Source organism: Podarcis melisellensis, assembly GCF_964234715.1.
Source record: "Podarcis melisellensis genome assembly, chromosome: 11".
NCBI lineage: Eukaryota > Metazoa > Chordata > Lepidosauria > Squamata > Lacertidae > Podarcis > Podarcis melisellensis.
The window spans coordinates 7,638,122-7,710,210 of record NC_138543.1 but is presented as its reverse complement, the minus strand read 5'-3'; the positions used below and the strand labels follow the sequence as shown (position 1 = coordinate 7,710,210).

General features: G+C 43.7%; 1 protein-coding gene across 1 annotated transcript; it reads left to right on the top strand.

Annotated features, from left to right (window-relative positions):
- The first annotated feature begins 38,334 nt into the window (after positions 1-38,334).
- GAS1 (growth arrest specific 1) lies at positions 38,335-41,560 on the top strand. The gene has a single exon (XM_081930745.1). The coding sequence runs from the start codon at positions 38,467-38,469 to the stop codon at positions 39,460-39,462; it is 996 nt and encodes a 331-aa protein (XP_081786871.1). The 5' UTR covers positions 38,335-38,466; the 3' UTR covers positions 39,463-41,560.
- Positions 41,561-72,089: the final 30,529 nt, after the last annotated feature.

Sequence of the window (72,089 nt, the reverse complement as noted above, 5' to 3'; positions counted from 1 at the left end):
AATGTGTCCTACAGTTTATAGAGTATCAACTTGACATAGTACAGTAATTTTAATTCACTGTTTCTCAATATATATATTTTAGTAATCCCTTCTTCTATCCCCCTGCCCCCCCCCAGCTAACCACCAACCATATTTGGTGAGGGAGCACACAAAGATTCTTCCACATGTGAATTTAGATCTACAGCTTGTAGCACTTATGGAGATTGCATTGGCCACATTCACACATCACAGAAAGCCCTAAATCATTGTAAGCCACAAACCATACCTGCATGACTGAATTGCACTGGTATTGTTCCTCCCAGATAGCAGATAAAGGAAACAAAACACGATCTCCTTAATGCTATGTCTGAGGTAGATATTGTGGTTTGTTTGACTCCACAAGCCACAATAGTTAGAGCAGGTTTGTTCTTGGTGTACAGACCATGGTTTGTTTACGTCTTGCCATGATGTGCAAATGTGCGCCACAGAACGGCGTCAGGGTAATCAAATCTGCTCGTGGTTCCCAGTATAACATGGGAAATCACAAATTAATCTCCCTTGCTTGTTTCACAGCACTGCAGGTTTCTTTCTGCAGTGAAGAAGAAATGACGTCTTTTAATGAACAATGGCCTTTAGAAGTGGAAAGCGTGTTCTCCTTCATGGAGAACACGTGTTGTGGTGGGGGCCGCCAGGAGACTCCAAAGTTGGGGGCGGGCTAATTGATCGTTGGCCACTGATGCGTTTGGGCTTCCCTTGTTGTTGGGAAGAAGTTAATGTTGCCATTTGTTGATTGACAGCCAGAAATGCTAAAACTCCTTGCACGAGGCTAGGGCTTCCTCTTTTCGCCCGTGCAGCGGATTGCCCGTCCCCCCTCCCTAGAATTAGGGTTTTCACATTGACCTTGCTATGCCTGTCATGGGGTCGTCTGCTCTTGGGGCAGGGGCCCGGTAGGAATTTTGTCCATCTGGCTGATTGGCTGGGGCCATTTGGTTTTTGCCTACTGCGTAGCAAATCGTCACAACTTGTAAGGTTCGCAGTTAGGCATTGGTTTATGGTTTGGTTGCTTGAGGGGCATGGATTGGCTGTGCCTGCCCCTCTAATGCTGCTGCTGCAAGGGATTCCGTTAAAGGAATTGGGGGCTAACTATTGCTTGTCCACCCTGTCAAGGGGGCTTGGGCCATTGCAAGAGCTCTTGGTTGCATTTGGGGAGGGCTGAGGGCAGGTTCCCTGCTCCGTCGCTACCCCCAAGTGTATTCCCCTATTCTGACTTTCGCATCGTGCGGAATGTCAGTCTGTCCCCCCTGGTGGGGTCAGATAGTCGCAACCAATGCCTAAGCAACCACTCACATTTTTGTATTTTAATAAAGTTGTGGCCAAAATTATGCCAAAAACCTTAAACAAAAAATTCTGTGTGATGTGTGAATTATTGGGGTGGCCCTGGGGACCTTGACACGCAAAAGAGTGCAACAGTTTGTAGATGCCTTTCCAAAGCATTGCTTAAAATACGTTTCACTGTTGGGCTTTCCAATCACATACAAACAAGAACATTAATGGCTCTTCAAAATAATAACCAGTGTGGCTTGTTCCTTGGGTCCAGTTAAATTTATCCCCCCAAGTCTCCACTTAATATGTGTCCCTTGGGCTGGGAGGAGGCCTTGATTTACAATTATGCCTTGACGGATTACCTGAAAGCGTAACCTTCAGGCAAACTGTGATTAACTTGACCAAAGACATCTGGGAGAACCATCTATGGCTGAAAATTATGACCTTGGTATTGGGGGTGGGAGACGCTGAAACTAGACACCGTATAAATTGCGCCGCTGAAAACGCTCCAGCACAGAGGCCTCTGTGTGAGATTCCAGCAGACATTTTTGTTTGTTTGTTTGAGCAATAGCTCTGGCAGCAACACCTCCTATTAAGATACATGAGATGCATAGAAAAAAAGAGGAAATGTCCTAGGTTTCCTTCAAAGCCATATCTTGAGCAATGAGACTAACTTTTCACACACACACACACACACACACACACACACACGTACAAGAAAAGCACCACAAACAATTAACGTCTTAATGAGTAGCAAATGCTCTAGAGATAGAATGGGGGTTTCACTTGGGCAGATTTATGGAGCTAAATATAAAAGTATGACTCTCAAAAGCCATGTGCTCCTAATTAGCTTGCTCTTTTTCTTTTCTTTTTTTACCCCTGGATACTGTAAAAGCACAACGTGCTGTCAGAGCCCATTTTCTGATCCTGTTATCAATGCAGAATAAAGGCCCATATGAAATGCAAACCAGATTTACAGGTGCTAAAATGGCTTTTTTATCAGTGGGGGAACAAGCAACCTTTTGTTGTCTAGAACGGCATTTCATGCTTAAGGAAAGTGAGTAATTACAACATAGGGAGAAACACAACAAGTTTGTCTGAATATTTCAAAAGAAAAGGCTTTGAAGGGGGGAGGAATTAATGAAATAAGGTCTTAATCAATCGCACTGACGGCTATAGCCTTTTAAATGTCCAGTGCGATTTTGAACTCTTTATCTCAGTCAACCTTGATGCTGTGAAACAAGTCCTGGAAACCCCCATTTTAGAAATGGGAGGCCTGAGGGGGAACGTGAATGACTTAGCTACCGGTAAGTCCATCCGTTGCTGAATGAGAATTTGCACCCCAGCCTCTCCCATCAAATCAAACATTTTAGTCACTCAACCACCCTGCCTTTTGTTGACTGGACACAGACCATCCTTTCTCCCACTTGCAAGAATTAAAGGAACTCAGAGAGGGATTGCAGCTTGTGGTGTGTGGAGATACCAATTTCAACTCTGGTAAACAGGTTATGTATTCTTTCAGAATCCAGTTGGAACTGATTTATGCCGCCCAAGTACCCCGACACTCGTTTCCTAGACTGGAACCCCACTTCTCCCTCCAAGCAAGTGTGTAACAGTAAGAACTGTGTAGCGAGGCCTATCCTGCAAGACAGCAACAAATCCCAAATAACTGCAGTGCCTCATCCTATAAAGAAAGAAACAACCACTTGTGCCATGTAACAAATTAAAGTTTTATTCCTGGTGCCCAAACATTGTACAGTGGAACCTTGGGTTGCAAACATGATCCATGCAGGAGGCACATTTGCAACCTGCAGCGCCGCCTCTGTGCATGCGCAGGTCGCGATTCGGCACTTCTGCGCATGCGCAAAGAAGGATTTAGTGCTTCTGCACATGCACAAGCACCAAAACCTGGAAGTAACCCATTCCGGTACTTCTGGGTTTGGCGCGGTGCGCAACCCGAAATCACATAACCTGAAGCGTCTGTAACCCGAGGTACCACTGTATATAGTTATGAAGCATTTTTCTAGAGGTCTCAGGAGGTTTCAAATTGTATGTGCTGCTCTGTGTTTAATGAATATCTAAAATGGAAATTGTAACTTTTCTCTGCAATTGTCACTTCTTTATGTAAACTATGTTTCTTGGGAGGGTCAAGGCATACTCTGTATCCAATCTTCAATGGATTATCAGCAGCAGCTGTGAAATCTTGAAACTCTATTGTTATATATCAGCCACTGGTCAGCCTTTCTTCCCTGTGCTTGGGAAAACAAAGGGTCAACGCATTAACACTTAACTTTTGGCATGCCCAAAGGGAACGATCTTCCCACACTCCACCTAACGCCCCCACCAATCTGCAAAGCCCCAGGCAACCCATGACTTACCTTTCTTACATGTGCATGATGTAGGGCTGACACAAGGGGAGGAGGGCATGGGAAATGTAAGACCACCACCGAAGGGGTCTCACCTGGGTTCTCACCTGCCTCTCACAGACACAGGGGGAACCCTGTTGCAACAGCACTTCCATAAAGATCAGATCTGCTGACCGCCTTGCTTTGAATTCTTTGCTTCGAATCTCCCAAATGGCAAAGGGCTCTCGGAGATTTACCTGAGCTTCCTTGAGCGTGAGGAGAGCTCTGTTGGGTTTGATATCTCTCCAGTTTTTGCATTCATCAGAAGACAGTTGGCAGTGGAATGGGATAAATAACATTTAGACTATTTGTTTTAAGTAAAGAAGGTTTTTTTTATAAATTTAACAACAACAATGATATTTAATAGGTTATGTCATTGCAAGTGATGCCTGTTTAGTTGCATGGATTATTTCAAGAAGTGCCAATTAGGTAGGCTTGGATTAAAACGTGAACAGAATAAAATCCCCACATCTGCATATGAGCTGGCTAATGTGATATAGAAAACAGATTACAGCAGCAAAAGTGTGTGTGTGTGGCCTTGGCCCATCTATGCATTTTCTGATTTCAGTACTGCTGAATAGATGGCTTCTTGTTACAGATAGGTAGCCGTGTTGGTCTGCCATAGTCAAAACAAAAAAATTCCTTCCAGTAGCACCTTAAAGACCAACTAAGTTAGTTCTTGGTATGAGCTTTCGTGTGCATGCACACTTCTTCAGATGGCTTCTTGTCAGCTTTCAGTACTGACAAGAATGGGTGGCTTCTTTCTTAAACAGCTCAATCCATACCAAGTGCTTCAGATAACAATTGCAAGTTTAAATTACTGTTCATGGGCAAGCTATTTCTAAGGCCAAAACTCTGGCAGATAGCCCAGCACCATACTCTGAAGGGGAGGTGAAAGTAGCGATGCCTGGGGGAAGATACCTTTGCTTGGTGAAGGAATAGTCCAGTTTTCTTTTCTTTTCTTTTTACATAAATTCCCATCTGCATGCACATCAGCTCTGGTCAAAAGGACCACACGCTTTCAAACCAGTGGGGGAGATAAAGCAGTAGGGAATAGTTTGGGGGAAAGAAGAGGGCAGATAGAAATTTGTGGTATGTAGGACAATTATGCATGGATGCAAATGCTCATCTAATAAGTGCTCAGGGCCCTGGTGACTGTACTCACAGTTATCTTATCAACCAGTCCAACTAAAGTTAAAATAACTCTTAATGTAATATCTCTGTTGTAGTAGCAGTGTTTTCTGCATCTCATGAAAGAACAGTAATGGATAATTATTTGATTTATTATTGGGTTTTTTGTTTTTGTTTTACTTCCAGGGAGGTGCACTTGGGGTATTTATTTATTTATGTCTCAGGTTTGAAACTAACCTGGCTAGTCTCGGTTATGATGATCCTTGACTTGGGAAGGGGGTTCCATTAGCTGTCCTGCCCCAGGCAGCAAAATGCCGTAAGCTGGCCCTCCTTGCTGGTATGCCATTTAGCTGATCTAGTCACCACTCCAAGGTCTTCCCAGCAGAAAAGTCGTCTGGAAAGTCCTAATCTGTACAAGATGGGCTTTACAAAAGCTGTCTTTTGTCGTCTAGCAAGAGACTTTGAAAGAGCCCATCCTGTCAAGTCAAAGCGTTGGTTTAAGTTTCAGCAGCTTCGCCATAGAAGCAAGTTTAATGATGCCTAGGAAACTAACATTATGTGATCGTTTGTTAATTAATTTTAAGTCCTGCTGGGTCTAGCTGTCATGATCCAGCACCCTCCTAGTGTTACATTTCCTGGCATTGTTGCACTGTTTTGTAAAATATTTAATCCATGTGGGTACAATATCTAGAAAGATTTGAATGTCAAATAGTAATAATGAGGCTGGCTCCAGACTGGCTGATCTTAGCTCCGACTTTTTCCAGGAAAGTTCTTCCCCACTGCCCTAATTATGCAAGAACTGGAACAGGGCATGAAAGCTACAAAAATGTGAACTTTTATGGTGAGCTAAATATTCCAAACTCTGACTGCACTCCCCCTTCCCTTTCCCTAGTTTGGATTGCATCAGGCAAGTACTTTCATAGTACATTAAAGGTGGGGCGTATAGTTCCCAAGATGCATCATGACTCGATTAACCATGAAGCTTCGCATGCAATGGAGCAGGACCAGAGCCAAACTCCTGCGTCTGCCAGATTTGCTTTCTCTGCTGAGCTCCATAAAGTTCTTCGCAGCTCAGAAGATGGAAGTCATTCCTTTTATAGAGGAAAGAGTGGCAGCGACCATGTTCTTGGTGGTGGGGTCACAGGGCAGCCTGCACTCTGTGTGGTGTGCACTGGGGCAGCTAGCAATTTTCAGCAGCTGGGTTAGCAGAAACCAGGTGTCAGGCTTCAGGAAATCTGATCCCTCCCACGGTGGCAGCCAAGAAGTAGGTAAACAAGAAGAGTTCTTACCAAGTCTTGTATTCAATATTCACAGAGAGAGACGTAGAAATGCCATCTCTCTTAGATAATGGCATTGCTCTGAGTAAAGTCCCACCACCTCCATCTCTCCTATTATATGTCATCCCTCTGTTGACTGATTTGAGCTTTCTGCCTCTGAGCTTTCTGTTCTCCTACTCTCAGTGCCCCCCAAGTTCTGGGAGCGGGGGAGTCAGGCATGCTCTCTAAAGACACTGAGTCTGTCAGCTGTCTCTCTTCTTCTTCTTCTTCTTCTTCTTCTTCTTCTTCTTCTTCTTCTTCTTCTTCTTCTTCTTCTTCTTCCTCTCCCAATATTTCCCAGCTTCTCCCCTCTGCAGCCTCTGAGCTATGACCTTCCCCAAACCACTGTTGTAAATTTATACTGTCTCTCTCTTCTCTGGCATGTTCAGGCTATGGAGGCAGTCTCCAACATTCCTCCTCAGTCCAGTCCCTGATACCAGAGAAGATACCTATCTCTGTCTGCATCCAAAAACTAATGGCAGAAAGCATGAGTAGGAAGTGACTTTCTTGACCCTCCTTCCCTGGCAGCATTTCTCCCCCCCCAAGCTTCTTTTGAGGGTCAGAGAACCCTCTGGAATGGGGTGAGGTGGGTCACGGCGCAGGTGACTGCAGAGGAGGTTGGATTTGCTGAAAATCAGGTAGAGGGGTATTCTGTGTGCATAAAAAATCAGTAAGATTTAGCGTGCAAATGTGTCTAGGATGGAATTGCCAGCTACACATACCTCAGTGAGACTTAGACTCTTCGTGACCCCATGGACCAGAGCACGCCAGGCACTTCTGTCTTCCACTGCCTCCCTCATTTTGGTCAAACTCATGCTGGTAGCTTCGAGAACACCATCCAACCTTCGCATCCTCTGTCGTCCCCTTCTCCTTGTGCCCTCCATCTTTCCCAACATAAGGGTCTTTTCCAGGGAGTCTTCTCTTCTCATGAGGTGACCAAAGTATTGGAGTCTCAGCTTCAGGATCTGTCCTTCCGGTGAGCACTCAGGGCTGATTTCCTTCAGAATAGATAAGTTTGATCTTCTTGCAGTCCATGGGACTCTCAAGAGTCTCCTCCAGCACCATAATTCAAAAGCATCAATTTTTCGGCGATCAGCCTTCTCTATGGTCCAACTCTCACTTCCATACATCACTACTGGGAAAACCATGGCTTTAACTATACGGATCTTTGTTGGCAAAGTGATGTCTCTACTTTTTATTCAACATTAATTGCAAATATGCTGAATATTTGCTATGTGACAGCAAAATAAGGCAATTTGTAGACTTTTCCTCCCACATGGACTACTTAACATATCAAGCTTTTACTTGAGAATGGGTATGATATACATTAATATTCAGTCAGTTGCCTAGTTTAATTTATAAGCAGCTGAGCCTTTTTGAGGAGGTCTCTGTGCCTATAACTGGGCAAACATTCTGGGATGGGACAGTAAATGTCAATCAAGCCTTTATTATTGTCACAAAGAAGACTGCTTCGGTGCCTGCCAGATCTAATGTTACTTTCCAGCATCAAAGGCTGAATATCTTGGGCTATCAGAAAGAGTGGGAAAATGGGCTCCACAGTTTACATGGGGAAAGAAGCGCAGTTGTTGGTCCTCCGGGGCTCAGAAATGCATTAGGAATGTGCATAATATGGTACTGGGGAATGAGTCATGGTGGAAGTCGGGATGGAAGAAACTAAATACTTTCAAAGAGTGGCTTTTAAAATTCATTGCATTTCCCATAAAGACTGATTTCCTGAACAGGAGCATTCTCAAAAAAATAGGATTTCTCGAGGATGTTGCTGAGATACAGGCTGCCCCACATGTGGGCTATGGGGCTTTCAAACGGTACTTAAATGGCTTTGGAGCACTACCAGGCTTCTCCAATTTTCTGATTCATAGATTGTCATGATGTCCATGAACAATGGAGCCAGGGTGGGCAAGAATACTGATCCAGTAGATTTCTCTATCCATAGATTTATATGCAATCACCCAGATGCTTATTTTGTCACCATTGTTGTCTCTGATCTATTATAAAGATCAGTGATGCATTCAAATATAGAGATGCCACATCTAGTTTGGTCCTTCTGAGTCTTCACAGCTTTTCACCTATCCATCCGTGTGCTCCAGTCAAACATGGATCATTGCAAGGCCTCACCTTCTGCTCTGCTGAAAAACCAGCTTTATCAGACTCCTCCCTCAACTTTATCTAACAGTGGTGGCATAGCGTGGGTTGCCAGCGCCCATGACCGTGCAGAGGGGTGGGAAGGAGGGAGGGAATGGGTAGAGTATGCATGCGCATTCAACTGCCTAACGACACCAGCATTGCCCAGGACATCGCAGCTGCAGAGATAAGAAAAGACAAGTTGTTCTGTTGTCTGGAGAGGTCACATTCTGGTTTGCATGGAGAAGCCGTTTTCAGTGGAGCCCGAGGCAGCGCTGGGTGTTGAAATTTTGTGCCCCTATAGCAGAGGAAGAGGTGGGACTGCAGAACTTCTTCATTGGCTCGGCTGAAAGTTCAGCAACTCTGGGATCCTCCTCTCCTTGGAATATTTGCATTCCAGCTGGTCATTGCAAGAACTCTGTCACCAAGAACTAGTGCCTGAGTTTGCCTTTCCCCCCTCACAGTGGCGTAGCGTGGGGGGTGCAGGGGGGGCCGGCCGCACTGGGCGCAACATCTGGGGGGGCTCGCTCGCACTCGCAGCTCTCTGCCCCTACCTGGCTCACTCACTCTCTCTCACGGGTTAGGGGGCGCAAATTACTTGCCTTACCCCGGGTGCTGACAACCCACGCTACGCCACTGCCCCCTCCTCCTTCCCAATCACTTTTCCTTTTGTGCCATGTTTTGAAGATTGTAGGCCTGAGGCAGGGTGTGTATTATTTCTGATATTTGGAAGCCAGCCTAGGAGCCCTTTTGGGGCCTGAAGAGGAGAGTAAACAACAACACAACTTTAAACAAATAAAAGAATTAATTTCAACTGAGCAGCAATATATCCTGAACTAGTAATGAAGACCAGCACTCACATTACTCCTAATCCTATTTATATAGAAGAAATATGAATTAGCACGAATGCAGTTGGTACACAGGCCACATTCACACCATAGGTTAAAGCACTATGATGCCTCATGGAGCTACAATTCCCAGGGAGACCCCACTGAGAACAGGGGTCTCCTAGCAACTTTCACCATCCTCAACAAACTACAGCTCCCAGAATTCTTTGGTGGAAGCCATGGCTCTTTAAAGTGGTATCATAACACTTTTAAGGTATGATGTATATGTGGTCACAACAAGGAATAGACCTATTTTAGTCTTAATCAATGCCATATTTTGAAAATGCAATATTTTGTAGATTATTTTGAGAAGCACACAAGGTCTCTCCTTTTTAGGCCTCTTCAGAAATTTAAAATGCACGAGTTTCTTAGTGACAAGCTGTGATTAATAATGCACTTTCATGGATGTTCTGAGTACATTGAGCAAGCGGAGATGGGGGTGGGGAGAACCTGAAAAAGAATTCTTGGATTGACTTCAAGAAGTTTATCCCTTTGGCAAAAAACAACACACACCCTTTCCAAAAGGAGAAATGTAAAAGCAAATATTAGCCTTCCAATAAACCTTTCTCTCGTTTCAAATACAAATGCATGTTTAACCGTAGAAAAATATTTTTTCATTTCCCTTTCGAGGCTTCAGTTTGAATGTTTATCCAAAACAATATTGCAAAGGGCGCCATGACCTTCCCAGGCTTCTCTTTCTTATTGCAACATAATCAGGTGCCTCCCTTTCTGCTAACAGAAGACAGAGACAGACGCTTGCCCTTCTTGGTGCTCACCTGGGACATGATAGCGTTATTTAAAGTCTAAGGACTTCTTTAAATTGGCTGTTGTATTTCACTGGCTAACCAAGTTACCAAATTCATCACAGGCCTAAAACCTAGGCCTGCTGGCACCAATTACACTTTCCAATATAGAAAGACTTTTCCTAGCTCAGTAATACTTTTCTCTTTATGCCATTTAAAGTCCAACCAAATCCCATTATTCATTATTTTTTAAAGTGCACATGTGAACCAATTACAGGCGACTCCCTTCTTATATGAGAGTTATGTTCCAAGCCACCACCCCCCGCACATAAGTGAAATTACCTAAATTGGGGTGCACCCTCTAAAACCTCTTTAAATGCCCTCTCTTCCACTCAATAAATACCAAAAGTACTATATCAGAAAATAGCCACAACTAGAATTGAAGTTCTGGAGTCAGCAGGAGGCTGAAGGACACTTGGAAAGCAGCAGCTGCTGCTGCGCTATCCCAGACATCAGCTGTTAGGTGGGGAGGCTGAGCAGCATTAAACAAAGCCCCACTGCACCTCTGGTCTCTTCAGGACTTCCTCCATCCTCACTGATGGGATGAGGGGATGAGGGGATGCCTGCAATCATTTCCAATGTACCCCAACATCCTCCTACTCCCAGCCATTTCTGATCTGGACCATGGCTCCAGTGGCTACTTAAGCATTACCAGGAAAAAGAAAACACTCCTTGAAAAGGAAGGCACAGGTTTGCATAAAATGTACATATGCTAACTTACATGTGTAGATGCACATTTAAAATATAAGTGCTATAAGTGCCATACTTCAGCTCACCAAAGTGAGATGAGCATGATGGGAAATTACTTTCATCCATTTTGTGTTGGGGTTTTGGTTGTAAAATGGTCACTTCTAATTTTACAGGTCCTTGTGCACAGGGGGCCTGATGTTCACAGGAAGGTCTGAAGTTTTTTTTAAAAAAAGGATGTTTTTCTCAGAATATTTCACACAGAAGGGTCAAGGGTTTATCTCAGGAATGTGAGAAACTGCCCTCCCCTGCTGACTGGGTAAAGCGTTGGTAGGGGAGAAAAATTAGTATATAAAAGGAGGTAGAAAACAGGGTTGTTAGGTGGAAGGTTCTGGAATTGGAAACCTAAAGAGGAGAGGGAGAGAGAATGAAAGAATGAACGAACCCAGCTGGAACACAGGAGGAAGGAACAAGGAGAGAACTATGAAGGGACTTGGAAGTTGCACTGAGGGAAGCAAATTGATAAGCATTGGCTTGGCTAGAGAAACAGTCTGGAATAAGAATACAGTGGTACCTCGGGTTACAGACGCTTCAGGTTACAAACGCTTCAAGTTACAGACTGCTAACCCAGAAATAGTACCTCAGGTTAAGAACTTTGCTTCGGGATGAGAACAGAAATAGCACGGTGGTGGCGCAGCGGCAGCTGGAGGCCCCATTAGCTAAAGTGGTACCTCAGGTTAAGAATAGTTTCAGGTTAAGAACGGACCTCCAGAATGAATCAAGTGCTTAACCTGAGGTACCACTGTAGCTGAGTGTGTTTATATTAATTTAGTTTTTTTATTTACTGCTATGGGTAACTATTCAAATGGTAAAATTAGTTGTTGTGTTTCTTTCCAAATGGTTTTCTCAAAAACTCTTTGACTTGATGCCTTGCCCTTCACCCCATGCACTGCAATTAACAGAGGGGTTTGCTTGACTGCTTGCCTGGCCACTCTTCCCTCGCTTAGTTCAGTCTTCCACAAGTGAGGACAACTGTGGCCAGGTGATCTTTGTGCTTGCTCAGACCACTGTCTAGGACAGGCACCCCAAACTCGGCCCTCCAGCTGTTTTGGGACTACAATTCCCATCATCCCTAGCTAACAGGACCAGTGGTCAGAGATGATGGGAATTGTAGTCCCAAAACAGCTGGAGGGCTGAGTTTGGGGGTGCCTGGTCTAGCGGCTACCTGCTGGTGAGCAACTTCAGACCCTTTGCTTTAGTTTACCATTAACTTGGGCATAGACCAGGCAGCCTTTCAATCTGTGAGTGCCTTTGAATAGAGGATGGTCCCTAGCAATTGCTCCAATTGCCTCTGCTAAGGTCCAACCTGCAAGTGACGTGGGTGGAGCTGTGGGTTAAACCACAGGGCCTAGGATTTGCCAATCATAAGGTTGGTGGTTCGAATCCCTACAATGGGGCGAGTTCCCGTTGCTCGGTCCCAGCTCCTGCCAACCTAGCAGTTCAAAAGCACGTCAAAGTGCAAGTAGATAAATAGGTACCACCCTGGCGGGAATGTAAACGGCATTTCAGTGCACTGCTCTGGTTCGCCAGAAGCGGCTTAGTCATGCTGGCCGCATGACCCGGAAGCTGTACGCCGACTCCCTTGGCCAGTAAAGTGAGATGAGTGCCGCAACCCCAGAGTCGGCCACGACTGGACCTAATGGTCAGGGGTCCCTTTACCTTTAAGGTTTAACCAATGAGAAAGAAGGTACTTCCTAAGAAAAATAGCCTTAATGATTTTTTCTTTTCTTCTTTTCTAAGAGGTGCTCAGCCATCATATAAAATAAATCAAAGAGAGTATTTAACAATGATTCATCAAACACAAAGGAAATTTATAAAAGCAAAAAGGGGGTGGGAGACCAAAATGTCAAAACGTGCTAAAAAGCCCTTTGGCAACAGACAGGCCAGCGGTGGCTAAGTGGAAACAAAACAAGTTTTAATATTCAAAATCAAATAAAAACAAACTGAAAAGCCTTGAGGAAATATGAAGGAATGAAAAAGGGGCACAGAAGAATAAAGGAATATATACTCATCTATCTATTATTTTTTGGTAAAAGATTTAATGTATTGATTGGCAAACTAATGTTCAACACACACACACACACACACACACACAATACTACTAGCAGATCTAAAACAAATGTTTTATTTAGAATTCAGAGCAGTTTCTTATTGCTCCTCTACAACCACCCTGCAGTTACCTTAGTAAGATAGTTTTACTCAGATTGGTTAAAAAATGTGTGCTGATTTTGTTGTCGGTAAATTAGCATCACTCCTTAAAATAAATGCCTTAATTAGACTGAGAGCCTAGACTCTGAAAATGCTATCCCCAGGGACTGTTTTGAGGTTTACTTGAGATGCAACACTTTTAAAAAGTGGGTGTGAACCTATAAAAGTACTTTTTGAGTAATGCCACATCTGAGAGAAGCAAACTCTGGAGAGATCTGGACGGGAAACATTGGGAATCCAAAGAAAACCTCCAGAAAACAAACATTAGATTTATAAGAATATTTTAATCTCTCCTTTTCTTGTTATTTAATAAAGTTGAGAACATAATGCTATTTTATGAAGTTTTCTTTCTCAATACCATCATTTATTGCTTTTCTTTTCATTTTCGCAAAAAAAGCGCTTTATAGTACTGCCAATAACGAAGGAATATTATACCCTGGAATCTGTTACTTTTTCTCCCCAGTGAACATTAGACAGGAACATTTGGCAAGAGTGTGTCAAAATAACAAGTCACAATAGCATGAGTCAATTCCAGAGAATTCCACACTTTCTCTCTCTGGTTCCTCTCTGGTCACACACACAGATACACACACATATTCTCTCAAAGTGATCTTAGTTCAACAAAACACGCCCCCCCCCCATCATCTGGTTAGAATTTCTATGCCAGTTCATTTGCAGGCAGCCCTTCCATTTCCTCTTCATATGTTCTGAAAAACCACAGGGAGGACACATTCGTTATTTTGTAGGAATCAGGAATGAGATGCAATTATGGGAGGCCTCAGCACAAGACTGATAACATCTCCTTCCTGCCAGCCAGAAAAGAGGGCAGCCTGTCTGGACCTCAAGGCAGCGGATCAGATTGGAGCTGGAGCTTTCAAAAAGAGTCTTCACAGCCCAACTGTCCCTGCTTGCTTGTTTACTTAGAACAAAATCATTGTGTCCCTTGGTTATTCTAAGGTCTGTAAAAGCAAATGCTGGCGTAGCGATGACGATGTTCGAATGCTCATGTTTGAGTGCATTTTGTGCCTGCTTTTTAGATGGTCCCAGAATCTTCTAGCTGAGGCTTGCAGTTTCCATATAGTTGTGGGTGTTGGGTTGCCTTTTGTGCGTTTTGACATTTGAATGCAATTTACATCTGTTGTGTGGAGTTTTTTTCCATGTGAGCACAACTACAAAACTGCAATTCTCTAGCAACAGTTCAGTAAATAGTATGCACTCTTGTGTTTCGTTGAAATCAATGTGACGTGTTCATGCGTAAGTCTGTGCTGGATTGTGACCTGTGTATTTTGGCCAAATCAATTTTTGAGATTCGTTCCAGGGCTGGTAGCCAGGATTAACATAGCATGCGGGCACCAGAGTGATTATATTATTGTTCGGCTTTCAGAAGAACATTTCCCCCCTCTAAGTTTGCTTTACATTTTACACTAGATTTTTCTTAGTAAAATAAAAACAAACGACACTGCCTATTCCATCTGTTTTCTTCTTCTCTTAATGGTTTGGTATTACAGAGAATTGGACAGATTGGAGGATAGGAGCAGCCATTAATTACGTTAAAGACCATGCAGAATAGAACTGGCTTGTGCTGGAGGTTTTCTTTTCTAAGAAATGATTGATAGAGATTAAAATCTGCCTTGTGGTTTTTTTTTTCCTGGGGTTGAAGCAATGAGCCACCAATGCCAAGGAATCCCATGGTCTCTTAAAGATGAGAAAGAGTCTTTTTGGCAACATGGAAACGTCTACTGCCATTGGTCAATCTAGCCTCATATTATTTACACTGACTGGCTCCAGCTCTGTGGGGTTTCGGACCAAGATCTCTCCCAACTCTACCTGGGGATGCCAGGAATTGAACCTGTGACTTTCTACATGGAAGGCAGATGCTATGGCCCTTCCCTAAAAGAACGAAAAGAGTGCCGCCATGCTACTTCATTGCACCAAACAAACCCCTGTGTTGCAAAGAGAACATCAGCAATGTCTAGGCAACACAATGACGATATACATATGTAATAGACAATCTTTATAGAATTCCTTCAATCCATAACAAGTACAAAATGAAATCTTTAGTCTCAAAGTCTCTGAAAATCTTAAAATGAAGCGAGGTACCAAACTTTGTACGTTGAAAGACAAGCTGTGAAGCTTTGTGTATTCAGCAAATATGATGTCCAACACTGAACAGTGATTCCGGATATTGACTACTGTTTCATAGAATTCTTCATCAGCGTGGTGGGAGGATATAGAATTGCTTCACAAACCTATCTTATTTTGAATGAATTTTTGTAATTGAAAATATCAAATGCTGTGGAACAGTGCTCATGTAATAATGTAGCACTGTTCCACAGCATTTGATATTTTCATTTACATGTTTGCTGAATACACAAAGCTTCACAGCTTGTCTTTCATCGTACAAAGTTTGGTACCTTGCTTCATTTAAAGATTTTCAGAGACTTTGGGACGAAGGATTTCATTTTGTACTTGTTATGGTTTGAAGCAATTCTATAAAGATTGTCTATTATGTATGTATATGGTCATCGTGTTGCCTAGACATTGCTGACTTCATTGCACCAACCTTGATGCTGCTTTGGATATCCAACCTGAAGTGAGTGAGTGAGGCAGCTGGAATGCCTCACTATCAAGAGTGAAGGAGAGGTGTGCTAGCCCTCCCCACAGCTCATTTGATGCGCATGCTATATACCAGGGGTGAGGAAATCTGTGGCCCCACCCCTGACTCTTGGCCATCCTTGTTGAGTTATGGTACTACAACAACAACATCTGGTGGCTCACTGGGTCTCCATCCTCTGTATGTGCGCATCATCAGGAGAACATTTGTATTTTCCCTTTTTGATACAACTGGAAGAGTGAAAATATTTTGGAGGATGTGTTTGTACGTATAAATTCCATCCTTAGGGGCAGTCTACATATTAAGTTAAATGTGCTGCTTGCAGGGGCAATTTCCCCTCTTTATTCCCAGATACAACTGCAGTGGCGGGGATGTTTAACCCTTCCATGCTACAATCACAGCACAAATCGTTCTCTCTACATATCCTGCAGTGCCAATGTTAATCTGTGCTCCCGCACCTAGAATTGAAGGCAGGGAATCCCTTGATATCACAAGGGAGTCATTTAGCACAGTGTGTAGCTAGGCTGTAAGTGAAACATGAAAGGCTGCTCTAAATTAATTTGTAAACTAGAGGCTACCATTAATTTCAGCTGAATTTTGATGTTTTTCTCCTCAAGAAGGAATTAATTTTATCATCCTGAAATCATTATCTCTAGGGCAGAGGTAACCATAATGATCTTGGGATGTTTTCCACCATGGTAACCTAAATACCATCTGTTTGCCAGACGTTTCAATGCATTTTCATTCCACATGTTTAGAGATTTAAACTGCCCTTTTAGAAAAGGGGGGAAGGGGAGAGGCATGCTTAATGGGAAAATTTAGTAAAGTGCAACTTAAATAACTAAATTGGGCATGACGGGGAAGAATGCATAGTTGTGAGATTAGTCACCTTTTGAAGAAAGGATTGGTGAGTTTGCATCCTTTAAAGACTTACTGAGGCCTGCTGCTCTAAACTCATTACACGCCACCATAAATTATAAGAGCCTTCCAAACATGCCAGGGCCAAAGAATTGGGACGCTTTTGCAGTGGACAGAAAGAATGTGGCAAGTGGTGGCAAGTTTTGGGTGGGAAGAACAGGAGAGGGGAAAGGTGTATAAGTGACAAGTAGAGGAAATGAAATCAGATGGGAAAGATTCCTTGGGATCCAAGAAGTAAATAAGACAACAGAGGTAAGGGAGACTGAGAAGCAAACTCCCACAATCTTCTAGACAGGAGGTTAGAATTTTTGTGTGTGCAGATCTGCAGTAACATTAAATACAATTTAGAAGTATTATTCATTGGCTGAGGACAGGAAACACATTTTTAATTCCATTTTACCAAGAATTAAACTTAAAGGAAAGTGGCCTGTTGTTTTCTTGTAACTTAAAAAAAGCAAAAAAGCAGAGGTTTGAGCCTGAGTCACCCTCATTAGTGGTTTTTAAAAGTGCATTTTTACTCAGTCCTCCATCCACCCTAAAGCCCACTCTTCGTGTGGTCAGTGTTATGCAGAATAGCTAATAATCAAAAGGATTCCCCAGAAATAATTTTCTCTCCTCAGGTGGCCCCACTGCAGCCATAGCCTTCAGAAAAGTCAATACAGTGGTACCTCAGGTTAAGTACTTAATTTGTTCCGGAGGTCCGTTCTTAACCTGAAGCACCACTTTAGCTAATGGGGCCTCCCACTCCTGCCGCGCCACCAGAGCACAATTTCTGTTCTCATCCTGAAGCAAAGTTCTTAACCCGAGGTAATATTTCTGGGTTAGCAGAGTCTGTAACCTGAAGCGTATGTAACCCGAGGTACCACTGTAATCTAAAGGCACCAACTGTTCCACTCACGTGGACTAATTCCACCTCAGGATGCAATCTGAATTTGATCTTGCTCAGTCCTATGCAGCTTGACTGGCAAATGACTAGAACAGCAGCAGACTGACCATTTCTCTTAAGGAGGCTGCCTAGATATCTTGCTTTCAAGCAAAGCAGATGAGGCCCATTAAAAAAACACCTCCCCTGATTTCTCTTGAACATTTATTTATAAGAAAACAAATTGCTACATCGTTAGGCAAAAAAGTTCCTCAGCCACCTGTCTATACTTTCATGGTGGTATCATGGTGCCAACTTAAAAATCTAGATCAACATGATGCTTTGGCATTAAATATTTGCCAGGTTTAATGCTGGACATCATGGACCGTGATTGAACTTCTGCTTCACTTGACTGTCTACTACTAGCATCATTGCGTGGATGCTATTTGTCTGCAAGTAACCATTCAGGCTTGTATAAACACACCTTCTTACTTGGTGTGCTGGAAAAGAGCTATGTGTGTTATAACAGCTGGCGTTCCACTGTTTAGCAAGTAAACATTATGTCCAGGGGTTAAAGTGGATTGGAATAACTCCAGCTCAAATCTACTGTCTACACAGCTACTGTATTAGAAACCCCTCCCCTTGTAATCCCACTTCGTGTTCCCTAGTTTGGAGAATGTAACACACACTTGAAAACAGTGTCGCAAGGTTTTGTTCTCTCTTGGGGGGAACGGTGTAGCTCCATTATACATCAGTTAGCCTTTAAATTACCCACATATGTGAAGTGTATATTTCATAGCATTTTGTCCTGTGTCAATCCCATCTATATTTTATATACCAATATGATCTTGTAAAAAGGTGATCTGGAAACTGAAGTTGTGTCCAGTTCCTTAGGGATCATCCAGGTGCAGATTTCCGGTGATCCTGGTTCAGTGCTGAATTTTGTGTGTGTGTGTTCTGGGACACCTAGGCAGACTTTGCAAGGAAACAGCTGCATGGGTTGCCTAGGTAGCGAGCAGCAAAGATGATCAGAGTCTAGTCTAAAGCATCCGCTGTGAGTTGATCCAATAGGAGTTTTCTACAAAGAACCACCTATGTTTCCAACAAAACTGTGCTGGATTGGCGAAGCAGTTTCACAGTCTTCATGACTCTAAGGGGAAGAAGCAGGGGAGCAAATCTCGTGGCTAGGAACTTCTGTGAAGCAATGGGAAAGGGAACTATGATGTGATGACAATATAGAAGGCAGCATTGTGGCTCTATAATCTCTTTATATACCATAACCACTGACTGCCAATTAACTCAATATACAAATTTACTGTGCTCAGAACTAAGACCATAATTCTCCCTCAGGTCTTCCACATAACTACTGTGAATGATTTTTTTTTAAAAAAACAACTCACTGCTTAAACACATGCACAAAGGGAGAATAAACCCACAAGATTACAGGTAATCAGGTTTTCTTCTACAATTTTGTCATCGTGTGTTTAAAGCTCATTATCTAGAACAGGTTATGGTATAAAAAGATTAGGATGCAGGCACCCACCTCTGTAATTTTCAAGTCATCTGGTATGTGCATTCAGCAAGCAGCGCCATTCCTGTGAATAACTTATTGCAAATAAAATACAATAAGTTGTATTTTAAAAATAGGCTGTCAAATTGTGAATTAAAGCGCAGCATGGGGAGAGCCAAGATAGAGACAGGTGAAACACAGGGAGGGAGAAGAGCTGATATTGCCATCAAATTCCCAAGACTTAGTTTGAAGGCAGCAAGAAAAACAAAAGGTGAGAAAAGGGAAATGGGGGCAAAAGAGTCCAAAGAAAACAAGAAGTCACTATTATAAAATTAAAGATCAAGAAGAAAGTTTTCTGCTCTTCTCTTCCACCTGGGCCATCAAGTAGGATGGAAGAATCTGACTATTTTGATGTCTCTCAGTTTCTCGTTTTTCAAGTCTTAAGTTCACTTTGCTCCATTTTTACCTCAGGTTATGAATTTTTTTGGGGGGGGGGGAATAAACACTGCATGGAAATTCACATAAAACATTTTCTTCAGCAACAGATTATTCATTTAAAAAATGTCCCTCCCCCCTGACACCAGGGCTGTTCAACATGGTTTTACACATAAATATTTAGGAACCCAACCCCAACCCCTGTTCATGTCATTTGGAGACCCACCCACCTCACTTGTTATAAGTATAGCAGGATGAGAAGTCGAAGCTGGATTGAAAGAGCACTTTGAGAGATCTTTCTTACAGAAATGACAACACTGGAAAGAAACCAGAAACCATTTTTCAAAACAGATTTTCCTCCAGGTGGTTTTTTCCCCCCTTCCTCTTGTGCTGTCCTTTCAGAATCTGTTATCTCACACTTGGTTCACTTGTTTACAGCAGCGGAGATTTTAACAACAGCTTTGGTTTATCACTTTTGCCTAACTTGGCAAATGAATGCTCTGCAGTTCTCCACTCCATAAAGCAGATGTTTAAAATCCTCCTGCAATGTTAAGACACTTTTGCATGACCTAAGTGCACGATGCAAATCTGCCTGGAAAAATTATCCTTCCCATTCTTCTTTTCATTTTCCTCTACTTTTACTTTGCACTGATCAGGAGGTTTCATATATAATATGGAACAGATGGATGATGCAATATTTTCACACTTAAAAAGAACATGGAAAGTTCTTTTTCCAGTGCAGAATTGCTTGCATTCTTTCTCCTAATAATGCCATCTGACTCACCGTGGATCACATTTCCCCACATCCATCATAGCCAAATAATGCATTGTCTAGGGGCCGCAATACTCTTAGCTTGCCCATCCATGACTGACATTCAGCACATTGTTCTCAGAGTAGGCTATAAAGGTTGACAGAAGGTAAATTCTAGACCAGGAGATCAGGCTACAAAACCCTTTTGTGTGTTGTCTTTCCTCTACCCCTTCCAGCATCTCCGTAGCCTCTCTTGGTGCTGAGAGTACTTTCAAGCGCAAGCATGCAGGGTATCACTTTTCTAAGAATTCTGGCCTGCAACTATACACATTCAGCTCTCAGTAAAAAGATATGCCAGCAGAGGAAGCCAAACACAACACTGAATATGTTTTTTTAAAAAACATCTTTTGCAATATGAGCTTGTATTACCACTGATGTCAAAGCTAGCACATTGCTAATCTAATAAAAATGCACTGTAATTTATCAGTGTGCCTGCCCTGCTTTTGCCACTATTTCATTTAATCATGTGAAATCTGAATTTTCCTTAAAATATAATCTAAATGAAGTTGTAATGACTTCAAGCCTCAAGATGATTGGGGTCTGAATAAGCCCTTGGAGGCCTAATCCTGATTTAACCTCCCCCCCACAAAAAAACCCAACTTCTTTAATCCTTTTCCTGGTGAGTCTGCAAGAGGAACGCACGTGAACATGTATCAGCTGATATTCCACCTCAGGTAAAGCATCTCATGTTGCCATCTCATCTTGTACTGGAAAGAAAAATGCTACAGAATTTTGAAGGCACCTCACCTGGGGAGGAACTGCCCAGGTAAGGTGCAGAACCTTACTCTCTGTACCACTACTATGGAACAGCTCACCAGTTCTTTGTTTAAGCACAACAACCACAGATGGCCAGGGAATCATATCACAACTATTACCACAGCAGGGGATCAGGGGATACTAAAGCTCAGTGGCGATTCACTTGAACTATAATGCTGCTCCCATACCCTCCAAGTGTCCCTATTTTCCAGGCACAGTCTCAAAAATATGAATGCCCCAGTGTTTGATTTGATCCCGGAGTGCCTCTGATTCCCTGCCAGTGCTGCTGGCACTGAGTTTGGGGAGGAAAATAAGCTGGCACTGGTCCTGAGTACTGGTGGTGGTGGTGGCAGCTGTGAGGGAGCACCCCATTGCCTCCCCATGGCTGCTGCTGTTGCCAGCCTCCTCCCTTGGGCAGCTGACAGCAGCTGCTGGAGAGCAGGCGAGGAGGACACCACTGAGACCCAGCTCTGTGTGTCATGCTGGCTCTGAGGGGTAGGCAGAGGGAAGGGCCAGAAAGGCAGAGGTGAGTGGAGTGCAAGGAGTCTTGATTTTTTTATATTTAAAAAAATGCTTTGTGTGTCTGCATGTCAGCGGCTGGACCAAGAAGGAATGGTGGGAACCCCCTGTGGTGAACACACAGGGTCCCCGGACATTTCACCGTCTATTGATCCCTGTGCCACCACTTTATTTCTCGCTGCCACCACCCAGGCCCTACCTGGTACAATACTGAGTCCAGTCAGGGTTAAATTGGAACATAAACTTCTGTTTATTTATTGCAGTTTAACAAGTGTGTGGTTTCATAAACGGTATCGGTCAACTACAATCATGGGGTGCCTATCCAGACCTATAACTTCCGCTACCTGCTCTCACTCACTAAACCACCTCTCCAATATTTACTTGTCTTCCTAGCTCCTAACTGTTCCTGACTCAACTTATTTCGCTACACTAACTCAACCTACCCACAGACTCTGTCCCAATTCACTCCCACTCCAACCAACCTCCCAATGAACTCTCCCCTTTGCCCCTCCCAGAGCTGGTTTTATAGTCCCTCTGACTCCACCCCCTGGGTTCTGATTGGGTAACCTGTTTTAACTATTTCACCTCCAGCACTCTCATATGTTAACATCACACACCCCTCCCTTCCTGCACCTTCCCATGATGAGGACAGTATAGATTTAGAGCAGTGGGTTGCAGAAGGTCATAGTTCAGAAGCTGCAGAGGGGAGAAGCTGGGAAAGAAGGAAGAAGAAGCACCAGGGGAGAGAGCGCTAACAGACTCAGTGTTTCTGGAAAGCATTCCTGAGCCCCCCCTCTCCCAGGACCCGGCGTGCATTGAAAGCAGGAGAACAGAAAGCTCAGAGGCAGAAAGCACAGATCAGCCAGTGCAGGGGTGGTGTAGAATAAGAGGGAATGTGGGTGGGTGGGTCTTAACTTGGAGCAACGCTATTATCTAAGAGAGATTGCATTCCTTCGTCTCTCTCTGTGAATACTGAATGAACTACTTGGTAAGAACTCTTGTTTTTCTGCTTCTTGGCATTCCACCGTGGGAGGGATAGGCTTCCCTAAAGCCTTGACACCATGTCTAATCTTGCCCCTTTGTAAAATTTATCTATTGTTGTGTATTTTTTTCTTTTTGCAAAGAATGAAATAAAATTGGGATTAAGGAGTTTTGCCAGGGTGTTGGAGGGAGTGTTTGTGCTGTGCCCCCTTGGTGTCGTAATGTTGAAAATGCATTGCGAGGGGAGGGGCAAAACTGGGGGAGGGGTTTTTGGAGGGTCAGTTCAGTACAGTGAGAAATGTCTCTATTTTCCTCTAAGGAATGTGCTTCTCTTCTAAATTGGCTCCTCAGCAGCAAAGTTGCCCAGCACAGCCTGAGCATCCCAGATTACCCATCCCTGATGGACTGTTAGCCCTGACGCTTTGTCTTTCTTTTTCATCCCTGGAAACTGGTCTTTAGCCTACAACATCTAAACATAAAATAGAAAAACAAACCAACTCCCCCACCCAAAATAGATGCTGGTTTCCTTCTGTTGTACATCTGGCTCCTGATTCTTATTATCCACCAAGTATATGGTTAACTGTTGGTAGGAAAAGATAAAGGTGTCAATATGAGGCCTACCAAAGAGACCCACCTCCCAGGCAAACACAGCCCACAGGCAATGCATGCTGGTCTAGCAGGCACCTTGACAACCCCACCCCTCTATCATTTCAGTTTGTTGTGTCCGTGATGAACGGCTGTGCCCAACTAGTAGAACTACATTTGGCAATGGGTCACAAATGTACCTGACTGGTTTGTGTGACTTAATGTCCAGAATTCACGTTAGGTCTTCATTTGTGAGAAAAGACATTGAGTTTGATATAGAAGCCAGAGAGCAGCTGATCTTGAATGTAGATATGAGGCTGGGGAAAGGACAAAAGTGCATTATGTCTCTTTTTTTTTTTGCTTTGTGCACAGCCACAGTTCTTCCAAGAAATGCCTTTGAAACATGATATTGCCAGGAGCTGCCAAAAATAGGCTACCCCTTTTATGGCCAACAGAGAGACAGATAAGCTGGACCATGAAGTTGTGCTGATTGATTAATATAACCCCTTTCTGAAGAATAAGGATAATCCAGTATTACAAAGATGGGAATCAGACTCACATGAAATGTGTGGATTTAACTAATAACTGCATCATTTTATGTCCATGGGATGTCCATTATTTGAGCAAAACCATAGCAGAAATTCAGACATTGAACTAAAAAGAATTCATCTGAATGGCATTAGGACATCAGAAATCTAAAGCTAGTCCCAAATGTAGATGAGTGCTCTGCGCTTAGAAAGTATACATGGAAAAGATTGTCTGTCTCAAAGTAATAAAGTCCGAATAGTGGTGGTCTTGCCCACCACACCTCAAATAAAATAAAGATCTGAATACCAGTATTATTGAACTATGAAACAGAGGTGGTTTATTCCTGAGCAGCCTTCATCAGAACTCAACTACAACTCCCATCAACTTCAGCCAGCATTATGTAGCTACCTTGCATTTCTTCTAGAAAAAATTGGTGCTGGTACTGCATGTCGTTGAGTACTCCCAGAAGAAAGCACCAAGAAGCTAACAAATTTTTCCCCCAAATGCTCCTCTGACTTACCGGCTAAACATTGTAGAAATGCAAGTCTGATTGTGAAGCACTACTTGCATTTTAGACCAAGTAAGGTCTGGTTATTCCGTGTCCTAAAAAAGGAATGAAAACTGCTCATAGCACATGCAAACCAGACAAAAGGCAAAAAAAATTGACCAGAGGTGTAAAATATAAATAGTGGGCTGTATGATCAAAGTATAGCTATAGTTGCATGCTATTCTTCTGAGATTCATGGTCTATATAACACTAATGTTTACTCACTGACAATGGAACTCCAAAATGGTGTGATAAAGAGTTAAGCCAAGATCCCCAGATGTGAAGGCTTGAGGAAATTTAAAGAAGATATCTTAGGTCCACAACTTGATCATTGTGGTTGTTATGTGGGTAAAGACTGGGCACAGGTGGGCAATACTCAGATTGGCTGACACGGGGAGAAAGACAGAGTATAGTTTTGCATGTAATTAGTTAAGTTGCTTTAAAAAACAGCAGTCATGTACAAATGGTTCAGATGTAAGAGTCAGTTTGAGGCAAGCAACGTTTGATTGTGCCAGAACTGCAAAATCCCTTGTTTAAATCCATTAAAAATGGCTTCCTCCTACATTTTTATTCCCAGCTCAGCAGGTTTCAATAGGTTTCTATAGCCCACCTCCATTTTACACCTCCGTGGCAGTGAGAATCCCTGAGCTTTGAACTCACTGTCCTCAAGGAGGCCCTTAGCCGCCACATCTAATAAGCTCATCAGTAGCTGAAGTTATTTTTTATTTTTACTTTTTAACAAATATTTTAAGTAGTTTTCTCTCTCTTGCCTTCTTTGGGCTTTAACTAAAACTGTGATTTCCTTCCGTTACGATTTATTAATGAGATCTCACGCAGAGGAATACGTCTTAAGCATACCCTGTTCTGGCTCTGATCCAACTCCAAAAGCGTTTATGGCTCTTTCACAGAAATAGAGATCTTCACCAAAACAAAATAAACAAAAAGAGAGACTTTTCAACTCGTATTTCCCCAGAGAGCGCTACTCCAGCCAAACCACCCCTGGAAACATATTTTAATCCATTTGAGCAAAGAGGAATTCTGGGATTGTGGCCTGATTTGCCTAGGCATCAAATTACATGTGGGGGAGCTTCTGCTGTTTCTGTGTATCACGCTATTGCTTAATATACAGGAGATAATATTGAAAAATAAATAAAACCACGCTTTGTGGCGCCACTATGACATCAGAGACTGTAACCACTCGGAATGCAAAAAATGCAAATCCCTGGCCTGGAAAATATCTCTAAGCAGATTGCATGAATTCATAGCCTAGATGAGCTAAGTGCAGGATTCTTTAGCTTTCTGCTTGGAAAACAAAACAGGTTTAACAGACATAAAGGTGGTGTACTTTAAAAATTGGCACTGAAAGCCAGGAATCAAGCTGGAGAAGAGGAGGGCACCCAAAGAGGCGGAGGAAAGGGGAGGGAGAGAGGGAGGTGCCAACCGGCAGAAAATATGGGGCCCTGGCCCCCGCCCTAAATATTTTATTGGGCAGACCAAAGGGACCAGGGCCCCATAGAGTTGGCACCTATGGGGTGAATCATGGCAGAATGTGCAGAAAGGGTGGGAGAGTAGCAACGTTTTCCAGTGGCTTCCGTTGTTGCATCACACCGTGCCCACTGGCATGAATGAAGTTTAGCATGGCATACTTGTATATCACTCCAAAAGTCTCAGTTCCATAACACAAGCAGTGAAAAGGAAAAGGAAAAGGACCCCTGACAGTTAAGTCCAGTCGCAGACGACTCTGGGGTTGCGGCGCTCATCTCGCTTTATAGGTTGAAGAAGCTGGTGTTTGTCCTCAGACAGTTTTTCTGGGTCATGTGACCAACATGACTGAGCCGCTTCTGGCGCAACGGAACACCGAAACCAGAGCAGCGCACGGAAAGGCCGTTTACCTTCCTGCCAGAGTGGTACCTATTTATTTACTTGCACTTTTTGGTGTGCTTTTGAACTGCTAGGTTGGCAGGAGCTGGGACTGAGCAACGGGAGCTCACCCCATCGTGGGGATTCGAACCGCCGACCTTCTGATCGCCAAGCCCAAGAAGCTCAGTGGTTTAGACCACAGCGCCACCCGCGTCCCGAACACAACCAGGACTGCAGTGTAAAAATGAGACAGAAAATGAGAAACACTTAGTATTATAATAAGGAAAATTAACCCAATGTCTCCTTGTCTGGATGCAGCCTAAGTGTGCTTAAGTTACAGGCATCTGTCCTGCCACATAAACATGAATAGCACACATGTAGGAGAACTGTGGCCAGCTACACCCTTCTGTTGTGCTTTCATGATGGGAATCAAATGCCTGTGGGTGCTTCAAAGAGGACCATATAATGTGTTCTTTTGAGCAGCCTCCCCACACAGATATTATTATTATTATTATTATTATTATTATTATTATTATTATTATTATTAATACCCCACCCTTCCCGGATCAGAAAACCGGGCTCGGGGCAGCTAAAAACAAATTTAAAACACTTAATTGATGAATTGATGCAATATAAAACATGAATTCAGAATTCAAAAATCAATTTAGGGGGAAAATTCATCCAATAAACATTACATGATCACCAGGGCTAGCTGGCTAAATTAGTCCTATTTGGGCAAGCAAGGAGACCAGGGGAGAATTAGCTGTGGGATCCCAGAGCGGGTAATCTTCATAAAAAGGGGAGGGGGAGGGAAGGAAGGGGAATAAAAGAGCAGGCTAAGTTCAGATTAAAAGCCAGGCAGAATAGCTCTGTCTTACTGGCCCTGAGGAAGGAAGTTAAATCCTGCAGGGCCCTGGTCTCATGGGGCAGAGCATTCCACCAGGTCGGAGCCATCACTGAGAAGGCCCTGGCCCTGGTGGAGGATAATCTGACTTATTTAGGGCCCGGGCCTTCTAAACTATGATTATTCATGGACCTTAAGGTCCTCTGCGGGGCAGACCAGGAGAGGCGGTCCCGTAAATATGCCTTATATCAGCTCAAGTATGTGAGCAGAACTCAAGTTATAAATTCAGATGCACAAAAAATGGAAATGTAGGGAGGAGCTTTGAGAAGTTAGTTCTTACTCATCAACCATCCAAGCCCCCCACGGACATCCCAATCCACACATGGAGCTCCTATATGAGCAGGTGGTTCCCTGGATCTGGTAGCAGATGCTCCTGTTAGGACATAGGAAGGCTCTGTACTTCTCAAGCTGTAGCACCTTTATATGGAGAGAGAGAAAAAGTTACTTTCCCCGTTATTTTTAGACATGTTATACATTTATTAGTATTAATTTTCCTTATGGTAATAAAAGCACATGACTTCGCGGGCCAAAAGATACAAGAAACAGTACTAGTAAAAATAAAAAGAGGGGTTTTTTAATAAGAAAAAAACAGCCTTATGAAAACATTCTTGACTGAGTATTTTTATGCAATGTGTATAGAAAATAAATGGCGGCCTTTAGTATGATTTTTTTATTGAAATGTTTTGCATAGCTCATAAGCTGCATAATGCAAGAACCCAGAGCACAGGTAAGCCACACTGGTGAAGTGTTAGATGGAGCAGATATTTTGTACTAATGCAGATCTAAATACTGGCCAAAATAGAATCTAAATGGGTCTGCTATTTGTTAGTTGAACCCATTACCAGGGCCAGACATATGTTATTTAACTAAACAACCATACACACACACATACACTCTCTCTCTCTCTCTCTCTCTCACACACACACACACACACACACCTCAAATAAAATGTGTCTTTGGAAAACCAAAGTTCTGCACACAGGAAATCTAAGTTTTCTTTTCATTCACATTTTGGAAATGAGACTAACAGTGCAATCCTATGCGTGTCCACTCAGCCAGTGAGTTCAATGGGACTTGCTTCCAAAGTAGTATGTAGCCTGGCTTGTATGGATTCTATCAATCTCAAACCATTTTTTATTTTTTATTTTGCAACTGCATTTCTGTTATTCACTCATGCACATGTGGGGGAGGTCAAGAATACTTTTAGGTGTCACATGTGAAATTTTTCTGAGTTCTTTGGGGCGGTGACTGATGAATCAGGAAACAGAACCAGACACCATAAGCACCAGAGCAGCATTAGGAACATTTTATCTCAACCCATCTGCGCCTCAGTCTCCTCTGTTTGAAAGACAGATTATAAATTGTTACTGCTTTCATTAATTTGTTTTCAAGAATCACAAATTACGCTGTTATTTTATCTGCCAAGTCTGCAAAGGGAATTGGAATGTTGCAGCCAAGCCCAACTTTATAGCACCAGAAGTCGACAACGCCCAGGTTTCTTCATCTAATATGAGCACTTAGTGAAAACTTTGCTGCTTTTTTAAAAAATAGGGAGGTTGGGAAAGGTCATCTCTTTCATAATTTCCACTGCCATCATTACAGATATATGTAGCAGACGCTCTGCTGCCTGCCTGTGTGTGCATGCTGGATCGAAGCAGAGCAATCTAACACAGAAAACACATTTTTTGTTATTTTTAATTAGCTTTTTTTACTCTAGTCAAGACTGTAAACTCTGCAAGTGCACTTGAAGAAAAATTATAAGCAAGAAATGTAAACAGAAATCAGAATGACCTCCCTGCTGCAAATGACTCTGCCAGTGGGGAATAATTTCAATTTGTATGCGACTTTTATTTTATAGCTAAACAAATTATATGAAGACAAGTATTCCATTAACCCCAGGAGTCTTCCCATAGTTTGATATGAGTGCACCAAGTCTCTTGGTCTGTGGTTTTTCATTTCTTTTCCTTTTCCTTTTGTGATCACTCCATTGCAGGACGGCTCTTGTGAGAGACTGACTGCCCCGACAGTCAAATACGCCCCAGCCAATATCCAGAAGGACAGTCACCATCAGAACTATTATTCGTTTTTATCCAGCATTTTCTCCATGGAACTTGAATAGACGCATATGGCTCTCTCTTGCACCATTTCCATCCACCCAACAACACTGAGAGGTAGGTTAGGCCGAAAGACAGTGAGTAACCCAAGGTCATCCAGTGGACTTCATGGCTACATCTGGATTTGAACCTGGATTTTCCCAATCCTAGACAATCATTTTAACTCCTGCATTAAAAGGTAAAGGACCCCTGACAGTTAAGTCCAGTCATGAACAACTCTGGGGTTACAGCACTCATCTCGCTTTACTGGCCAAGGGAGCAGACGTTTGTCCGCAGACAGTTTTTCCAGGCCATGTGGCCAGCATGACTAAGCCATTTCTGCCGAAACTAGAGCAGTGCACAGAAGCACCATTTACCTTCCCGCCGGAGCGGTACCTATTTATCTATTTGCACTTTGATGTGTTTTCAAACTGCTAGGTTGGCAGGAGCAGGGACCGAGCCATGGGAGCTCACCCCGTCGTGGGGATTCGAACCGCCAACCGTCTGATCAGCAAGTCCTAGGCTCACTGGTTAAGACCACAGCACCACCGACGAAAAAGATGATGTGTACAAATACGGGAATGGGATCATACCAAGGAGCAAACATTACAAGGCAATTGCAGGATAGCATGAACACAACCACACAAGCACAGACCTGTCTGAGACTGGAGGCACTGCTTCCTAATAATTGTTTGCGATTAACAGTTTCCCCCAAAGAAAGTGAACTGAATTGAACTGGAGTGAGTGCCATAACCTTTCATGTCCAATCTACCTTTTATGCCAGCCTCTTTCACAATAAGCTGGGCCTGTAAATTTAGCATGGGAGGCTTCCTTTTTCCAGAGTTTTCAAGATTCCTGCAGAAACCCCTGAAGCTTGTGTAACTCCTCCCTCTCCCTGGCACCTTTAAATCACTCTAATGTCACTCCTGATCAGCTCCAAGGGAAACAGGTGATTTTCATGCAGAATGTTGGAAAGTATGACAATATGTATCTTTATTCTGAGATAAATTGAAAATGAAAATTAGGAACCACTTAACAATCTGAGGCCCTAGAAAATTTACAGGTAGCTTGATAAGCAGCTCCTCTCACCCAACCTTTATTGACTTGGCCAGGTGGCATCTATTCTACTTTCTAGAATAGAGAGCCAGCGTGGTGTAGTGGTTAAGAGTGGTGGATTTGTAATCTGGTGAACCGGGTTCGCGTCTCCGCTCCTCCACATGCAGCTGCTGGGTGACCTTGGGCTAGTTACACTTCTCTGAAGTCTCCCAGCCCCACTCACCTCACAAAGTGTTTGTTGGGGAGGAAGGGAAAGGAGAATGTTAGGCGCTTTGAGACTCCTTCGGGCAGTGATAAAGCGGGATAGCTAATCCAAACTCTTCTCCTCTTCTTCTTCTTCTTTCTAGAATGGTACAATTAGTATGTGTGAAGTTATGCAATGGTTATCCCTCTGCCATTCTTAAAATAATGAAGGTCAAAAAGCACAAAGTTTCACAAAAGATAAAGAACTCAGGCTGTTTCATATGAAATATAAGAAATGAAACCCAGTTTTGAAAACTTTATTATTATTATTTTTATTATTATTATTGAAAACTGTAGCAGCCTGTGCCTGGAAATACCCTCGGGCTCTAAAGATGATATCAGTAAATAAATATTCACAGCTTCCTGAAGATTTCCCCCTCCCCAAAGATGTTCTTTTCTGAGTTTTTCCCCCCCTTTCTCCCTTCTCTCACTCTTTCTTCAATTTCTTTTGACCTTTAAAAAACCAGTCATTATTTGCCGCTTGATTTTTTCAAGATGTTCTCTGGTACAAAATGATGGCAGTGAATTCAATTTGAGAGTCAACTCATGAAATGCAATATATATAACAGGCTAAAGACGGTATTGCTTTAGGCATGATTTTATGAAGCAAACAACCATTCAGAGTATTTCACCTTGGAGGACAGCATATCCTTTTCAATGCAGTGCCCTTTGGCTCTGGAGCCGAAGCATTTTACAAGGGGTATATTTAAACCATTCACAGGCATCCGAACAAAATGTGTACTGCTCAGCTACATTTCAGGTAACTCTTGCTGTTATAAAGCATTGTATATGTGGCTGATTTGCTCATATCAATACAGTTTCACAGCTTCCTTGCCCTCCTTAATGAGCTGAATAACACTTTTATCCATCAGCAACATTTTGAAAACCTGAGAGTATGTTGTAGATCTGTGGTGAAATCAAACCTTGGCAAAAATTTCTTACCGTGCTCTTTAAAGAAAATCACCTTGTGGTTCTTTATTGCCCTCTTCCACAACTACAGTTAAAGGTGCCTCAAGATCTCTCTCCCCCCCCAAAAAAATATTCCAACAAACAAAACAATAGCATTATAAAAACAAGCGTATTGAAAAGGCTTGCAGGTGTGGCATGGTGAAAACCTTCAAAACCATCAGGTAGAAATCGGTGGCCTAATCCAGACTAGTGGAAACCAGCTAAGGTATTCAGCCTAAGGAAGGGGGAGATCTTCCATTAAGTGTCCAAGTTTGCATGGAGCATTGCTGAATTGAGCGCTCATGGGATTGGGCTGGATCTTTCTTACTTCCAGACATTTGTTCAAATTGGCCCAATCATGGCAGAGGAGATGGAAAACAGACTGTGAAGTGTAATCTAATATTTGTATGCAGTTCACACTTAATCTTACATACATCATGATAGAGGCAAGCATATGAACTAAAGCGCAGATAATATTGTGCAATTGATAGATAAATAATTCTCCTCCAGAAAACTGGTGCTTGAATACTTACAGACTAACATGAGTAACTCAGGTTTAGGAATGGTTATCAATCTCTTCATTTCTGAAAAAAATGGCAACGTCTTATGACTGGAAAGCTTTTCTCTTCTGATGTCTGAAAGATTATACAGAATATGAGATCTTGTCATATTCTAACAGCTGCAGTGTATGTTTTCTGATGATTATCATTTCATAAATAAACTAAAGCTGATAAAACTGGAAATAGGCATTTTTTAAAAAGGGTCCCAAGTTCAAAAAGAACTATCATGTGATTCTGTTCACAGCTAAACCTGCAGAGGAACTTGACTCAGTTGATTCTGGGGTGGGGAAAATAGGGCTTGGTTCCTGGAAGATACTCTCCAGAGGTTATGCTCCTGTTATTAGATTTGTGTGTCCAACTGTGCAAATCCATTTCAAGTGTGTAGCTTCTTTCAAAGCTCCACAGGAGGGACGGAACAGACCCTCCAGGGAATTCCTCTTAGAATTCCTCTCCAAGCCAGAACCTTACATGCTTCCCTGACAAGCCTTCCAACCACTTGAAATGTTACCCAGTGAAAGATTTATTTATGTGCCAAGCTCATACCCACCTTCCTGCAGGGAGTGCCAAGTCCCGCAAGGCTTCTTTCCACCACAGTTTCTTCCCAGACATTTTGGCTTTTTAATAGCAAGCAATTACCAAACCTCAGCCAAACCAGGGAACATTTCTCTGCTCGTTGTCTACACAGGTAAGCAGCACCCTGAGCAAATGTTATAAAAGGTGCTGCTCAGAAAACCCATCCAATAATATCACAAAAAATGGGGTCATTTGCATGACCATCTATAAACAGATTAAGTGTTATCTAGACAGTAATTTGCTGTGGGCTGTCTAAATCTCTTTATGACAGTTTCCCTTAAACTTGTATATTTGCTGTGTGCAAGTCAAGGCCCTGGACTTTGCTTTTTGAGAACCTAAACAGAATCTAGGTGTCTCTTTCGTGGTGGGGCAGTTTGAGATTACTCTCTCTACTATAATATTTTTTAAAAAAAGAAATCTAAAGCAGAAATCCTTTTAAAACAGAGTTATGAAGCAGTCAAAGGTTCTGCAAGCATAAAAACATTGTAGTTATGTTTGTTTTACATATTTAAAGCATCATGCTTAGAATGGCCACTTTTGACTTGCCGAAAGGGGGGGGGTCACCAATTTGTATAACATGTATATATGCTAATGTATCTGTTTAAATGCAAATATATACACATCACCATAGTGGGGAAGACAGTGATCAGGAGAGCTACATGCCCACTTGGTCTGCTGCCCTGGTGCTGAAGATGGGCAACTTCAAGGTCTCTGTTTTCCTTTCTTATGGATTTTTATTTTTCAACCAGACTTGGACTAGACAGCCCTTCAAATAAAGGCCGCTTTGAAACACAGGACTGCCCTTTGATAGCCCTGTAAATAGAGGACAGTCTTCTGTAGAGGGCATGACCATCCTAATCATGTGGCACAGACACAGAATTATATGTTTCAGGAGCCAAATGTTCACTATTTTATCACTTCACCGCCTGGTCTCAAAAGAGGCTTGGATGGGAGCATGCTTGAAGTGGAACTATAGGAAGAGCAAAAAGCCACTTCTGGGACTCCGCCATGGCTGTGTGCCAGGACATGGGAGGAGCAGGTGGGGTTTATCTCCTCCCCTCTTCAGTCTTCAAGCCACACCCAGCCCTACTGCCCTGTATATGGTTTGCGATTAGCAAGTGATGATCTAACTCAAGTCTTGACCCAACCCAACATTTCTTATAATACTTCTGTCCAGCCTTTCCATGAGGGAAGCAGTGGCATAGCGTGGGTTGTCAGCACCCGGGGCAAGGCAAGTAATTTGCACCCCCTAACCCGTGGATTTGCGCCCCCTAACCCTAATCCCCAGATGTTGCGCCTGGTGCGGCCGGCCCCCCCTGCACCCCCCACGCTACGCCACTGGAGGGAAGACACTCACAGTAGCTGAAAACAAAGATAAAAATAAACTAATCCTTCCAAAAAGACAAACCATCACATAAGAACTTTTCAAGAGCACCACAGCAGGGGGACAACCACCACATCTCCAACTGCTTTCTCTCACGCTTGCCATCTAGTTGGGATGGGGTGGTGCCTATTAGATTTTCTCACCCTCATGTCCAACAGTTGGTTATTCTAAATCCCCATGCTTTGAATTTCCACACCCACAAGCAGGAGCCAAGGGCAGAGTGGGTGACAAGAAAATTCAACAAGTCAATAGGACAATGATAGTGCATCAAGAAGGAAGGAAGGTGTGGTGCTTGATTTTGGTGGCAGCCATGAAACCCACCTAAAGATGAGTCCAGCCTGGGTTAACTTACCTGCAGCATCCTGGGAAGTTCAGCACCTCTAGATTTTTATTTTTTATTTTAGCACTTCTAGATTTTCAATGTGGCTCTGGTAGCCACAAAAGGAAGCTCAATCTAGAGAACAGCATAAAACAATCCAACAGCTATCTGCATATACAAAGCTGTCTGCGAACACAAAGAAATAACTCCCTTAATAATGCTATCTACAATGTCTGGTACATATAAACAATGTGTGTGTGGCTAACACTTCTCTTTGGTTATGCAAAATCTCCCATGTAGATGGATTAACAGATATCCATGTATTTGTTTAACACAGTGTTGGGGAACCTGTGAACCTCCAAATTTTGCTGAACTAGAAACCCTATCATCCTTGAGGCTGAGGGGCACTGGAGTCCAATATCTTCCAGAAGGCCACAGGTTTGCCTCCCCTGGCTTAGCAATCACCCTTAGAGTTAGTAAAGTAAAAAATAAAGGGGTATTTGACTCCTCTTCTGTTTGTAGCTTTGTTTTAGCAACATGTGTGGTCCAGTTTGCAGTTTATATTGGGAAAGGGTTTATAAAGCAGTGATCCAGTAAAGAATTGAGCAATATCTCTATGTTTACCATACATGGGGTAAATACCCTCCGTAATACTTACATTTCATATAAATAACAATCCCATTTTTAAGGAGGCAGCCAAGCAAGCAAATATGATATATTAGGAAGACAAAAGACCCACAGATTGGGAAGAGCTTTAAAGACAGTTTGTGTAAGCATTTATGTGCTGCTCTCAGGAATTGTATTTTCATATTCAAAGAGAAAATAAACCTTCCTTTCTGAACAGTGATGGTAGCATATCCATATACACAGACACTTTCCTCTGAAAGAGGACAACCAATCAGAGTAGTACTGTGTTTTGAAGACCCACTCACCTACTGAAGTCTCACACTCTACAGAAGTATGAGATATATAACTCTCAGAGGCTGCACTGGGTCCCTAGATGCTGGCCTTCATTAGTCAGTTGGGACGCGGGTGACGCTGTGGTCTAAACCACTGAGCCTTTTGGGCTTGCTGAAGGTCAGCAGTTCGAATTGCTGTGATGGGGTGAGCTCCCAGCTCCTGCCAACCTAGCAGTTCGAAAGCACACCAGCAGAAGTAGTTAAACAGGTACCACTGCGGTGGGAAGGTAAATGGCATTTCTGTATGCTCTGGCACCCGTCACAGTGTCTCATTGCACCAGAAGCAGTTTAGTCTGTTAGAGAATTCCCAGCTGACTGGAGTATTCTCAGCTTTTCTGCCCAGATATGGTGCAGGGAAGCAGTGGCGTAGCGTGGGTTGTCAGCACCCGGGGCAAGGCAAGTAATTTGCACCCCCTAACCCGTGGATTTGCGCCCCCTAACCCTAACCCCCAGATGTTGCGCCCGGTGCGGCCGGCCCCCGCTACGCTACGCCACTGCAGGGAAGGCACTTTTACTCAAAGCCAGGCCCATCCATTCATACACTACTTGGCATTGCAGCCATTAAGTGATTAACATGCATGCACAGATCATCTCCTAGCTTCCATCCTGTGAAGGACAATTGCAAAGATCCAAGTCCTTTTCAAATCTAAATGACTGGCACAGCAGGTAGATCAAACAGCATCTAGCAGAGTGCATTTGCTACATCAGGCAGAAAAATCATTAAGCGGTCCACGAAGACCATTAGTGATTTTCAAGAGGTCCATGGAAGTAAAAAGTCTGGGGACCACTGGTGTTGTGGTTGGTGTGTTGGGTTGGAACGGAGGAGACCTGATTTAAAAGCCCCACCAAACCACAAAACTCACCTTGAGTCTGAGGAATAATGATGGGAATCCAGAGCAAGTGTGGAATGGCAAGTTAAGAATGCTGGACTTGGGACACAAAGAAGCTGGTTCAATGCCTGGCCGCCCCCACTAGCCAGAGAGGTGCCTGGGTGGCCTTGGACCAGTCACTATCTTTCATCCTAACCTACCTCACAGGGTTGTTGTGGTGATAAAATGGGGAGGGGCAGAAGCATGTGTGCCTTCTGAAGTCATTGGAGGAAGAGCAAGATATAAATGTAAATGAACACCACACATCCATCATCGTCAAAACAAAAAAAATTATTTCCAGTAGCACCTTAAAGACCAACTAAGTTAGTTCTTGGTATGAGCTTTCGTGTGCATGCACACTTCTTCAGATACACGGCTACCTATCTGTAACTGGAACTATGGAAGGTATCCATCATCGTGTGTAGGGATGGCACAACTATACTCATATGTGCAATGTAATCATGTTCTGCAGCATATAAACAAGGGAGATAGTTGTGTAAGTTTTACACTATTTCCTACACAAGAGGGAATTTGTGTGAAAGAGACCAGAGTCTTAAGTTTCTAAACTGTGAATCATCTCCTGAGTGTAAAAACAGATGCAGAACCACATGCTTGCTGGGAAATGCTTCGAAAAAGATTGTCAGATTGACTCCTAATTGTTGGGCACTTCCATAATAATGTGAGATTTTAAGACAACATTTATCTCACAAATCCAAGCTCCTTTTGGTTCTGGAAAATAGCTTTAGTCTTGATTTTTATGACAGATGGAGCCACAGTCTCCTAGAGAAAGAATTGTCCGTCTTTGACAGGCCGTAGACACTGATGCCCCTGGTGGCCAAATGACTGTGAAACTCTGAAACTAAGGTAGCACTAAACTAAAAACAAAACAACTATGGACACTCTTGATGCAAAAGTTTTTAATCCCTTAGGTTTATTATTTTCCTTTGCCTTTTCAAGGTGGCAACAGATGCCATGCAAGAGACGCAAGTGGCTGGGATTATTTCCTTCTCAGCATTGTCACAGATTTCAAGGAATTGTTACTGTTTTTCACCCTAAGAAAGACACTTTCAAAACTTTGCAGTTATCCTGGTTACAAATGTTTAACATGTTTCAAGTTAATCTACATGTGGAATCCCTTCTTCTGCCCCTGCCTCTAAATCCGTGTGCTTCTTCCCATGGGATTCATATGCAAAAGCTTGACTTTAATGCAAATTCGTGTTTTGAATGAGTTGGAGCAGAAGGCAAGGGTTCTCCCACAGATGCTCTGGTCGTGGAATTCCAGGATCTTGTCTTAAGTGAAAGTTTGAGGGAAAGGTTCCCTCCCTGTCAAGAGGATTTAAGAGCGTGTGTGATCCCTGATCCTATGAGGAATCACTTCTGTCTCCAAGTTCCCAACCAAGCAACTCACAGGGAAGCCACTGATCCACCTTTTCGGAAGCTCTCCAGTATAAATAAACAAGTGTGTACCTATTTATGATGAAGAACCTTTTCACCCTTCAGTTCGGTTCAAGGTTCCACCACACGGAGAAACTTTTCAGAGCCACGTTCTGCCTAAAAAACCCGCCAGCGGAACAAAACAAAACCGTCAATCGAGCAGCAGCCCTTTCTGCCCGCTGCAAACAACTGCAAAGTTTCTGCTTTGAGAGCGCTGCAAGTTAAGCTGCCTGGAGAAGCCTCCTAAATGGGAGGAGGGGCTCCTCGGGGGCTGCTGTCAATCTCTTTAAGCCTTTCCTTTCAAGCTTTGAATGTGAGCTGCCCACTAGCCCCCCGCCCCGCACCCTCCCCCTTTCTCCAGCAGATCGTAAAAGAAAGGAGGGGGGGGAGAGTTTCAACAACAGCCCGGACCAATAGCAAGTGGCGGAGCGAGGGAAAGGGGCCGAGCAACGGGAGGGGGAAAGAAAAAGTGGAGAAAAGGAGAAGGAGCGAGCCAGCCAGGGAGCTCCTCCGGAGGGGGGGATGTGTAAAAGGAGAAGAAGCGTTGCTAATTTTTTTTTGTTTGTTTGCTTTTCCATGCATGCATAATGAGGGCTGATCAGAGCACGCTGCTGCTGCTGCGGCGGCGGCGGCAGCTTGGAGGGCACTTTTGTATTTAAAGCCTCGCGAAAGAAAACAGCTCCGCAGACGGATCCGCCGGAGAGAAACGGCTCGGCTGCAGCAGCAACAGCCGCATCCCGGAGAGAGGAAGCGCGAGCCGGGCGGCTCTTTCTTGTGCAGCCTCCCGCTCGCCGGGCGAGGAAGGAGGCTCGCGGCGCGCACCGGGCGCCCGGCGACGGCGGCTGCCCCAGCGACCTGGCATGCACGGCGATGCTGCCCGCCGAGCGCTGAGAGCGAAGAAAGGAGATCGGCGGGAGCGAGGAGGCGGCATGAGCTCAGCAGGGAGCCCCCGGCCCCGCAGCCCCAGGCTCCACTGACCGCCTCGCGGCCTCGCCAGCCCGGGAGGAGGGGGCGGAGGCTGCTGCTGCGCGCGGCGGCGGCGGCGGCAAGAAAAGGCGCCGCTTCTCCGCCGCCGGAGGGATCGCAGGCCGAGCCGGGGCGCCGCGCGGATGGATTGATGAGCGGGACCCTCATGCCCACAGCGCGCAGGACGACTTGGGCCAACTTTCCCACCGGCGGCTGCCACCCCACCCCCAGCGCCTCCCGCTCGCCCTCGTCGTCCGCCTCCCGCCCGCGATTGTCCTGCCGCCGGCCGCGATGGTGGCAGCCCGGCCAGGAGGAGGAGGAGCAGCAGCAGCAGGCGGGCGGCGCTGGCGGGCGGCGCTGCTCCCGCTGCCCGGCGCCGTGGCGCTGCGGCTGGGGCTGCTGCTGCTGCTGGTCGCCGCGGCCCCTCCGCCGGGGGCTGACGGCCGGCGCTTGATCTGCTGGCAGGCGATGCTGCAGTGCCAGGAGGAGCCCGACTGCAGCTACGCGTACAACCAGTACGCCGAGGCGTGCGCGCCGGTGCTGATGGCCGCGGGGGACGGCGCGGGCGCTGCGGCGGCGGCGGCTGCGTCGCCGTCCAGTAGGCGGCGGTGCCCGAGCCACTGCATCTCGGCGCTCATCCAGCTCAACCACACCAGGCGGGGCCCGGCGCTGGAGGACTGCGACTGCGACCAGGACGAGAACTGCCGCGCCACCAAGCGCGCCATCGAGCCCTGCCTGCCTCGGACCAGCGGAGGTGGAGGAGGAGGAGGCGGAGGCGGCGTCGGGGCGGGCGGCGTGATCGGCTGCACGGAGGCGCGCCGGCGCTGCGACTGGGACAGCCGCTGCAGCGCGGCGCTGGGCCGCTACATGACCTACTGCGGGAAGGTCTTCAACGGCGTGCGCTGCACCGAGGACTGCCGCGCCGTCATCGAGGACATGCTGGCCGTGCCCAAGGCGCTGCTGCTCAACGACTGCGTGTGCGACGGCCTCGAGCGGCCCATCTGCGAGTCCGTCAAGGAGAACATGGCGCGCCTCTGCTTCGGCGCCGACGCCGTGGGGCCCGGCAGCAGCGGCGCCTCCGACGGCGCCATGGACGACTACTGGGAAGAGGAGTACGACGAAGAGCTGGCGCCCCGCGGAAGGGACGACCTGGACGACGTGGCGGCCGTGGCCGGAGCCGGCTCCGAAGCCGCCTCGCCCAGGAAGCCCAAGGACGGCTGCCCGGCGCGCGCGGCTCCCTGGACGCTTGGCGCCACGGCCTCCATTTTGCTGCTGCTGCTCTCGTAGCCATTTCCAGCCCGGCGCTCGAGGAGGCCGGGCCGGGTCGAGGAGAGGGAGGGCAGGAGCCTGCGCTCGCCCCAGGGCCCTGGCTCCTCTCCTGGCTCCGGGAGGACGGGGCTTGGGCACGGAGAAGGGAGAGCCTCGCCCCCAGCAGCGGCCCTGCAGAGACCGGGGACTCTGAACTCGCCCCAGGCAGAGGGGCCTCTCTTCTCTCCCCCCCCCCGAGCCTTGTATTCAAGCGGTGTGCCTTATTCTGCACCTCCAGTATGCCTTTGGTTTTGATGGGGATCCCCTCCGTGTCCTCCCTGGGCCCTGTTGCCTTGCCTGACTCGTTGGAACACATGCTGGGCTGGATGTTATGGTTTCTTTGCGCTGTGGTCACTCCTTCCTCCTGTCCTCATCTCTCTATATCTGGGCATTCTCCCCCTCCCACTTCTAAAATTATATTGGAAAGGGATAGGGCCATTGAATCCGAATCCTTTTTTTTGCAAACGTTTAGCCACTGTTTGTACACCAGACCCCTGAATTGTGGTATTTGTTACTTTTGGTTCCAAGCGTTCCGTGCAGGTCCAAATAAGCGTGCTTAGGACTGCAGCCTTACAGATGTTTTACTCCTGGCATTTTTCCGCCTTGGGGCTGTATGAAGCAACCTGGATATGCCTGTCACATACAAAGATTGTGCAGTCCTTTCTCCTCTGTGTACAAATCACTACCAGTTGCAGCTTCCTAATCTTTCCCCTGTGCATGCAGGAAAGTAAGTAGCAGTAGTGTGTATAATGGTTTGTTCCCCTCCCCACACACGCTTTGCCCCTGCATACGGCCATGTCAGGGGAAAGGCGTGATTCACTGCACTATGCAAGTTGTTGCTACTCGGCTCCTTAGAAGCAGGAAAATGAATTCACAATAAATGTGTAGCGTGGGTCATCACACCACGAAAACAACTTGCAAATAGCAAATGTTGGCTCTCCACTCCCCCCCCTCCCCAAGCTGCAGACATGAAGGTAAGAAAGAGTTAGGCTTCTTCCCTAGAGCTAGCCAGCATCTTGAAATGGAGTCCTTTCTCTCCTCCCATTCACAGCATTCATCATGATGCCTAAAAGAAGAAGATGCAAACTTTGATTCCTGTTAACTGGGTGTGTGCTTGAGTGGAGGAGACTTGAGCATATGTGAGGGTTTTCCAAACACCATTTCTCAGGGTTGTTTTGAACATTAGTGGTAGGGACTTTACTCTGTGTTAAGGTATGGAAACCCCATGTAGTTTTTTGTCACGTGTGAGGATGCACATGCTTTCTTTTTCATGGTGCATGTATGCTGGGAAGCTATAGTTGTGGTTTTCCAGTAAAATAGGTGCCGTGTATGAACTTCACACATTGTTTTCGTGCTTTCTCCTACAAGGAATCCCCTACCGCATAATGTTCAAAGTGGCCCTTGCACCACTCAGAATTGCAATGCAATACAATTCATCAGCAATTTTCTCTTGCCTCAACCTAGTAGGAAAAAAATATGCTGATTTGTTGGCTACATCGAACAATGCAACCATTGTCTTAAAAGAGCTCTGCACTGCCATCTTCAAAAGACACTTTTAAAATTCAAGAACTTGTATCTGCAAACATCACGAAAAGTTATATTGCCTCTAATCCTATCAGGGGGCTGACCTCTGGTAAATCTTATATAAAATGTATTTAAAACTGGGATTTGTTACCAGTCGTTTTCGCATGTATATAGAAAATTATAAATTGTATACTTGGGAATAATTTATTTTTTAAGAAATTAAAGATTTAAATGCACCCCAATTGCAAGATAAATGCATCTGCTATTCTTTTGTTGCAAAGGTACAGATCTCATTTGATATGTAAAGGGATACAAGCAACAGTAATTCCCATGGAAAAATGCTAGATCAAATGTACAGTGTATTTTATAGATTTGAAGTTAACATCTGTATTGTTTGGAGAGACTTGATGAACTTTGTAGAATTGTATAAATGCCTCTCTGAGCTGCCTTGAACATTGTATTTTTATAGAATGTGTGAAAAGGTCCCATGTCTTAAGTATCTATTGCTTGTGTATTTTTATGTGTAAATTAGTAAAGAGAGATTTTTAAAGAATATATATCTGGTGAAGTTGTTTTCTAGATACTGCACTGCTCTTGAGATAGTTTAGAGGCAAAGGGAACACACATGCAAGTAGTTAATGTATGGTTGCATTCCTCAAAACCCTTACACTGAAGTAAGCCCATGGAATTCTGTGAGACTCTCTTGCATATGAGCAACTGGAGCTATCCTAGCTATCACTTTTGTAGCTGTTGGTAATGGTGTACTCTATTTTAGTGAATAATTCGTTGGAAGAAGTCAGTGTCCCTTTGAAAACATTCCCAGTGGTAGATTTATAAGTCTTGAGCTGCATTGGGAGGACAATGAGATAGTTAAAGCTGGGGAGGACAATTCCACTGATGCTTTTTGTCTTTCCACAGAAATATGATGCTGTTGCCACAGCTTCCTCTTTGAAGGAGTGAAGGCCAGTTTCATAGAAAGCCCTGTGCTAGTACACAAGTCTCTTGCTTGTCTTCATTAATGAAGGAGGTCACATTCCAGGAGCGCTAGTAACACATTAAGGGGGCATATCCTTCAAATGCTTGCATTTGATGCAGAATTGAGGGCACTTTGCATACCAACTCACCTTCCGTGCTGAAGAGGGCAGACATAAATAAGCATGTGTGACCAACAATGACAAGTCCTTGTCTGATACTGGCCTGCACGGTTGTTTTGCAGCCTGCTGATGGCTGGTTTTCTGCCAGAGCTACTGATCTACACTCAAACGCCCTTAGATAAATAATTACGCTCTTAAGCTGTCTCGAGTGCTGATACAATTGACCTTGTAAATAGAAATGTTTGCAGTTGGAATAAACTCCGGCATTTGGAAATCTTTTAAACATTAACACAAAAGAGAGTTCTCAGTCCTCCCTCCAGGGGATTGAGCTTGAACTGTGCCAAGCTAGGCACTTGCTTTGAAAAAAAAGAGAAGAGTTTATTTATCTTGTATCCCTTCTGTTTGTTTAAAACTTTTCTTTTTCAACGCTGTGATTGGAAGACAAGTCAGAAGATTAAAAGCCACAACAAATAAACCTTGACTTTGGGTTGGGGAGAAGATCAGCAAGGACTGTCATTTTTTCTTAGTTAACTTGCTTGGCTTTTTAAAACCCCGAGCAAAGGTAAAAAAACAGGCTTGCTACTTGTTTAGAGGCAATTAGCAAAACAGTCAATTTCCTTATATAAGATCTGTTCTTCCCACCATGCCTTTCACCATTTTCGCTAGATCACTTGTTCAATTTTCCCATCAGTTCACAAAACCTTATGAGTTTTCCCCCCTCAAAAACAGCCACCACCAAGGAAGCTGAGATATCATAGAACAATTCTGCAAGTATGATCTAAATTTGTTGCTGAGGTTAACTTGAATGGTAGAATAAACCTATTGTTACAACTGAAATGGTTACTTTTATGTGAAGAACAAAGAACAGTGAAATGAACTGGATGCCTTAACTACTGAGTTTGCAGTCCTCTTAAGGATGCAATCTGGTGTTCTCCCTGGATTGTGGTCAATCATATTTTAATCGTGCTTTATCCCCTCTTCTGGATCTGATTCAATGCCAACTCATCCCTGGCAGTGGGGAGATATGTTTAGGGTCCATTCCTCATCCAGGAAGGAGTAAGTAATACAGAAACACAGGAAAGGACCGATAACAAACTGCTCCAATAGACACAAGAAGACTTTGATTTGAGAAGCGAAGCTCCTGTCAAAAGCAGCTGCCTGAAGTCATTGACCCTGATCTTGGTGTTGGGTTGGGAATGCAATGCTTTCTGTGTTTGTGTCACCTCTGTAGTATATTTCCTGGAGCATTTGGATGTAATAATAATAATAATAATAATAATAATAATAATAATAATAATAAATTTTATTTATATCCCGCCCTCCCCAGCCAAAGCCAGGCTCAGGCGGCTAACAACAATAAAACAGTACAAAAGTACAGCACAAACAACACTCTAAAATCATTCATTATAAAATTAATTAAATTCAAGCCACTGGCCACCATTGGGCCAGAGCTCCGCGAAGGTTGCCAAGGGAGGGAGTCAGGTTGTGCCCTGGCCAAAGGCCTGGTGGAACAGCTCTGTCTTGCAGGCCCTGCGGAAAGATGTCAAGTCCCGCAGAGCCCTAGTCTCTTGTGACAGAGTGTTCCACCAGTTCGGAGCCACAGCCGAAAAAGCCCTGGCTCTAGTTGAGGCCAGCCTAACTTCTCTGCGGCCTGGGACCTTCAAGATATTTTTGTGGGGCATACCAGGAGAGGCGGTCCCGTAGGTACGAGGTTCCTAGGCCGTATAGGGCTAGAAGTTGGCCATTGGCACACAGCTGCTCTTTCTCTGTCCATCCATAACTGACTAACAAAAATGGATCAAGGTTATTGAGGAATTCACAGGCCTGTATCCTGAAGGGATCCACACTCTTAATTCAACACTGCAATGCCTCTATTAGACACTGGCATCTGCCACAACTTACGTTTCCTTAATAGCAATTATAAAGGGTTTTAAAAATGAACTTCTAAGCATCATTAGAGAGGATTCTCTTTCCCCGCTGAAGAAATAACTGTCCATACCAAAAAGGACACACACACCCTTTCTGCTTCTCAAGCATTTCTGAGATGACACATTGGTTTCCATTCTCACAAGCCTTCCGGTCCCACAGTTGACTTTGCATTCTGCAAAGCAGGTGAGACTTGCCAGGAGGGCAATGTGCTTTCCAAGAAAGGAGACGGAAACCTTTGACTTTTCCAAGATTTTCAAAATATTTACAAGCCTCGGCCCACCTCTGACAAAATGAGTTGGGGAAGGAAAGGGTCCCTCTGTTGCTCTCTCGCTCTCTCTCCACCCCCCTTCAATTTCATGTAAAATAATCCACTGGGTCTCCTTGTGCCCCTTTTCTTCCCAGTTACCAGGTTTGAATTCTCGGTGACAGTTTATTTGTCTTTGGAGGCACTTCAGTGACAAATGTTTAAGGGAGTGTGGGACAATGGTGGAGAACAAGAAGGCAGTTCATTGAACTGACAGTGACCATACAGTAAATAGAAGGAGATTCAAGCTTCACTGATCACCCAAGAGCACTGTGGGGCTTTTGTACGCAATCACAATAGGCATAACATAAGGTCTCTGTTTATTTTTAACAATATAAACCAGTGTACGCAGGCAAGTATACATCACCTGGAAAATAGTTGCAAATACCAAACCAAGTAGACTGAAAAGCAACAGCACTTAAGCAAAACCATTGATTCCAGCCAGTCTCTGTTCCAAGTCACGAGATGAAGATTATTGCTTTCAAAATCACACACAGTATCTCCCAAGAAATGCTCTGTGGTTCAAAGAAACTGCGCATTAACAAGAAGCTAAGTAATAGCAGTGCAGAAGAATTTATGTTTCCTGAGAATCAACCACTGCATTCTTTAAAAAATAAAAAGCAAATAAATGCCGCGATCCTAGTCCTTGTGTCTTCTGGACCCAACAATGGTATCCATATTTCATGCAAAATACAAATGAATGTATTCCTGCCTGGGCACCTAGTTTTCAACTGGGAAATATCGGGGGCCTTATCAAAGCATGGGCATGTTCATTGGTTGACTCATACGCAACTGCTACAAGAAGTCCCCTTTGTACAGTAGAAGCTTGACTTCGCCGATGAATATTCTTTATTAAGTAAGACTTGGTTTTGATGTCATGATCCAGCAAGGCCTTTGAGCAGTCTGGGGAAATGTTTTGTGAAGCACAGACCTAACTGGTTTGATCATTTCTGACAGATACCACAGTACGTAGCAGTACAGAATGTTCCCATATGTATTGCCCAAAATAACAGACCACTTGGTGTGGAGAGGAGAGGCTTCCTCCATTTGCTTACAAATGCTGGGGGACTGAAATAGTTAACATGGAGGTTAACACAGGGTAAGAAGCAGTCCAACCCAAGGAGAGCATGTGCGAATACAAGCCTACTGTATTTTACTTGAGGTATTGGTTGTGGTAGACAGTTGAAAAGCCTCACACTGACTGTCTGAATGACACAAGTAATGCGCTATTAGCATAAATACTTTGTAAGGCATCCATTTAATCAATTTCTCAAATAATGGAATGATCTACTACAAAATAGTGAACTGTATACACTATATTTTGGCACAAAGATGGTCATTCTCCCACTAGTAACCAGGGACTCTAAATAAATGATTTCAACAATGTTTTATTAAAGGAGGACAAGAGCCCTCAAGCTGCATTAATCGGGGAGAAGTCGAGTGGCACTTTTGTCATGGAGATGTTAAGCACATAATAGTTCAGGCAAACAATGCAGAGCCACTTCATTCTTTCAGCCATGCTGACACCTCTTAAAGAGGAACTGCAGGGAAGGATGTGGGAAAGATTTGGTTTCTGGAGAGCTTGTTTCAGCGAATATTTTGGAGGTTTACCTACAAACTCCTTTACTAAAGAGTATAACTGAGGGACACGGGCAGCCAGGCAGGAGCAGAGTTTGGGACAAGACATTTTATTCAAATTCATTCTTTGACTGGATTTATTATGAGTCCATGGCATTTTTTGCAATTCAACAAATCCATACATCTACAGCCTCAGTAGCTTCTAAGGATTTGGATAGGAAGATAATGAAAAACCAAGTTCATCCCAAATATGCATAAACGCCTAGGCTGCCAAACTGAAAGAGAGAGAGAATGCAAAAGCTTCAGAGTTCTTTCTATAAAATAAATGGATTTGAAGTCTTGCAATATGTGGATTGTGGTGGGCTTGGATAAAAGACAATAGACTACATTTTGAAAATATAATTTAACTATTTTAGTACCACCATAGTGAATGTGCTATGAAAATAAAAGAGGTGAGGGAAAAGAAAAAGCAAGAAACAGGAAAGATTCAACATAGATTTGTGGTGGTGGTTCTTGATGAAGCTTATGATGTTAAAATGTCATATCAGAGACAAGAAATCAGAATATGACTTGTGCAGTAAACATAGGAGCTAACTCCTAGGGGCCTTTGCCCCACCCCAAGAAATATCTGAGGAGGCCTGAGGAGTCCCTCCAAGTTGATGGACATTACCATTCAAGACGTGCCGTGTCATGTGATCAGTTATGTGGGGCAGAGCTTACCTGGGCCCCCAAAATATTTTATTCAAGTTGGTACCTCTGGCAGTAAATGATACTAGATGGCCAAGAAGGACAATTGGATGAACATTGTGAGGGGAGCAAATATTTGGAAGCACATGTTTTGGAATTAAGAGTAGTCAAGGCAGTAAATTGCCATAGTGTGAATTAACTGTTTGCGAGGGAAGTGATGACTTTGCTATCATCAAGGAAGGAAATATTAATGTCAAATTAAAAGAGAAAATAAGAATCAATTGGCATTAAAACAATACATACACCTGTACAACCAGAAGTATATATATGAGATCAAATGCTGAATGATTAGAAGCTACAAGGGTAAGGAATACTTATTCCATGCAGGAGGTTTCTATCCCTGATCAGGCTGTGCTTAATATCTGGAAGAAGGAAATAAGAATCCAGGTGTACTTCTAGTTACCATTTCCAATCCTCTGAGTCTAGGTGCACACAATTTAACAGCCTGAAGGTAAGACTGGCTTTGTTAACGAAAGCTTAGCTCACACACTCATATTGTGGGATAACCAACATGCTTAAGTCTAATCAATGCATGAAGGGGTTAACACCATAGAGTAAGCTGTCCTGCTAGGTTTAGCTAGGTTCCCCATCTTGGGAGGAAGCTAATCAAATACATTGTTCCTCTTCAGTCTACCAGAGAAGCTCAACGAGTGAAGAGGTTCTGAGCTGGTTGCTCCAGGCTCAGACCGCATGGCTTTTATGAGCCGTGCTTGTGTTCCTATGCCAATAATTTAGGAACTTTCACCACTGTAACTAAGCCAAGTTTCACTGCCTGTGTTTTCTGACTGCTGTGTGGAAAAGCACATGAATCGAACCTTCGGAGAGTTTGTATGTAAACAATTTTTACCAAAAATGTAGTCTTTTTCTGTGCTTAGGGAAGTGCAGCACTTTGGAAGGAACTTAGAAGGGCATATTTTAAGGTCATCGTAAATCCTGATTTTGTCTTTTGTGGCACTGGCCAGTTTCCTACCTAGAGTCTCATAAAGGTAAAGGGTAAAGGGACCCCTGACCATTAGGTCCAGTCATGACCGACTCTGGGGTTGCGGCGCTCATCTCGCTTTATTGGCCGAGGGAGCCGGCGTACAGCTTCCGGGTCATGTGGCCAGCATGACTAAGCCACTTCTGGCGAACCAGAGCAGCGCACGGAAACGCCCTTTACCTTCCCGCCGGAGCGGTACCTATTTATTTACTTGCACTTTGACGTGCTTTCGAACTGCTAGGTTGGCAGGAACAGGGACCAAGCAACGGGAGCTCACCCCGTCACGGGGATTTGAACAGGCGACCTTCTGATCGGCAGGCGCTAGGCTCTGTGGTTTAACCCACAGCGCCACCCGAGTCTCATACTCCCTTGCTATATGTTGAAGGTTGTGTCTGGCAGTATCATTTGTACCCACATAAATCAGAAGGAAGGGGCTGTAGTCAGTGGGCTTTATAAGACTTGGTAACTTCTCTGTCACATCATGAATCTTTGCACCTGGAAAACAGGACACCTCCCAGACCACCCTGTTATCGCCACACACTGCTGCCTCTCTCCTGCTCAGTAGGAAGTCATCTATGGCCGCTATATGTCTCTGTCTCCTCTGGGGGTGGGGTGGCAAGAATCATTCTGTGTACTGTACCTTCCACAGCCCCATTGGTATGTTCTGAGGTCTGCTCCTCTGTCCTTGCTCCTCTGGCCCAGAATCAGTGTCCGGGGGGGGGGCACTGAATTGATTTTGCAGCTCCCGTGATACAGCATGGGTCCTGATAGTCCTGATTGTGTGTGTCACATTCCTTCAGGGGTTCATCTCCTGCACTGTGCAATCTTCCTCTTCCCTAGGGGGCAGTCCCTCACCAGTACATTGCTGTTCCAGGACAATCTACTCTGCTCTATTGAGAAATTCTGCATCTTGCCCGACAACTCAAAGTGTGGATAGTCAGACCTCAAGTTGCTACAGCTTCTCCTCCAGCAAGGCAAGCAGCTTGTAGTTGCTGCAGGTGTAGTTTTGCAAATTTGCAGGCAGGAAGACAAACATGGCAAAGGACTTGCAAGTCACTGGAGAAGCCCCCTTGCTGCCCACGTCTCTTGGCCCGACATACAGCGTGAGACAGCACTCTGGGCCTCTCCCACTGAAGGCCCCTGTTTACAAGTCCTGATCATGAGCTCCTAGTCATGAGATTCCAGAGACTGCAAGTGGCTAATAAGAACTGCTGCTGGCTGCTAAGTCCTCCCCCAATTTACCTCAGCCTCATCCCCCAAACCCTCAATTAAGTCTAAGAAGATGTTTTGATTATATGATGCTATATAACCAACATTTTCCATGGCTTCTTCCACCTGGAACATTCCTGAATGTACAAGGAGTCTTAGACCACATAACTTCCAAGGCACCTGACTTCTTTACCAGATACACAGGCACTATGGAAAGCTACATTTCCCAGGGCTCCTTGCTGAAGAAGCTCTGTTTACATTACAAACTAAAGGTAAAGGTAAAGGGACCTTTGACAATTAAGTCCAGTTGTGAACAACTCTGCGGTTGCGGAGCTCATCTCGCTTTAAAGGCCAAGGGAGCTGGCATTTGTCCACTTCCACAGTCAGTTTTTCTGGGTCATGTGGCCAGCATGACTAAGCAGCTTCTGGTGAAGCCAGAACAGCGCATGGAAATGCTGTTTACCTTCCCGCTGGAGCAGAACCTATTTATCTACTTGCACTGCGTGCTTTCAAACTGCTAGGTTGGCAGGAGTTGGGACTGAACAACAGGAGCTCACCCCATTGCGGGGATTTGAACCGCCGACCTTTCGATTGGCACGCTCAAGCAGCACAGTGGTTTAACCCAAAGCGCCACCCACATCCCACACATTACAAGCTGTAGAAGAATTTATGGGGTGGAAATACACTTGGTGTGTAATTCAGGTGAGCATTACTTTCTTGTGAAAGTCATATTCTGGTCCAGGTAAACTCAAACTTTGGCAAAATAAGTTCTTTTAGGTGCCAAAGAATGGGGCTTTATGCAACTAAACACAAGGAACATTGACTTTGCAAATCCTGCCATTACTCTGCAGCCTCCTTGTGTTTCATAACCCTGTGTTATTGCCTCTGAATTAGTTGTTTTTTTGACAATTGTACAAAAGCATTTGTATCAGAGCACAAAAAAGCCCCAGATGAGTATCTGAAATCTCTAATATTGCTTTAAATATGTTGGTTGAAGTCTAACAGTTAACAGATTTAACAAGGAAGCATGAAGGGTTTGAGATGCGGAAGTGAGCTTGTGCACAGCAAAGTCTCAAGACATTTTCACACTTGAAGTGAAAAATCACTCTCACTAGCACCATCATACATCTCCATCTTATTGTACCCCTTGAGTGCTATCCACTGGTACATAGAAGGCCCACTTTGAAAGTCCCATGAACAAATTAGGTTTTTCCCCACAATAGTGACTTTCATCCTTTCAAAATACATGCATTTGTGCTTTTTGGGTTCCTTGGTGTTCCATAAGTTTGTTGCAGCAGCGGAACTATAAAACATAAGGTGTTTCTGCCACACACCCAGAGAGTCAACTGAAAAAGAGAATGAGGTACCACAGAATGGAGATTTCTTTTACAATTTCATAATCAGACTCATATAATTTCATTCAGTTGTGTGCTCAATAGCTACAGGAATAAAAGCTGTTGCCGTAACTACTACAGTTTTCCAAAATATGTACTTCACAGTTTGCTTAGCAACAGCAGAGACTGAAAACATCCCCATGTGCTGAAAGGATTATACTGATCAATTTGCAGCTTATGCCATTCAGTTTTCATTCTCTTTTTATAGTTCCAGCAATTCCCTGTATCCCTTGTTATAGAATGGAGTTGGGATCCTTAATTCACAACCCCTTATGAGCCATTAACTCCATTCTAAAACAAGGGATACTGGGAATTACTGGAAGGGACAAAGCAGCGTTGCAGTTGGTGTGGTGCAAACACAGTGGCAGAACCAATTCAGTGCTCACCCCTATCACATCCTTCCCTCTCCCAGTAATCCACAACTACTCTGGTGCCGATGGCTACTGGACTGGTGGAAAGCAAAGAGAAAGAGAGAAAATTATCTGTCAAAGTCCGTATATATTAATAGGAAACTCATTTTTTCTGAGCGTGGATAATTATGTAGCTAAATTGCACTATCCTCATAGAAGAGGCAGTTGTCAGCAGGCTTGGTGACTCCCCCCCACAAAAAAAAAAGCTTAGGGGAAAAATATCTAAGGAAGAACCTCTTGTCTGGCAAGCCTTTCCACACAGCCCGCTAGGCATCTCCTGCTTAATTTCTAATGGCAATGAGTTCCACAGGGCCTGTCACTAAAGTTTCCAGCCAAAACTCAGGAGCATAGGGGATCACTGAAAGTGCCTCACCAGAAGTTCTCAGTGACTGAGGTGGAGCATAACAAACCAGGGGGTTCTTAAGGTACTTTTACGGCTTTGTGAAATAACACAAGAACCTTGAACGTATAAATTGTTATTAGTTTATAGGTTGTGAAATTCAGATCCATTGCTATGGCCATTTGTCAGTTTCCTGCATTTTCACTTAAAAATGGACTGGAGAAGCAGAGCATCACATAACTCTTTACAGTGGTACCTCTGGTTACGTACTTAATTCATTCCGGAGGTCCATTCTTAACCTGAAACTGTTCTTAACCTGAAGCACCACTTTAGCTAATGGGGCCTCCCACTGCTGCCGCGTGATTTCTGTCTTCATCCTGAAGCAAAGTTCTTAACCCGAGGTACTATTTCTGGGTTAGTGGAGTCTGTAACCTGAAGCGTATGTAACCTGAAGCATATGTAACCCGAGGTACCACTGTATTATTGGTATGGGGCAGGAAATCCTTAAGTAATGATGGACACCAGTGCAGGCAACCCCTGATAATTTCCTGTAATGTTTCAGCTTGTAGTGCAAAACCTGCTTAATTCTTCCGCCTTGCGCTGGGAAGGTTACATAAAAAGAAGAGTGAAAGTGTCAAGGCACAGAGCCAGAGTATGAAACTGAGAAGAGATGCTGGTAAATTAAAACATAAACAGCTTGCCTTGGGATGCAAGAGGTAGCTAGTAAACCAGCCAACAAGACAATCATTTTTATGCAGGGGTGTATGTGGGGAAAGAGATATTGTTTTAAATAGCATTTTAAAACACTAACATCATAAGGTTTTTGTTTCAAGATCAGTTTAAAGTTTTTAAAACACTGGTTAGGCATATTAATAGCAACTATAATTTTCTATTGTGCAATTGCCACATTAGCCCTTTTCATGTGTGTCTTTCTAACACTAGTCTTCTGAGAATTCTCATGCAGTTGAAAAGGCTGCAGGCCAACAAACAAAAATCATTCATGATATGCTGGTGTTTTAGCTTTTTAATGAAAAGCACACTGGAAAGCCTTGAAGAAAAAGGCAATTATGTGCATTTTTAAAACACCATCCACTTAATTAGCTATGACTGTCTAGTGTGAAAGATAAGTGACAAACTGTATAGTATATTAGATCGACATGTTTTTCTCCAGAACTTTTTATTCTCTTAATTTGTTTCAAATATCTTATTGGGGTAGGCGGGAAGAATGTGAAAGTCACGTATCTCGAAAATGCACAGCCACTATAAGAGAATGCAACATGCTTATTAATAATTATTTACTCCTCTGGTGTTGTTAAGAATAATGAAGGCATGGGAGCGTTGGCCCCCAAGCTGAATTTCTCCTGAAATGTTTTCAATTAACTCTTGGCACCGGCAGGAAAGCATCAAACTGTTCCCATGCTGAAATATGGAAAATCTGCAGGGTACATCTCCGCAGGGGTGGAATTTCATTAAAACAAGCACATCATAATTCAACGACTTCTGCACCCTCTTTAAGCCTCTCCATTGATAAGGAGGCCAGGGCGATTTTTATGGATTTGCAAAGAGAAATGATTTCATAAAGATCTTTTCAGAACGTTTGCTTTGGCCTGGGCCTTTTGAGTCCTTCTCTGCTCTCTGATGCAAAAATGGTAAGACGTTTAGCACAACTGTGACTACCAGATAAGAGGCAGAACCGAAGAGACTTCAGACAAGACTTTATCCCTTAGACAACTCCTTTCTGAAGTCTCGGTAGGAACTCTCTCTACAGTGATTTCCTGGGGTCTTTTAAAAGCTGAAAGCTTGCTGCAATCCTCATTTTTTTTGTATGGCTTATTTGGAAAGCACATACATACTTAGAAAGGACAAATGATGTCTTTTAAGGTAACAAACCTTCCACCCATGACAACCCAATAAACAGATGTGGTGCACAGACTACTCAGAAAGGAGGGAAGGGATTTTAAAAGGGAATTTTATACTGAGGAGTGATGCTGCACTTTGCCGTGTGAGAAGTGCCTTTGTTGCCACCGCCTCTCTGCGATTTGTGTTGTGTGTCCCTCCTTCTTTCAGCTTTTGAGCTGATCAGTTTCCCTTCTCCTCTTCATTATACTGTGAATACTAAAGAGAAATGCCATTCTCCCTTCATATCGCTCCTGTTTGTCGCTTGGAACTTTACTGGTTTGAAAAAATACTTTACGCTTTACGCCATTATCTCATTCATAACATCCCAATGAGATAGATTGCTAATTATGTCCCCATTTTATAGGTAGGGGCTGAAGCCGAACAAGGACTGTGACTCCAGGACCACCCAGTGCGTTGAAGGTTGGGGATGCAGCAGACGAGGGGGGGGGGTGGAGGGGGGATTTAAGATGCTGCTCTCCATAGTCTGAGACTATCCACTATGCTGTAATGATTTCATAACACCCATTCTTCATACTAGAAGTAAAAGAAAGATAGGAAAATGTTACCGGGAGAGTGGGGGCGAAAGTGTTGTGTTCGCTTTGTGCAGATCCAGTTTTTCTTTTGTAACAGATTTTGGCTTGGGCAGTGTATGAAGCTGCTGTCTTCGCCACCTTTTCCCCATGTGGGTTTTCCTTTTGTGTTAAGAGCTGCATATACCCTCGCGAGAGACTGAGGCACATGAGGAGTACCACATCAGAAACCCCTGAGAGAGCTCTCCCATGGTATGTGCTTGTGTATGTCAATGTGCTGGTGGCAGCCACAATGCTGTGTGGCTGCACAGGATTTCACAGACCATTATACCTTCAACTTTTAGGAGAGGAATGAGTGGAACTGTGGGATCTTGGCTATTGACAAATCCTTTTAACACACTTTCACATCATCAAATCAAGTCCAGCAGTTATTTGTGGACCAGGAGCTCATTCTGTGCCATTACTAAGGCTGCTGTGATAAGAACACTTACTAGGAACTAGGGAGTAAACTCCCTAGTTTGATTGATGTGGCTTGCTGCAGAGTAAATGTGTTTAAAATTGAACTGTGTACATAAAGGAAAACTGAAATTTAGAGTTGCGTTAGTCTGTGGTCCTTTATTTTAAAATAAAAAGAATGTAGCACCCTGGCAATTAACTTTTTAAAAATGTACTTGAGCTCTCATACTCTAATCAAATCCTGTTATATCAGGTACTGAAATGAACTGAGCAACTGCAATCATCTAAGGGCAGTTGTTTATGATTTAAAAGGAAATACCTCAGTAGAAGCTTTATCTTATAACCCTATGTAAATATGGATATGCCTTCTCTCACCAATGAGAACAGAATCCATTGTCCCTCTTGAGATCTTGGGTTCATGCACTTTTGTTTGAGGACAGCTGCTCTGAGGTCCTTTAGGTCCTCCAAGGTTCTCAGCCCAGGAGCTGGCCCAGATTCCAACAGCTTCATGGATAAGCTGTTCCATCCAGCATCTCAAAGTGGCCGAGGTGTTTAAGATGCAAACAATCTGCTCTTGTACAGCTGACATTACTCAACTCATTACAGCATCTCGTGAAGCTAGCTCCAAATCACCCATTTGAATAAGGAAAAATAGTCAATCAGATGGTGAAATTCTAGTAAAATATATTGATTTTTGTAAAAGTATTCATCACAGGCTCTGTGGGGCAGTCAACTGTTCCTTAATTATTGCACAACTGGGACAGCTGGAGAAAACTGCAGGAAATCTAGGACAAATATTCAAAACTTCTGGACAAAACCTTATCCAGGTGATTAGGTTATCAGGGACAGGGGAACAGGCAATTATCTGCTACTTTCGTCTGTTGAGGGTGATATCTAACCAAGGTTATGTACATATTACCATCTAAAAATGAAATGAGGTCGTTTCCCTCCTGTTCTGTTTCAAATTGTGCTTTTTTTTATTAAAGATTTTCTTGTTTTACAGAAGTACCGTATTTTTTGCTCTATAAGACTCACTTTTTTCCTCCTAAAAAGTAAGGGGAAATGTGTGTGTGTCTTATGGAGTGAATGCAGGCTGCGCAGCTATCCCAGAAGCCAGAACAGCAAGAGGGATCGCTGCTTTTGCTGCACAGCGATCCCTCTTGTAGTTCTGGCTTCTGAGATTCAGAATTTTTTTTTTTCTTGTTTTCCTCCTCCAAGAACTAGGTGCGTCTTGTGGTCTGGTGCGTCTTATAGAGCGAAAAATACGGTAAGTTAATGTCTCTCATATTTTTTCCATGTAACATTTTTACAAATCCGTTTCATTTGTTGAGACATTAGGGGGAGAAAAAAAGGGGGTGGAGGGAAGATGGGTGGGAGTGGGGTTGGGTGGCAATGTTCCTGTTATGCTTAATGTATGTAGGGTTTGGTGTCAGCGTTGCTTGTGCTGTTCACTTGTGTTCCTTTGGTGGTGAGAGAGGTTGGGGTTGGCCTAGGGTGTGGTTGTTTGTTTGTGATTGGCTGTGGTGATCTTTGTTTTGGTGTGTGAGTGGGGTGGGTGGGTGTTTTGGATCAGGTTAGCCATATTGATTCGTATGCTGTTGGTGGATTATTGTCATTGTCTTGTTGGGCTGTGTATGTGATAAAGGGGAGCCATATCAGGGTAAAGGCGTCTTCTTCTGTTTGTCCCTATGTCAGTTTCAGTTTATTGGTTAATTTTGCTAGTAGGGCTGTTTCCCATACTATTTGGTAACATTGGTCCATGCTTACTCCTGACAGGTCTCTCCAGTGTCTGGTTATGGTGTTTCTGGCTGCTGAAAGTAGGTGGGTTATGAGTTCTTTGTGGTGTAAATGGGCATTGTTGTCTTGGAAGATGTTTAGTAGGGCCAATTCTGGGGTGATGTCTAATACTTGCTTAGTTATTTTACACATTTCTCGTGTGGCTGTTGTCCAGAATAGTTGGATTTTGGGGCACTCCCACCACATGTGGAGGTATGTGCCTGTGGAGGTGCACCCTCTCCAGCATTTTGGTGAGGTTCCTGGGCATATTCTGTTTCAAATTGTTGAAAACTCCCAGAATGATTGTCCTGGGGTACTTAACCGTGCGTGCTGGACATGAATCAGTTCTAGATTTTTTGTTTTTCAACTGAACAAGATGGACTGAAAATAGGGGCGCAGGATTTCCTGCCGTGATCAGCTCGCTTCCTGTTTAGGTTTAGGCTCTCAGTTGCTTTGCAGGTGTGGAAGACCTACCCAAATGGTTTGCTCACAGAGGCGAATGGATTTTGATAGATCTTTTCTTAGGACTTTGTGGGATTTTCCAAGTGGTCGAGTTGATGCCACTGAAGTCCCAGTTGGCTTCTGGAATGGAGAGTGGTGGTTGATGTGATCTCTCCCAAGCACTTGCTTCCATGAGGCTCCTTGGTATACCCCTGAGCTGAAGGCAAAGAACAAACGATAAGATGCCTGGAGAAAAACTCATAACATGTCCAACCAGTGAAGTGAGGGCCCTTTATTGAGCTTACTCCATGGCCTCGATGGATGTGAAGAAACAGGTTTTCAGCTCCACAAATGCATCCTCTCAGTATTAGACCTATTGCACTGTAGTAAGATGTGTGTTTCTTATAATAAGTTTTCCACGGGTCCCAAAACCTGCAAATTCAGAAAAGGGGTTTGGAATATCTGAGGTGAACAAGACCCACACAACATACTTTCAATGAAAAATGTGTGGCATGCTTAAATACGTCACAAGTCAAATGAGTATATAACAGTGCTCGTTACGGCAGTACATACACTAAAATTGGAACGATACAGAGAAGATTAGCATGGCCCCTGCGCAAGGATGACACACAAATTCGTGAAGCGTACCATATATATTTTTTAAAAAATGAGTATATAACATACTTACACTGTACTGGAGAGATTCCTGTGGCTGCACATCTCTTTTAGTGTTAAATGAAAGAAATGATATGTTAACAGATGAGCTGAGGAATTGATTCATTTGAAACATATTCAGTATATGTTCCAGTACAGTCAGTAGCAAAGCCTCACTGCCCAACCCCAGCGCCAATGTTAATTATTTGAAATTCCACCTGTTGAAAATAATTAACATTGTCTCACCAGTTTTGTAGGACATAGCCTAGGGACAGAAATCAGAGGCTTCATGAAAATGTGCCTTGTTAGAGAGCTGAATTAATTTGCACTGGTATTTCCAAATGCATTTCATTTGGTAATAAAACCAGTTGCACCACATAATGGTTCAGCTCAGTGCAACCAATTCTTTTGAAATGCACTGGTGCTTTCCATATATTCATGCCCACTGCCACCTGGCTAACCAAGTTCTTCAGACCTGGATTTCAGGAAATCCCAAATCGTTTCCCAATCCAAGCTGCCACTTTGATTTCATCACATCAACCCCTTGTTGAGATCAAACCTTTGAAATGAGAAAAGATTTTTTAATCCAGTTACACCAGATGGAGTCTAACTCTACAGGTCCTGAGAGCTAAAGGATTAGCATTTCTCAAACCACCCCCCACACACATAACACACACAGACCCATACACAGCAGTGTGAGTTCACACACAGAAACACTCATAATGTTCAATTTCCTTGACAAATTGTTTTTAAAACTTTATTGTAAAGGTGCTTCCCCTGTTTAGAAGAGGGTTCAGCTTTAGCTATCATTGCCTTCATTCCCTTCTCTCTCTTGACTCACCCTGAAAACACATTTAAGCACATTAAACATGAAGATTTAAAGAAGACAATTTCTTGCATTTAACAGAGCCAGCAGACTTCCTGTTCTCAAAAATATATTGTAGTATAATCCATTGAGACAAAAATTGCCTGCCACAAAAACAAAACTATAAAATCTACTCTTATAATGATTTTTTTTAAGAAGAAGAAGAAGAGGAGGAGGAGAAGAAGAAGAAGAAGCAAAGTCCTGTGTATTTGCTGGTAACATCTTGGACTGTTCCTGGCTTCTGTTAAGTTTGATGACATCATATTCACTCTATATCCCCAAAGTGGGTAAGTATGTCTTCTAAGTGGTTGGTATGTTGCTCTGTGACCCATGAAATGGGATCAAGAAATTAGTCAGGAGCAGAAAGGCAAGTATGAGGAATCAAAGCATCAGTGAGAAAACATAAAGACGTGTTTAGTTTGTGGCAATTGTAGCTGGCACTTCTCCAAGGCATCAAAAATGTGCTTATTATGAGAGAAGAGTTTCTGAATATGAACTGGTGCTGGTTTCTTTTCGTTTTTTAAATTAGTGATTTCATCTTATTGTCTGCCCATTTATGTCCTTCAAGTGGTAGTTTCAATCAACAAGAAGGTTGGGGGGGATGCATTCATAAAGAAACTATAGCAAAAAGGGGTTAAACTAGGGAGAAAAGCATCACTGTGGGATGTTGCAGTCTTCTAAGGGAATAAAAATTGTCGGAGGACTACTTTAATACAGCAATATCTTTAAAACGCTCTTGCCCCCAACTCCTTGCAATGTAAGTAAAGCAATACAATGGTCATCATGATGAACGATGGTTCAGAAGCAACCAGCCAACTTCTATCAGTGCAAGATCTATGTCCTATATAACCTTTATATTTATTTATTTATTTATTCTCAAGGAAACAAACAAATGAGAGCCAACATACAAGGAAAATTAGAAGAACCAAAAGCTAAGCATCAGGTCACTGTCAATATACAGTCATAAGAATGGTGGGATACAGTGTGTGTGTGTGTGTGTGTATATATGTGTGTATATATATATATATATATATATATATATATATATATATATATACACACACATACACACACACACACACACACACACACACACACACACAAACAAACAAACATGTTTATTTGGAAGTCCCATTAAGTTCATCAGCAGAGGCACTATCAGTGCCGTAGCGTGGGTTGTCAGCACCCGGGGCAAGGCAAGTAATTTGCGCCCCCTAACCCATGGATTTGCGCTCCCTAACCCCCAGATGTTGCGCCCGGTGCAGCCGGCCCCCCCTGCACCCCCCACGCTACGCCACTGGGCACTATAACCCATGGGTCCTTTCGGAAGCACACTTCAGTACACCGGTCATGACACTATGGAAGAATATACCAAAAGGGTATTGGGGGGGTGAGGGAGTCTCACTGAGTTAAGTGGAACTTACACTCAGGAAAATGTGAAGAGGGTTACTTATATGGACATAAGCCCTACTGGACGCAGTGTTTCCAAGTAACATGCACTCTTAGTGTTCTATCCAAATAAGTCATTCTTCAGAGGCTAAGTGTACCTCTTACTGTAGCGCTCATCTGTGGAAGCGTTCACGAAGCCCTCACATTTTGTTTTTAGAGATAAGCAGGAGAAGAAATCTAAATGCAGCTGATCTCCAGCGGGGATGGGGAGTAGTGCTGGCAAGGTGTCTGAAGATGTAGCCAAAGTACACCACTTGGTCTTCTGGCCTGTACGCCTTAACTTAGCCTGCGGCCTTCAGGGGAAAGATGCCAGGCCGTTGACAATCCATTTGGACTCTTCATGTGGAATGTGTGGGGAGGGAACTGGAAAAGCACCATCTTCTGGCCCCGTCACAGAATATTCTGAAGGCCAGGAACAATGGTCCAAAACCAAGAGCCCCATAAACAATTTCCAAGTGATTTTTTTTAAATGAAAATTCAGCTGCCAGTTTCAATGGTGAGGGAATGTCTGCTTTGTTTAACCTTTCACTTCCTGGCATTTGCCTGCATAAAATCATTCTCCAAGATGTGCATTTCACTTCGCAAGGGAGTATATTCTGCCCCCCCATCAAGGGTGAGAAAGCACCTTGGAGAGGGGCGAATTCTGAGTAAATGGATCAGAAGGGTCAAGCAAGCCTTCTCTCACACAAGTGAGAGCAGAAAAATAGCATGAGGGAGGGATTGCTTAACCCTCTCCCTCACACTGTTTTTCTGCTCTGACTTGTGGCTTCCATGGCTGCTTTTCATACAGTAAGCAGTGTCAGAGGACTGTTCATATTTTTCCTGTGTGGTACCTAGTTTGGCTCTGATGATAAAGAAGTTACTACAGTGGTACCTCAGGTTAAGTACTTAATTCGTTCCAGAGGTCCATTCTTAACCTGAAACTGTTCTTAACCTAAAGCACCACTTTAGCTAATGGAGCCTCCTGCTGCTGCCACGCCGCCGGAGCATGATTTCTGTTCTCATCCTGAAGCAAAGTTCTTAACCTGAAGCACTATGTAACCTGAAGCGTATGTAACCCGAGGTATTGCATTGCTGACTGCTGCTGTGGGATTTTCTGCTAAGAGAGATCCTCTCCACAATACAGTGGTACCTCAGGTTACATACGCTTCAGGTTACAGACGCTTCAGGTTACAGACTCCGCTAACCCAGAAATAGTGCTTCAGGTTAAGAACTTTGTTTCAGGATGAGAACAGAAATCGGGTTCCGGCAGCAGCAGGAGGCCCCATTAGCTAAAGTGGTGCTTCAGGTTAAGAACAGTTTCAGGTTAAGTACGGACCTCCGGAACGAATTAAGTACGTAACCAGAGGTACGTACCAGAGGTACCAGATAGGATTATATAGATGCATATTCTTTGTACAGAGAAGGATAGCAATGGATAATACAACCTCAAAAGGTTTTGGGGTGGTGAGAATTAAAAGGGCTTCTTATATAAGGAATTTCTGAAGTCAGGAAGGAAGGAAGGAGAAGGAAGGAGATTAATAAACCAGGAGGTTAAAGAGAATAAAGCAATTTCAAAAAATACATTCTGACTATAAAATTCTGGATTTGATGCTGGGTAAAATCTAGACCGACACAGATTGGCTTTTGGGGGTTTTTACAACCTTTTCTTATGCATAAATACTAATAATTATGTCCCAGGATGTTCAGTAGCTTTTAAAGTGCAATCCTATGCTTGTCTACACAGATGCAAATCTCACTGAGGTAAGCGGGGCTTACTCCCAGAAAACTGGCCATAATGTTGCAGCTTAAACTGTGTTGAAGCCCTAGTTTAGGAGACATTAAGGCATTTGGGTATTAGCTATTGTCTATCTCACAAGTGCTCGAAACTTTTTAGGCTTTGTTTTTTAAGCCTAAAAATTTTAAGGCTTTGCTTTTTAATTCACAGAGTTCCACAAGGACTTCCGATAAGCTCCATAAACACAGGAATGGTTTTGTTTGCATTTGTTGCACAGGGCTCAAATGTATAAATTAGCCGGGCCGGTCAATAATTTCCTAATGGGCTGTGTGAGACAGAGTGGAACGGGGGCGAAAGAGAGAGAGAAGGCGTAAGAAGGTTGTGCGTTAGAGGAGGAGAGAAGAGTGATTTTTGTGCCGAGAAAAGAACAAAAGTCTCCATTTTGACGATTCTTCACTAGTAAGGCCCCATCAGCTCCATTTACTAGTGCTCAATAGCTGAGACCTGACAGGAGCAGCAGTAACAGCTCCCGCCAGGCTCCCAAACCTCTTCTCGGATGTGCACTTCCCAGCAGAAAGAGGAATAAAAAAAGAGGACGGGAAGGGGTAAGGGGGAGAAAGAAAGAAAGAAAGAAAGAAATAGGGAGAGGGGGGAAGGGAGGGAAAGTAAAGGGGGAAAAAAACCCTTGCTGACACGGGGCATAACTTAATTTTCACGGTGCTGGGACAGCTGTATCGTGTAATCTGCCATGGCATGCCATTAAAACTTCAATGCCTTTACTGACCCAGAAGGGAAACTCAGACCGTGGAGAGTCTTTTGAAAAGAAGTGGTGATCTTTCACGATTTATGAGCTTGTCTTAAAGAAACAGACTCCACTCACTTTATATTAATCACCCTTTTCAGGGTACATTGAAATCTGGGGTCTCTTAACTGAAGAGTGTGGAGACCCAATACCTTGAAAATGTTTGCCCTCTCTTGATTGTTGTTGTTTTGATTGTGAGCATTCTGATTTGATTTTTATTATTATTATTTGTTTCTGCCCACCAAACAGGGCAACTGGAACTGTACCTTAGGAATCAAGAGTGCAAAATTCAATTACACTGAGTCAGTTTGAATGGCTGGAGTGGGGGAAGGGGGAAAACTTTCGCATTTTTTGGTACATTGTATGTAAAAAGGAAAATAAAAAGGGAAAGAACTTGAGAACTACAAGGAGTAAAGGTCTTAGGCGATCATGGAAGCCGAGATCTCTTCTGTGATCCAAGAACTGAAAACAAAAAGCAACCATTCCTCTGCTGCTGCTGGAAAATAAAAAAAGCCTTCAGTTCACACTACTAAAATGTAAGCACTTAAACAATCATTTAAAAAAACTGGGGAAAGATGTAGGTATCATGTTTGTCCATGACAAAAAATATGCATCAGAACTTAAAGCACAGTACTATTTTAGTAGGACCAACTAAAGTGTCACAAAAGATTTTGAGCTCTTTCGAATGCTTTTTCAGGCTGGATGTTAAATAAAGTGGTGTGTGCTTTTGTGAGCCATACACACACACAGAGTATATTACCCCCTAGATCACCTGCAAATGGACATGCTTTAACATGTAAGGGCTGGATCCAGAACAACTTCCTCTGATAATGGAAGAGGTTCCTTAAGCTCTTCTGTACCCAACTAAAATAATTTATAGAGATTGGATTGTTAGATGAAGAAAGCTTTACTGGGTGGGTCTACCAACCTATGATCCTCCATTGGCCCATGGTCATGGATAATGGGAGTTGAAGGCCAACCTCATCTTGAAAGCCACAGGCTCCTCAGTTTTGCTATACCATCTTTATCAATGCCTGATGCATTGCATCCCAAAGTAGCTTTCTCTATTCACACATGGACAATCCAGCTTACAAAAAAAAATTTGTGTCTAAACCATACCAATTTTCTAGGGAAGCATTTAAGGAAGCATAGGAGCCAACTTCTAGGGGCTGAGGTCCCTTCACTCCCCCAATAAAATATTTGAGGTGCCCCCCATTTGAAGGACATTGCCATTCAAACAGGGTGTGTGTGTGTGTGTGTGTCATGTCATGTGATTTATTGTGTGGGCAGGGCTTACCTCCCCCCCCCCAATATTTTATTCAAGTTGGCACCCCATCAGGAAAACTCATACACAAGTCCTACTGAAATTACTGGTTGCTTGCACTTGTTGCCTTCAAGGGACTACACCTCTTACCCCTCCTTTTCTGCCCTTGTCAGAGAAAATACCAAAGTTCATTTGGTTGCAATCATGTACTAATGAGACTGTTGTTTTTAAGTGCAACAATAATTAAGGCTGAATGCCCTGTCCCATTCATTTACATGACCTTGCAATTTTTCAGTCTCTGTGAGCATCAGCGCTAATTTTCCCTTGGCTAGAGGAAAACATGAAAAGGGAGCCTCCTTGTTGTAATTTAAACCAAACAATAGTGTGTTAATTTCAAAGCTGTCAAGAGTGACCATTCACAATTTGATCCAAAAGTACTCTTTTACTAAAATTGACATAGATGTGTGTACTCAACGCCTTTATAGAATCTGCAAGATGTGTCTTAAATGATAGCAATCATGGCTAGATTTAAGCTAGTTCAAGGGCTCGTGCTTTTCCGTTGAAATGTGTAACTTTTCTTCTTTGAACAGCTGGCTGTCATGCAATATCATGACAAATGCCTTTTGAAATTCTCCTGGAGCAATTTACCACATGAGTCCAGGGGCCACAGTTGGCAGGAGGGTGGGGGAAAGCGTAAAGCCCTATCAGATTCATGGATCCTGCATTGTAGGTTTTTGGATCATACATTGCATAATTAATTTTGATGGCAGGTCTTGTTAAGGGCATGTTCAGACAATGGACATGATCCTGCCAAAGCTCAGGATTTCTTAAGACCACAGACCTTTTGTATACAGCATGGACATTGGAACCAGTTGCATGAATTCCTGAGAAGTTTTTTTAAAAAAACTTAATTACATTTATTTGTCCTGAATTACATTTAACTTCTTTTCCTCTGTGGTTACATAATAAAAGGTAAAGGACCCCTGGCAGTTAAGTCCAGTTGCAGATGACTCTGGGGTTGCAGCGCTCATCTCACTTTACAGGCCGAGGGAGCCGGCGTTTATCTGCAGACAGTTTTTCTGGGTCATGTGGCCAGCATGATTAAGCCACTTCTGGCGCAACAGAACACTGAAACCAGAGCAGCACACGGAAATGCCATTTATCTTCCAGCTGGAGCAGTACCTATTTATCTACTTGCACTTTTTTTGGCGTGCTTTCGAACTGCTAGGTGGGCAGGAGCTGGGACTGAGCAACAGGAGCTCACTCCGTCACGGGGATTCGAACCACCGACCTTCTGATAGGCAAGCCCAAGAGGCTCAGTGGTTTAGACCCAGCGCCACCCGCATCCCTTTTTGGTTACATAATACATACATGAAAAAAAGTAATTTGACATATAACCAGAATATGCAAACCCATCCCATAATACAATTAGTGAGAAGCCTGGGTGGTGGTGTTTGTTTTAAGAAATTAATACCACCATATGAATAATGTCTGGTTTATTTACTCTTCTAATGATCTCCTTCTACCTGTCAACAATAGAAAGTGTCCTTTCATACTGCATCACAGTGTGGTACGCTGGTTTGACATCATCTGATAGGAAGTGCCAACGGAGGGTGGTGAATACAGCACAAGATATTATGGGCTGTCCCGTAAATCCACTGGATGAAATAGCGGAAGAACGTTGCCTTAGGAGGGTGAGGAAAATTCTCAGGGATGATTCACACCCTGGCTGACACTTTCTTGATCTCCTGCCCTCAGACAGAAGATATAGAAGCAGGATTAGTTGCACCAACAGGGTAAAGAACAGCTTATATCCGTGGGCTGTTAGGCTGCTGAATGAAAAGATAACAACAGGGCAACTGACTTTTGGGTTTGGTGGGTGTGTGTGTCAGTAAACGAGGGGAATTAAGACTAAGAGAGCTGAGTGGGGGGGTGCTCGTGTATTTCACCGTATACAAGTTGTACAAGTGACAATAAAGTATTTCAATTTCAATAATAAACCTTAAGTGGAATTGTAGTCACATAACAAAAAATTCACTTCACCTGGGCATAACCAACCTGATATGTTCCATCATTTGACCAAGTAGAGTAGTCAGAAGTCCTACTTTGCAGAGGATGGCCCACTCTCTAACTGAAGGCGTCCCCCATTTCAAGGGTCTGGTCCAAGTCAGGAAGTAAGAAGGAAGAGCAAAGGTCTTGAAGTTACCTGTTGACAATCAGCACCTGGACAGCAGACTGAGCAGGCACACAGGTATATCTATCTAAATCATAGTAATTATTTCTAAATTCCCACCAGCACATGGAAATGCTATGTGTGTTTTCTTTTTCAGTGATACATTCACTCCTTTTTTGGCAATGCGTAGGCGACAATCCTTTTCCTAGGGAACAGGGCCCAACTTCCAGGAAAGCTTCACTTCCCTCCTAAAGAAAGTGGTCCCCATTCATGGAATCTGAAAGTTTTCTTGCTGAGCTTTGTGGAGCTTTTATGGACAGTAATAAGCCAAGCAACATTCCTTCAAATAATTCATTAGCTATGCCACTTAAGCATTTCATCTGTGAAACAAACACTTATTTCATAAGTCTTCATGGTACAGAGTAGCACTGAACCAAATATTACCAGTGAAACCGATATTCAGGAAGCATAAGTGGCCTGAATCTCTTCGCTCAGTTCAGCGCTGGGTATTAAATTACTTGAGACCCAAACATCTGTTCACATAACTTCTTCTCTTTGGGGCAAGCTGTTCTAGAGTAATCAGGAATAATTAATATGCTAAGTATTACAACCTCTAATTCACTTTAAACACACTGTTTGTGAGAGCACCAAGAGTATAAAATAAGATAACTTTCTGATAAAAATGTGAACAGCAGTAAATTACAGAACCTGCCTAGGTCCATATAATATTTTAGATCATTAACAGGTCAACATATTTAAAATGACATAAATTATCAGAAGCTACCATATAGAGCAATGAACCAATTTTTCTGGGAAAAGGTAATGGAAGACTAAAGTTAATTCTTGAAATTAGAAAAGCAACAACAAAGGTAGTACACAAATTAAAATATCTTTCACATAACCACTGCTATCACTGTTCAGTTTTCTGCAGCCTAAGGCACCAGCTGAATTCCTGAGATGTAGGTGTGGTGTACTGAAGTAAATAACAGATAGGAAAAAATTCAGTAAAGGACTGGATCCAGATTAAAAGCACAACCCTAACCAGGTCTAAACCTCAGTTTGTCCTGTTGAATCAAATGGTGCTTACTTTATTCCCAGTAAGGTTAGGATTGTACCCTAAACTAGTTTTACATAGATCCCACTGAAATAGATGATGCATGTTATCTGCGACTTAATCAAAGTCCTATTGATTTAAATGGGAACCAGTTGCAGCTAACTTGGCTCGATTCAGTTCAAGATAATGAGTATTTATCATGTCAGGAACAAACTTAAAAGAGTTTTATACATAATAAACCTGGCTGAACACCCACTGAGGTCAAAGAGAAGCAAGAAATGTAGGCCTTTTTTCTGTATTTGTATTTTATATTCTGCTAACCTGCTGCAATACCCTAAAAGAATTACAAAATAGAGAACAAAATTTAATTTCCGTATATGAGTTATATAAACTTACAGTGTGTGCATAATATCATTTCATCAAATAGCAAACTCTGATGGTTGAGTGCATGGGCATAGCTGGGGGGGCCAGGGAGGGGCAGCTGCCCCCAATAAGTAAAAATCAATAAAAATATATAGCAAACTGAGGTTCTGCCCCCTTTAACAAAAATCCTGGCTACACCCATGGTTGAGTGTCCATCAGCTTGGAAGATAAATAGTTCCACCTTAAATTGGCCCCCAGATGATTGGAAGGGTCTGAGCTCTTTCTCTTGACATTGTTTTACTAATGTAGACACCCCCTTACTGATTGCCTATACCAGGCACCCCCAACCTGCTGCCCTCCAGATGTTTTGGCCTACAACTCCCATGATCCCTAGCTAACAGGACCAGTGGTCAGGGATGATGGGAATTGTAGTCCAAAACTTCTGGAGGGCCGAAGGTTGGGGATGCCTGGCCTATACATTTCCTCCAGCGGCAGATACAGCAGACATGGGGTGCTACCCTGGATTGCGCTCTGCACTTACTAATCTGGTTATGAGTTATTCCTGTGATTTTTCTTGAGTACAGTCCCTGCATTTTCTTATGCGAAGGAAGGCAGCAGACTCCTAGTGCTGCCTGTTTTCTGACTCTCCTGGGATAGCCTCTTCAGCTCTCCAGGCTCTGAATTGAAGTGCAGGCGAGTACTGTTTTACAGAGAAGCCCCAGTGTCTAGCCCATTTCCACACATTGCTAGGGAAATTCCTGGTGAATTCCTGGTTACCAGGACTCCAGGCACGGGTCTGCAGTTCCTTAATGATATGGCAGCCATTTTACGCTCCACCATCTTTGAAAACAGCCATCATAACCATATCAAAATGAATGACGTCTTCATTTGTGATGGTTGATTTGGTTTCACGCCTCCCCCCCCCCCCGAATATGCATGCTTGTGTGTCATTATTGTTCTGCTCAATCTGCTCTTGGGAATTTTATTTATTTACTGTTTGTTTGTTTGTTTGTTTGTTTGTTTGTTTTGTTTATAGCACTAACTAGCCCAGGGGTCAGCAAACTTTTTCAGCAGGGGGCCAGTCCACTGTCCCTCAGACCTTGTGGGCGGCCAGACTATATTTTGGGGAGGAGGGAAATGAATGAATTCCTATGCCCCACAAATAACCCAGAGATGCATTTTAAATAAAAGTACACATACTACTCTTGTGAAAACATGCTGATTCCTGGACCATCCGCGGTCTGGATTTAGAAGGCGGTTGGACCGGATCCAGCCCCCGGGCCTTATTTTGCCTACCATGTTTTATACAAAAAAGAAATGTCTCAAAGTGACTTAACAACAAAATTAAATTCAAACAGATAAAATCAACTAGTAGCCAAATTTTAAGAGGTGTATAATACAATATTCCTAAAATACTCTACTTTCCACTGAAAGATATGCACCACAGTACAGTCTTTAATGGTCAGAACATAGTTCCTTGAGATTTGGTGTAACATGGTTCAAACTAGAATTCTGGCAGCCAAATTCTGTACTAGTTGGAAGTTTCCAAACCAGTTTCAAGGGTAGCCCCACATATCACACATTGCAGCAATCCTAGGTGAGCATGGATCACTCTGGCCAGGCTACCACTATCCAGGAAAGGCTGGTAAACTAAATGAATCTGGTAAAAGGTAGTCTGAGCCACTGAACTTTAGCTGTCAACGGTGGCTGAAGGAGAACTCAAACCCCCATCCCTGCTCCTTCAGGTGAAATGGAACCCCTACCAGATCAAGTAATACACAAACTTCTTGGTCCTCCACTTTGTCAAGATTCAGCTTCAATTTTTGGGACCCACCCAACCCACCACTGAGTCCAGACAGCAGTTTCTGATGCCACTGGCAAGGAGAAGCAGAGCTGGATGTTACCTGTATATAGGTGACACCTCACTCCAAATCCCCAGGTAACTTCACACGGTGAGTATGCATGCTTAGAAACATGGGGAATAGACAGCAAAATCCACACTAGGTCCCATAATCTGTTACCTCATGTTCTTTTTGCCTCTCCATTTCTCCACCTTCTCTTCAATCACCTTATACCTTGCTCCATCCATTCCCAAATTCACCTAGAAACTACTGTATAGCCTTAATCCAGGGTGAGGGATTTGTGGTCCTCTGGATTTTGTTGGACTCCGACTCCCATCACCTCCATCAGGCAAGTCCAGTTGTCATGCTTCATGAAAGTTGTGGTCCACCAACATCTGGCGGGCACCATGTTGGTTAAAGGTAAAGGGACCCCTGACCATTAGGACCATTAGTGGCCGACTCTGGGGTTGCGGCGCTCATCTCGCTTTACTGGCCGAGGGAGCCGGCGTACAGCATGTGGCCAGCATGACTAAGCCGCTTCTGGCGAACCAGAGCAGCGCACGGAAACGCCGTTTACCTTCCCGCCGGAGCGGTACCTATTTATCTACTTGCACTTTGATGTGCTTTCAAACTGCTAGGTTGGCAGGAGCAGGGACCGAGCAATGGGAGCTCACCCCATCGCGGGGATTCGAACCGCTGACCTTCTGATCAGCAAGTCCTAGGCTCTGTGGTTTAACCCACAGCACCACCCGCGTCCCCTGCCCTAATCCAACCTCATATTGCATCTTCAGCAGCTGGATTGGCAAGAAAACCCTGCCTCTCCATAGAACTGTAGAGTTGGAAGGGGCCATGCAGGAATCTTTTGCCCAACATAGGGCTCAAATCCATGATCCTATCAAGAGTCTCATGCTCTACCAATCTGGAGAGTAGCTCCGTGGCTGTTTACATGGCTTCCCTGAGCCAACTGAACGTGTGTTTCGTAAAAGGCCAGAATCCAATAAACCTTCATTTTTGTCAAAACTATAGAAACAAACCTATTTACAGTCATCAGACAACAAACGCATAACATCCACCTCAATATTTCCCCTACTTTGTGGACATGCTTTTGGCACACACGGCATTTGATTGATTGATTTACTGGATATTTGCAGACACCAGAACATAGTTATTGTTATTAAGCTTTAAAAAGGATTGACTAGAAGAAATATGTGGGCATGTGAAATGTACTATGGGCACTGCAAAAGAAAGGAATAAAAGTAAACTAAAATTAACTTTAGCAAGAGTTTAGGCTGCAGTTCTGCACAGATACTACTTTATTCACCTGTTGAAGTTACTGGGACCCAAACAGTGTGAAGGATGGAAGCTTTAGCCTGGGCAATCCTTAGCTAATCTCTCTCTCTCTACACACACACACACACACATATAAATGTCCAGTAGCACCTTAGAGACCAACTAAGTTTGTGCTTTTGTGTGCATGCACATTTCTTCAGATGCCTTAGCTAGATTCAGATTCCTTAGCTAGACAGAGATACTGTGCTGCCCCTGACAGGAGTTTTTTCCCCCTGAAGGGGCCAATTTTATACGGCTTTTGCTGTAAATGTGAGAAGCTTCCAAATTTTATGTGATCATGTTTTTCACATTTTGCCTGTTCTGCCTTTACTATTATAAAGTGCTACGTAAGTGTTAAGCATTATTAAATTCTAATGGTAATAATGAACATGCAAAGCAGTAAATATTTAGCCTTTCTGCTGCCCTTCCCCATTCCCAGGCCTTAAGAGAAGCACACAAATACAGTACTGTTCTAATATATGCTTAATTTTACAGATCTCCTGCTGTAGTTTCTGACTAATGGTACGTTATTTGTTCAGAAAGATTTTATGGCGCTCATAAAATCTCAATTACAGTTTTAAAATAACTTGTAGGTTTTTTGTAACACGATGCTGCCATCTCAGTTCCCAGAGGATATATTAAATTCAAGTAGCAATAACAAATCATTTAAGCAATAAATAAATAACCTGAGACCAAGAGTTGTTAAGAGTTAATAGTCTCCGTACACTCAATAGAGGCTGAGACACCACTCTATTAAAGTGACCCCTGGGGCCATTGGCCAAATTGCACCCAGTTGCTTTGTCAAAGGTATTCATCCCTCACACATTCATTTCCTTCTTTATGTTGTCTCTTTTCATCAGGGAAGGCCCTCTGCAGTCCCTGAGTCCTGAGAACAATTACGGTACAGTCTCAGAGAAAAGAAAGAAAACTGGGGTCATAAATATGTTGAATGGGTGCGTGGGTTTAAGTGCCTTTGTAAAATAAACACGAAGGAACCCTCAGACTAATTAATGAATATGAAACAGCATGATAGGAATGTTTTAAGGGGAAATTCGCAGATCTCCCCCCACCCCCAGCAATCTTCTTAGGTGGATTATTTCGACTCCTCCTCCTCCTCTAAATTGTCTTTTTCCTACCCTTCCTCTCAAAGTGTTCTCAGCAAGAAAGATAAAATATTCTTCACATGTTTTATTTTTTTAAAAAAAAATGTGAAAGCTGGTGACACAGAAAACTCATCTGTGGTGCATATGTTGCATTTGGTTTGAAATGGATCATGTATTTAAATGTAAGTGTATAGTGCTTCCCAAGGCCAGCTGTAGAAATACAGATAGCAATGTATGTGCATTGTGTGTGGAAGCGCACGTGCAGGGCTTGTGTATAACTGCAACATACAGGAGGTCGTAGCATCAGGAAGAGTAGCTCATGACCTAGTGACGCTACAAGTCAAAACATCTCAGTGCGAGTCTCCAAGGTCCGTGGGAAGGAGCGCAGTTCAGTGGGAAAGTGTCCGCTTTGCATACAAAAGGTCCCAAGCTCAGTCCTCAGCATCTCTAGGGAGGTCTGGTAACACAAGGCTGAGATAGAGAGACCGAGTTCTGACTCACCTGAGACTCTGGGGAGTAGCGGCTACGACTGTAGCCAAGGCAGCCCAAGAACTGAGGTGTGTCCAGGCAGAATTCGACACAAGAGTTGCAGCTGTACAAGAACAGAGTCCAAGTGTCAGGAGTCAGAGTCAGGTGAAGGTCAGCAATTAGAAAACACTGGTGTCAGCGAAGTTAACTCTTTAGTCAAAATCAAAGCAGCAACTCTTCACAGCAGGTCTTGCCCCAATGAGGAAGTTGGGAGGATTGAAGGTCCCACAGGTATCTAAGTCCCCTCCTCTCTCAGGATTTCTCCAAGCAGTCATAGACTGCATCTGAACACAACTAGGAGACCAGGGTGAGGGTGGGGGAGCTGGTCACAGCAGGAAGGGGAGACTCCCTGAATTCTTCAGCAGCCTGTGTCATGTCTGCCTCTTTGCCCCCCTCCTCTCCAGCATCTGCTTCTACCTCTGGTTCTGGGCTGCTCTCTGCCACGGTTGCGTCCTGCTCACTAAACCCTGTTGCCCCTTTGGCTTCTGACACCTCCTCCTCCCAGTCATCTTCTTCTTCTCCCTCTGGCCATGCACCATCACCCCACCACCTGCCTCTAAGCCTTTTTCCCCTTGGGGGTTCCCACCCCTCTCCATGGCAACCAGGTAGACAGAGGCGAGAAGTACAGCTGTCCAAAAGAAAGGCATACTGGGAGATATTTTACTAGCAAAGGTCAGGTAGACTCACTCCTTCCTGGTCATGAGCTGGGCTATAAAATGCATCTGGTGCCTCATCTTGGGTAGACCCCTCTTTCTGAATCGACCTCTGTCCTGAAGTCCCCTTGTAGCCAAGTGAGTGCTCCTCCACCAATCTGCCACTGGGCTCCCTTTGACTTAGCTCTTGGGAGGGCAGCA

Coding starts and splice junctions, on each gene's coding strand:
- GAS1 (XM_081930745.1), top strand. CDS start 38,467: ATGGTGGCAGCCCGGCCAGGAGGAGGAGGAGCAGCAGCAGCAGGCGGG.